The sequence below is a fragment of the Bos indicus x Bos taurus genome, chromosome X, assembly GCF_003369695.1.
Source record: "Bos indicus x Bos taurus breed Angus x Brahman F1 hybrid chromosome X, Bos_hybrid_MaternalHap_v2.0, whole genome shotgun sequence".
Lineage (NCBI taxonomy): Eukaryota > Metazoa > Chordata > Mammalia > Artiodactyla > Bovidae > Bos > Bos indicus x Bos taurus.
Genome location: NC_040105.1, coordinates 59,893,000 through 59,965,088, shown reverse-complemented (window position 1 = coordinate 59,965,088; position 72,089 = coordinate 59,893,000). Strand labels below are relative to the sequence as shown.

The following is a 72,089-nucleotide window of genomic DNA, read 5'->3' as shown; positions in this document are numbered from 1 at the left end:
GAAAATTAGAGATACCGAGGGAAATTTTCATGCAAACATGTGCACAATAAAGTGCAGAAATGGTATGGATCTAACAGAAGCAGAAGGTATTAAGAAGATGTGGCAAGAATGCACAGAACAACTATACAAAAAAGATCTGTACAACCCAGAAAATCACGATTTTGTGCTCACTCACCTAGAACCAGACATCCTGGAATGTAAAGTCAAGTGGGCCTTAGGAAGCACCACTACGAACAAAGCTAGTGGAGGTGATGGAATTCCAGTTGAGCTATTTCAAGTCCTAAAAGATGATGCTGTGAAAGTGCTGCATTCAATATGCCATCAAATTTGGAAAACTCAGCAATGACCACAGGACTGGAAAGGTCAGTTTTCATTTCAATCCCAAAGAAAGACAATGCCAAAGAATGCTCAAACTACCATAAAATTACACTCATCTCACACGCTAGCAAAGTTAATGCTCAAAATTCTCCAAGCCAGATTTCAACAGTACATGAACCATGAACTTCCAGATGGTCAAGATGGATTTAGAAAAGGCAGAGGAACCAGAGATGAAATTGCTAACATCTGTTGGATCATAAAAAAATCAAGAGAGTTCCATAAAAATTCTACTTCTATTTTTTTGACCATGCCAAAGCCTTTGACTGTGTGGATCACAACAAACTGTGGAAAATTCTGAAAGAGATGGGAATACCAGACTACCTGACTTGTCTCCTGAGAAATCTGTATGCAGGTCAAGAAGCAACAGTTAGAACTGGACATGGAAAAACAGTCTAGTTCAAAATTGGGAAAAGAGTATGTCAAGGCTGTATATTGTCACCATGCTTATTTAACTTATATGCAGAGTACCTCATGAGAAACGCTGGGCTGGATGAAGCACAAGCTGGGATCAAGATTTCCAGGAGAAATATCAATAACCTCAGATATGCTGATGACACCATCCTTATGGCAAAAAGTGAAGAGGAACTAAAAAGCCTCTTGATGAAAGTGAAAGAGGAGAGTGAAGAAGTTGGCTTAAAGCTCAACATTCAAAAAACTAATATCATGGCTGCGATGAACATTGGGGTACACGTGTCTCTTTCCCTTTGATGTTTGGCAAAACTAATACAATTACGTAAAGTTTAAAAATAAAATAAAATTAAAAAAAAAAAACTAATATCATGGCATCTGGTCCCATCACTTCATGGGAAATAGATGGGGAAACAGTGGAAACAGTGTCAGACTTTATTTTTGGGGGGCTCCAAAATCACTGCAGATGTTGACTGCAGCCATGAAATTAAAAGACCCTTACTCCTTGGAAGGAAAGTTATGACCAAGCTAGATAGCATATTAAAAGCAGAGACATTGTTTTGCCAACAAAGGTCCATCTAGTCAAGACTATGGTTTTTCCTGTGGTCATGTATGGATGTGAGAGTTGGACTGTGAAGAAAGCTGAGCACCGAAGAATTGATGCTTTTGAACTGTGGTGCTGGAGAAGACTCTTGAGAGTCCCGTGGACTGCAAGGAGATCCAACCAGTCCATTCTAAAGGAAATCAGTCCTGGATGTTCATTGGAAGGAATTATGCTAAAGCTGAAACTCCAATACTTTGGCTACCTCAAGAGAAGAGTTGACTCATTGGAAAAGTCTCTGATGCTGGGAAAGATTGAGGGCAGGAGGAGAAGGGGACAACAGAGGATTATATGGCTGGATGGCATCACCGACTCCATGGACATGAGTTTGAGTGAACTCCGAGTTGGTGATGGACAGGGAGGCCTGGTGTGATGTGATTCATGGGGTCGCAAAGAGTCAGACAAGACTGAGCAACTGAACTGAACTGAACCTCTATTTTGGGTTTCCCTGGTGGCTCAGATGGTCAAGTGTCTGCCTTCAATGTGGGAGACCTGGATTCAGTCCCTGGGTCAAGAAGATCCCCTGGAGCAGGAAATGGTAACCCACTCCAGTACTCTTGCCTGGAAAGTTCCATGGATGGAGGAGCCTGGTAGGCTACAATCCATAGGGTCACAAAGAGAAAGTGAAGAGGAACTAAAAAGCCTCTTGATGAAAGTGAAAGAAGAGAGTGAAAAAGTTCACTTAAAGTTCAACATTCAGAAAACTAAGATCATGGCATCTGGTCCCATCACTTCATGGGAAATAGTTGGGGAAACAGTGGAAACAGTATCAGACTTTATTTGGGGGGCTCCAAAATCACTGCAGATGGTGACTGCAGCCATGAAATTAAAAGACCCTTACTCCTTGGAAGGAAAGTTATAACCAACCTAGATAGCATATTCAAAAGCAGAGACATTACCTTGCCAACAAAGGTCCGTCTAGTTAAGGCTATGGTTTTTCCAGTAGTCATGTGTAGATGAGAGAGTTGGACTGTGAAGAAAGCTGAGCACCAAAGAATTGATGCTTTTGAACTGTGGTGTTGGAGAAGACTTTTGAGAGTCCCTTGGACTGCAAGGAGATCCAACCAGTCCATTCTAAAGGAGTTCAGTCCTGGGTGTTCTTTGGAAGTAATGATGCTAAAGCTGAAACTCCAGTAATTTGGCCACCTCATACGAAGAGTTGACTCACTAGAAATAACTCAACATAATAAAAGCCATATATGACAAACCCACAGCAAACATTATCCTCAATGGTGAAAAATTGAAATCATTCCTATTTCAAATCCTGAAAGATGATGCTATGAAAGTGCTGCACTCAATATATGCCATCAAATTTGGAAAAATCAGCAGTGGCCACAGGACTGGAAAAGGTCAGTTTTCATTCCAATCCCAAAGAAAGGCAATGCCAAAGAATGCTCAAACTACTGCACAGTTGCACTCATCTCACATGCTAGTAAAGTTCTCCAAGCCAGACTTCAGCAATACGTGAACTGTGAACTTCCTGATGTTCAAGCTGGTTTTAGAAAAGGCAGAGGAACCAGAGATCAAATTGCCAACATCTGCTGGATCATGGAAAAAGCAAGAGAGTTCTAGAAAAACATCTATTTCTGCTTTATTGACTATGCCAAAGCCTTTGACTGTTTGGATCACAATAAACTGGAAAATTCTGAAAGAGATGGGAATACCAGACCACCTGATCTGCCTCTTGAGAAATCTGTATGCAGATCAGGAAGCAACAGTTAGAACTGGACATGGAACAACAGACTGGTTCCAAATAGGAAAAGGAGTACGTCAAGGCTGTATATTGCCACCCTGCTTATTTAACTTATATGCAGAGTACATCATGAGAAACCCTGGACTGGAAGAAACACAAGCTGGAATCAAGATTGTGGGATACATATCAATAACTTCAGAGATGCAGATGACACCACCCTTATGGCAGAAAGTGAAGAGGAACTAAAAAGCTTCTTGATGAAAGTGATAGAGGAGAGTGAAAAAGTTGGCTTAAAGCTCAACATTCAGAATATGAAGATCTTGGCTCCAGTCCCATCACTTCATGGGAAATAGATGGGGAAACAGTGGAAACAGTGTCAGACTTTATTTTTGGGGGCTCCAAAATCACTGGAGCAGTGAAATCAAAAGATGCTTACTCCTTGGAAGGAAAGTTATGACCAACCTAGATAGCATATTGAAAAGCAGAGACATTACTTTACCAACAAAGGTCCATCTAGTCAAGGCTATGGTTTTTCCAGTGGTCATGTATGGATGTGAGAGTTGGACTGTGAAGAAGGCTGAGCACCAAAGAATTGAAGCTTTTGAGCTGTGGTGTTTGAGAAGACTCTTGAGAGTCCCTTGGACTGCAAGGAGATCCAACCAGTCCATTCTGAAGGAGATCAGCCCTGGCATTTCTTTGGAGGGAATGATGCTGAAGGTGAAACTCCAGTACTTTGGCCACCTCATGTGAAGAGTTGACTCATTGGAAAATACTCTGATGCTGGGAGGGATTGGGGGCAGGAGGAGAAGGGGACGACAGAGGATGAGATGGCTGGATGGCATCACTGACTCGATGGACTTGAGTCTGAGTGAACTCCCAAGTTGGTGATGGACAGGGAGGCCTGGCGTGCTGCGATTCATGGGGTCGCAAAGAGTCGGACACGACTGAGTGACTGAACTGAACTGAACTGAAAAATCAGGAAAAAGACAAGAGTGCCCACTCTCACCACTACTATTCAACCTAGTTTTGGAAATTTTACCCACAGCAATCAGAGAAGAAAAAGAAATAAAATGAATCCAGATTGGAAAAGGAGAAATTAAACTCTCACTGTTTGCAGATGACATAATCCTCTACATAGAAAACCCTAAAGACATCACCATAAAACTACTAGAGCTTATCAATGAATACAGTAAAGTTGCAGGATATAAAATTAACACACAGAAACCCCTTGCATTCCTATACACTAACAATGAAAAAAGAGAAATTAAGGAAACAATCCCATTCACCTTTACAATGAAAAGAATAAAATACTTGGGTTAAATTTACCTAAAGAAACAAAAGACCTATATATGTATAACTACAAAACACTGATGAAAGAAATCACAGATGACACAAATAAATGGAGAAATGTACCATGTTCATGGATTGGAAGAATTAGTATAGTGAAAATATATATACCATCCAAAGACATCTATAGATTGAATGCAATCCCTATCAAGCTACCAATGGTATTTTTCACAGAACTAGAACACATAATTTCAAAACTCATATGGAAACACACAAAACCTCTAATAGCCAAAGCAATCTTGAGAAAGAAGAAGGGAAGTGGAGGAATCCACCTGCCTGATTTCAGACTATACTACGAAGCTACTGTCATCAAGACAGTATGGTACTGGCATAAAGATAGACATATAGATCAATGGAACAAAAGAGAAAACCAAGAGATTAATCTACATACACACCTATGGACACCTTATCTTTGACAAAGAAGGAAAAAATACACAATGAAGAAAAGACATTCTCTTTAACAAGTGATTATGGGAAAAATTGTCAAACACCCATAAAAGAATGAAACTATAACACTTTCTAAGACCATACATAAAAATAAACTCAAAATATATTAAAGATATAAATGTGAGAGCATAAACTATAAAACAATTAGAGGAAAACATAGGCAGAACACTCGACATAAATCACAGCAAGATCCTCTATGACCCACCTCCCAGAGTAATGGAAATAAAAAGCAAAAATAAGCAAATGGGACCTAATTAAACTTAAAAGCTTTTGCACAACGAAGTAGACTATGAGGAGGATAAAAAGACAACTCTCAGAATGGGAGAAATTAATAGCAAATGCAGAAACTGACAAAGAATTAATCTCCAAGATATACAAGCAGCTCATGCAACTCAATACCGGATAAATAAATGACCAAATCAAAAAGTGGGCCAAAGACCTAAACAGACATTTCTCCAAAGAAGACATACAGATGGCTAACAAACACATGAAAAGATGCTCAACATCACTCAGTATCAGAGAAATGTAAATCAAAATCACAATGAGATAGCATCTCATGTCGGTCAGAATGGCTGCCATCAAAAAGTCTGCAAACGATAAATGCTGGAGAGGGCATGGAGAAAAGGGAACCCTCTTACACTGTTGGTGGGAATGCAAGCTAGTGCCATCACTATGGACAACAGTGCGTAGATTCCTTAATAAACTGGAAATAGAACTGCCATATGACCCAGCTATCCCACTGCTGGACATACACACTGAGGAAACCGGAATTGAAAGAGACACATATACCCCAGTGTTCATTGCAGCAGTTTACAATAGCTAGGACATGGAAGCAATCTAGATGTCCATTGGCAGATAAATGGATAAGAAAGTATGGTATATATGCACAATGGAATATTACTCAGCTATAAAAAGAACGTGTTTGAGTCAGTTCTGATGAGGTGGGTGAAACTGGAGCCTATTATACAAAGTAAAGTAAGGCAGAAAGAGAAACACCAGTAGAGTATATTAACACACATATAAGGAATTCAGGAAAACTGTAATGATAACACTATATTCAAGACAGCAAAAGAAACTCAGATGTAAAGAACAGACTTTTGGACTCTGTGAGAGAAGTTAAGTGTGGGACAATTTGAGAGAATAGCATTGAAACATGTATATTACCGTATATAAAACAGATTACCAATGCAAGTTTGACCAATGCATGAGGCAGGGCTCTCAAAGCTGGTGCTCTGGGCCTACCCAGAGGAATAGAGTGGGGAGAGAGGTGGGCGGGGTGTTCAAGATGGAGAGACACATGTACAGCTATGTCTGATTCATGTTGATGTATGCAAAAACCACACCACAATATTGTAAAGTAATTAACCTCCAATTAAAATAAATTTATATTAAAAATAATAAAATAAAATAAATTAAAAAAATAAAATAGGTTCTATCTCATGTCTAGTGATCAGTCTTTTTAAATAGTCTGTTTCTTCTTGATTCAACCTTAAGTTTATAGAAATTTTTTCTTTTATTTTAAGTTGTCCAATTTGTTGGCCTACAACTTTTTGTAGTACTCTTATGATTTTATTTGTATTTCTGTTGTATTGGTTGTTACTTCTTTTCTTTCATTTCTTATTTTGTTTGTCACTTTTCTTCATAGTCAGCTTGGCTAGAGGTTTGTCCATTTTATTCACCTTTTCAAAAACACAACTGTTGGTTTTATTGATCTTGTCTGTCATTTTTAACCTCTATTTTATTTCTTCTCCGATCTTTATTATTTCTTTCATTCTACTGACATTGGGTTTGTTTGTTCATTTTCAATTTCTCTTTGTGTTGTAGATTAGTTTGTTTGTTTGTGATTTTTCTTATTTTTGGAAGAAGACCTTTTTGCTATGAACTTCTCTCTTAGAACTGCTTTTGCTGGATTCCATAGATTTTTAAATTTTGATATGTTTTGAGGTATTTTCTGATTTCTTCATTGACCCATTGATTTTTAGTAGCATGCTGTTTAATTTTCACATTTTTGGGTTTTTTCTCATTTTTCTTTCAATAGTAGATGTATATCATTTATTCTTATTTTTCTAGTTCTTTGGTGTATAAAATTAAGTTGAGTTTTTTTTTTCTTCATGTAGGCATTTATCACTATGAACATCCATCTTAAAATTGTTGTTTTGCATCCCCTAAGTTTTATATTGTATTTCTACTTTCGTTTCTCTCAATATATTTATTTTGTATATTTTAAATTTTTTTCTGAACTCTTCGTTGTTCAGTACTATGTTTCTTAATCTCCACATTTGTGGATTTTCCAGTTTTCTTTGTGTAATTTATTTCAGTGGCATTTTTCACAGAAATAAGTCTAACAATCCTAAAATTTGTATGGAAATACAAAAAACTCAAATAGTCAAAGAAATCTTTACAATACATTTAAAGATTTATGCATCACTCTTCCTGATTTCAAACTATATTACAAAGATATAGCAATCAAAATGATATAGTATTAGCATAAAAAGATCCATAGATAAATGGAACAGAATGCAGAGCCCCAGAAATAAGCCCACACATATATGGTCAGTCACTTCACATCAGAGGTAAAACCATATAATGGAGAAAAGATAGTATCTTCAATAAACAATGTTGGAGAAACTGAACAACCACTTGAAAATAATAACACAGGAATACTAGCTTATAGCATTCATAAAAATTAACTCAACACTGATTAAAGACTTGAATGTAAGACCTGAAATCATTAAATTCTAGAAGAAAACATGGGCAGTACACTCATTGACATCAGTCTTAACAATATTTTTTGGATTGTTTCCTCAGGCAAGATAAATCAAAGCAAAAATAAGCAAACAAGACTACACCAAACTAAAAGTCTTTTGAACAGCAAAGTAAACTACCAACAAGATGAAAAGACCATCTACTGAATGGGAGAACATATCTGCAAAAGATATATCAAATAAGTGGTTACTATCCAAACTATACAAAGAATTCATACAATTCAACATTCAGAAAGACAAATACCATATGGTCTCACTTACATGTGAAGTCTAAAGAAACAAGAACAGTCAGACAAAACATTAACTCATATATAGAGAAAACAAAGTGGTGGTGACTAGAGTTTGGGGGTAGTAGGATGAGCAAAACAGGTAAAGGTACAAACTTTTAGTTATAAAACAAATATTATGGGGATATAATGTATGGCAGTGACAAATATTAACTAGACTTATTGTGGTAGTGTTGGGAAAATTAATAGAAGAGTCTTGTTCAGGTATCAGAGGCAACAAGAGGCCTTTGTCTGGACAGAGACCCTGAAATGTATTGCATATCAAGCTGCTAACCAGCAGAAATGGTGAAAGTACGTCTTGGGAACCAACAGATAAGGAAGGGAGTAAGTCACAAAGCTCCTGGACTTGGGAATCTGGCCAGTTCCCAGGGATCAGCAAACATTATGAGGCTTAAGACTAGAAATACAAGCATTTAGCATAACAGCCAGAGGTGCACCTTTCACATAAGCTGATGACTATCAGCTTATGGCTTGGTGATAAAAGCAGGACTCCTTTGGATGGTACTCTGAGGTCTCACTTGTGGGATGAACACATTCCCTGGGATCTTCTAATTGGAAACTCCAAATTGCTGTTTGAGGGACCTCCCAGTATTGCTTGAATCTGGATGCAAATGTTTCTCCAATTTCATGATATATATGTTTGTTTCTTGCTATATTACTTGCATATCAGGAACTATCTTCCAATTTGTGACTGCTTGAACTGTAGCCTGCCAGTTTCCTTTATCCATGGAATTTTCCAGGCAAGAATACTAGAGAGAGTTGCCATTTCCTACTCCAGGGGATCTTCCTGACCCAGGGATCAAACTTGCATCTCTTGCATCTCCTGCACTGGCAGGTGGATATTTTACCACTGTGCCACCTGGGAAGCACTTACTTGTCATAGCTCATGATTTTTTAGAAAGGGCAAACAAGTACATAGCTGGGACAGAGAGGTTGGATCCTTCAGGTACATGAAACTAAAAAGAAATTTGGTGAAGTAAAGGTGCAACTGGAGAAAGATTGATATGACTTACAAAGACGGTTAAATGCCAGAATTTTGTGTTAGCTCTATTTTCCATTCTGTTGTTGAAAAAAAAAAATGCTGTTAAAGTTGCCCAAGCCAATATCTAAAATAGTGGGACAAAGTAAATAAGAGGGAAGTCCACCTGGCCCTAGCTAAGGTTGGAATGAATTGGGACCCAGATATCTGGGATGGGGAGATCTGGGATGACAACTCATCCTCAGAAACTGATGATGATGATGACATAGGGCAGAAAACAAATTCACCTCAGTTAAAGGAAGAAACTAAATTTCATAGTTTTAAGGCACAGCCTGCTTGGTTATGTAAAATGGAGTCGGATGCCAAAGGGAATGCAGTAAGGAAGAGTATTTTGGAGGATTATACCCAATATTAAATTAACGATATTCTGGGCAGGTTAACTCAAAGGTCAGCTTGTTATTTATTTGATCAGTCATGTCTGACTCTTTTGCAAGCTCCATGGACTGTAGCCTGCCAGGCTCCTCTGTTTATGGGATTTCCCAGGCAAGAATACTAGATTGGGTTGCCATTTCCTTCTCCAGGGGATCTTCCCAAAGGTCAGGAGGGCTTTTGATTTCCTGGGTGGTGCATATACATGATGCAAGATTCATTATGGAGATGCCCTTAAGTTTCTTACTATTAGTAATAGTTCTTTCTTACAACAAACCTTTAGAGATTAAGGCAAATCATCAAGGCTACTTCAGCTAATTAGAGATAGTCACTGAGGAATGTCTCAAGAAATATCCTATAGAATCTTCCTGGCCTGAAAGTGATTGTCCCTGGTCACTTTTAAAGGTTTTGCTCAGAGATTAAAGGAGGAAGCAATGAAAAGTGCTTTTTTTATTAGATGAGCAGACAGTATGTCTGATGCTCTTTAGATTGTGCCAGTTAGAAACAGGGTTTTCAAAACTGCTTCTTCAAGTTATAAACATGTAATTCTGACTCTCCTATTAAATGAAATTCAAAATCCTATTTCTGAGGTTGCTGACAAAGTGAAACAGTTAAAAGATTTGGGAGAATGGAATTTGAGGAAAAAAGAGAAAAGAGACAGATGGAAAAGGGGCAGACAAATTAACCAGAAAGGACATGCTCTAGTTCCTTAATAAAAATGGGAGGAGGGGAATCTCAAGAAAACAGATTGATATGATGAATACAGGTGAATTATGGGAAATATTTTATAAAAGGAAAGGGCTAAATGTGAGGAAAACTTATCAGTAAATAACTGAGGAAGAAAGGAAGGGACAAAATCAGGAACCTAAAAGTCTAAAACAGACAAGAAACACTGAAGATGAGAAATACAAAAGTAAATATTCTGATTTTTTCCATGGAAAAACTTGGGCAAATCTAAGAAGGACCAGTTAGAAATAGGTCAAGCTCTGGTAGACTCCTGGACCAAAAAGGATATGTGGCCTCACTTAAAATGGTAATTAAAAAAAAAAAATGTCTCTCAAATGATCGTTGGGACTTTAATTGATAATTCCATAAATTAAAGAGTGGAAGCTTCTGGGCTTCTGGAGTAGGAAGTTCCCAGTGGCTGGAAAAAAATTATACTACCTCTGAAAAACAGTTACTGGCATGTCACTGGGCTTTAATTGACACTGAATAAATTACTGTGTGTCACACAGTCATATTAAGCCTGCAAGTACAAATTATGAAATGGATCCTAAGATCACCCAAGACCCACAGGATTGGTAAAGCCCAAGAGTCCAGTATAATTAAATGGAAACTGTATATTCAAGATCTAGCCAAGTCAGGCCCACAGGACATGGCTGCCTTACATGAAAAGATTTGTGAAATTCCAGACTGCACTGGAGAACAGGCTTAAAGAAGAGGTTCTATATAAGTAAGATTGGAATAACAGAATCTCCAGTTAGATGGGGAAAACCTTTTGCCTCCTTAACAGAAGCAGAAAAGAGACATCCTTGCTTTACAAGCGGATCAGCAAAGTATGCAGGAACAATTCATTGCTGGAAAGCAGTAGCTTATAACCCAGTTACAACTGAATTGTTAATCACTACTGGAGAAGGTAAAAGTAGTCAATTCACTGAATTATATGCAGTATATTAGGCTGTAAAACAAGAAAATTTAACATAATGTCATATTTACACAGATTCTTGGTCTGTAACTAATGGGTTGGTAATTTGGCTTCCAATGTAAAAAAAAAACAATTGGCAGACTCATTCAAAAGAACTGTGGGAAAAGGAACTATAGGCAGACATTTGGGAAGTTGTACAGAAGACTAATGCTTCAGTTTTTCACATAGATGCTCATAGTGTTCCCAACTCCATGGAATGATGGAATAATTCAATTACAGATGAGCAAACCCAGATCCAGAGGGGAGGAATTGGTTCAAATTCAGAGAACTCAAAGATTTGACATTTGGGGCACAAACAATGTTGACCAAAAAGATAAAGTATGGGATGGATCATTCTATTCAATATTAAGGTTTCATATATACCCAGAGTATTCAAAACAGTGTAGTACTTGTGGATAGACATATAGATCAATGGAATACAATAGAGTACCCAGAAATGACACACACAATATGCTCAAATGATTTTTGGAAAAGATGTGAAATCAATTTCATGTAGGAAAGACAACTTTTCAACTAATAATACTGGAATATCGAGACATATATAAGTCAAAATTTATTACCTGTACCTCACGCCTTGTACAAAAAATTAATTCAAAATATATAACTAATTCAAATGTAAAAGTATAAAACTTTTTGAAAAATCATAGGAGAAATTTGGAGATCTAGGGCTTGATCTAGGGCTAGGCAGAGCTTTCAGTTTTGAAAACAAAACACAATCCATAATAGAAAAGAATGATTAATTAAACCTCATAAAAATAAAAGTGCTTTCTTTATGTAAGACCATGTGATGAGGATGTAAAGAAAATATACAAACTGAGAAAAAATATTTGCAAACTTCAAATTTAAAAAAGGATTAATATCTATGAAGAATCAACAGTAGCTTGTAACAGTTTCCCAAGTGATGCTGGTGGAGTTGGTGTAAGAACCACACTTTGGGAACCAATGCACAAAGAGAGTGATGTCACTAAGGTGATGACATTGCTTATTCCTGATTTCACCCCCTCCACAAGAACAACTAACAATCCTTCATAGACTTCTGAGAAAAAAATCAACAACACAGGGGTGAGACTGAAGCACCCTCTGCACCACAGAGACAGTGATGAATTGAATTAAAACTGTAACCTAACCAGAGCTCCCAGAAATCTTGGTAGCCCACACTGCAACCTCAATTGAAGTAACACTTGAGCAGAGAAACTTACCAATGGTTTCTGCATCTGAAGAGCCAAAATAGTGGCCTTATCTCTACAAGGAGCTTAGTGTACAAGTCTGTTTCATCTGATTCTCAAGCAAAGAGACTTGTCAGCTCTACAGCATATGTTACAATGCCAACTGGGCAGAGAATATGATGTATAGTCCTGCCCAAAGCTTAATACAGCCTTCTTGAACAGTCTTATTGATGTGATTCCCCCATGATCAGTGCAGGCCTTGAGGTATGTTCTGATACCTTGCCAAAATAGGAAAGTTAATTTATAACCTGCCTACTGCTGAGTGTAGCATCTAGCTCTGAGAGTTTAGGGAGCCTGACATGAGAATCCAGGCAACAGTAGAAAAGACACAAATGTACAGGAAACCAAAGCAACAATCCCATACAAATGCCCTGAGCCAGAAGCACCATCATTCCCAATTTCAAAGAGTGTGAACAGTGGCCTCACTGCAAAAATAGACTCTTGTAGAAAGTGACACCTGCTTAAAGATGTTACTAGCTAAAACATTCTTGTTGAAACCCAAGCTGAAGGAGTAGAAAAAGAAAACATTTTAAAGTAATGGTGACAGTGTACTTCCCAAATATGAGGAGAGAAATGGACATCTAGATCCATGAGACCCAAAAGATCTCAAATAAGTTGTATGCAAATATAAACACACTGAGACACATTATCACTACATTATTAAATGTCAAAGACAGGAGGAATTTTGAAAATAGCTAGAAAAAAGATAGAAGTTACATTGGAATCCCCATAATATCAGCAGTGGATTTCTCAGTTGAAGCTTTTTAGACCAGGCAATGATGGAAAAAATATTCAACGTATTATAAGAAAAAAAAAACCTGTCATAAAGAATTATATACTGAGCAGAGATATAGCTTCTTTTACAAGAGAAGAAGCTATGAAGACTTCCCTGAAAGAACACATGCTGAGAAAATTCATTACCACTAGACATGTTTAACTAGAAATGATAAAGGGAGTTCTTTGAGTAAAAGGACAAGAATTCTGACATTATAAAAACACAAGAAGTTAGTAAAACTCACTTATTATGGTAAACATATAGTCAAATTTATATTTCATAATATGGTAATAGGGTGAAAGAGAAACTGTTAGCCGCTCCATCATGTTTGACTCTTTGCAACCCTATGGACTGTATGAATTGTAGCTCACCACGATCCTCTATCCATGGATGTTTTTAAGGCAAAAACACTGAAGTGGGTTGCTATTCAATCCAACCATGTCTCCTGCATTTGTTTACCATCTGGGCCACCAGGAAAGTTTAATATTGTAATGGTGTATATAGTTTACTTACAACTCTAGGTTAAAATTAACAAACAAGTCTATTAAAGTTAAAATAATCTGCTATTAGTTACACAATGTAAAAATATGTAATCTGTACCATCAACAATCTAAAATGTGAGGATTGGACAAGTAAGAGAATAAAGATTAGAAATGCTACCAAAGCTAAATTGTTATCAGTTTAAAATAGGATGTTATAATTTTAAGAAAATTTATGTAAGCCTCATGATAGCCACAAGGGAAAAACCTGTAGTAATTATACCAAATGACATAATAAGGAAGTCAAATCACACTGATACCAAGTGAAATCAAATCACATATACATACACACGGACACACACATACACAGATATATGGATAAGAAACAAGGAAAAGTGGATCAACAAAACAGAAAAGACAATAAAATTATAAAAGTATTATCTATGAAGTATTATTTTAAATGTAAATAGATTTAATTCTTTAATCAAATGCTTTAGAACACCTGAGTGGATAAAGAAAACAATACACAAAAATCATGTGAACATCTCAATAGATGCAGAAAACTCTTTGGACAAATTTCCTCACCTGTTCAATATTTAAAAAATTGTTTTTGGGGAATTGTATTTTGTTTTTACTTATTATTATTATTATTATTTTACTTTACAATATTGTATTGGTTTTGCCATACATCAACATGCATCCGCCATGGGTGTACACGTGTTCCCCATCCTGAACCCCCCTCCCACCTCCCTCCCCATACCATCCCTCTGGGTCATCCCAGTGCACCAGCCCCAAGCTTCCTGTATCCTGCATAGAACCTGCACTGACAATTCATTTCTTATATGATATTATACATGTTTTAATGTATAATATCTCCCATTCTCCCAAATCATCCCCCTCCCCACAGAGTCTAAAAGACTGTTCTATACATCTGTGTCTCTTTTGCTGTCTCGCATACAGGGTTGTCGTTACCATCTTTCTAAATTCCATATATATGTGTTTGTATACTGTATTGGTATTTTTCTTTCTGGCTTAATTCACTCTGTATAATAGGCTCCAGTTTCATCCACCTCGTTAGAACTGATTCAAATGTTTTCTTTTTAATGGCTGATTAATACTCCATTGTGTATATGTACCACAGCTTTCTTATCCTTTCATCTGCTGATGAACATCTAGGTTGCTTCCATGTCCTGGCTATTATAAACAGTGCTGCAATGAACATTGGGGTACACATGTCTCTTTCAATTCTGGTTTCCTCGGTGTATATGCCCAGCAGTGTGACTGCTGGGTCGTATGGCAGTTCTATTTCCAGTTTTTTAAGGAATCTCCACACTGTTCTCCATAGTGGCTGTACTAGTTTGCATTCCCCACCAACAGTGTAAGAGGGTTCCCTTTTCTCCACACCCTCTCCAGCATTTATTGCTTGTAGACTTTTGGATTGCAGCCGTTCTGACTGGCGTGAAATGGTACCTGATTGTGGTTTTGATTTGCATTTATCTGATAATGAGTGATGTTGAGCATCTTTTCATGTGTTTGTTAGCCATCTGTATGTCTTCTTTGGAGAAATGTCTATTTATAGAAGGAACATGTTTCAAAAATAAAGGCCATAGATGACAAGCTCACAGATAACATCACACTCAATGATGAAAGTGTGAAAACTGTACTCAAAAAATCAGAAACAAGACAAGAATGCCCACTCTCACAGCTTTTGTTCAATGCAGAATTAGAAGTCCCAGACAGAGCAATCTGACAAGAAAAATAAAAAAGATCTGAATTGGAAATGAAGAAATAAAATTGTCTGTATTTGCAAATAACATGATTTATATACAAAAATCCTAGACTCAAAAAAAAAAAAAAAAAAACAGATCTAGTTTTAAAAAATCAGCAGTTTCCAGATACAAAATTACATTAAAAAATCAGTTGCATTTCTATATATTAACATAAATTATCTTAAAAATAGTTGAAACATTTACAAAAAGCATCAAAAAAAAAATAAGACATCTAGGAATAAATTTAACAAAGGAATTGATTAGTATTTACACTGAAAACTGCAAAACACTGATGAAAGAAGTTGATTGAGGCAAAAATAAATTTAAAATATCCATACACATGAATTGGAAGTTTCAATATTGCTAAAATATCCATAATACCCTAACCCATTTGTAGATTCAGTGCAATCCCTATAAGTATTCAATGGCATTTTTGTATAAGTAAATAAAACAATATTAATATTTATCAGTTCAGTTCAGTTCAGTTCCTCAGTCGTGTCTGACTCTTTGCGACCCCATGAATCGCAGTACGCCAGGCATCCCTGTCCATCACCAACTTCCGGAGTTCACCAGAACTCATGTGCATAGAGTCAGTGATGCCATCCAGCCATCTCATCCTCGGTCTTCCCCTTCTCCTCCTGCTCCCAATCCCTCCCAGCATAAGGGTCTTTCCCAGTGAGTCAACACTTCGCATGTGGTGCCCAAAGTATTGGAGTTTCAGCCTCAGCATCAGTCTTTCCAATGAACACCCAGGACTGGTCTCCTTCAGGATGGACTGGTTGGATCTCCTTGCAGTCCAAGGGACTCGCAAGAGTCTTCTCTAGCACCACAGTTCAAAAACATCAGTTCTTTGGTGCTCAGCTTGCTTCACAGTCCAACTCTCACATCTATACATAACCACTGGAAAAACCAGAGCCTTGACTATATGTACCTTTGTTGGCAAAGTAATATCTCTGCTGTCTAGGCTGGTCATAAGTTTTCCTCCAAGGAGTAAGCGTCTTTTAATTTCATGGCTGCAGTCATCATCTGCCGTGATTTTGGACCCCAGAAAATCAAAGTCTGACACTATTTCCACTGTTTCCCCCATCTATCTGCCATGAAGTGATGGGACAAGATGCCATGATCTTAGTTTTATGAATGTTGACCTTTAAGACAACTTTTTCACTCTCCTCTGTCACTTTCATCAAGAGGCTTTTTAGTCCCTCTTCACTTTCTGCCATAAGGGTGGTGTCGTATGGAACCTCAGAATACTCTGAAAAGCCAAAGCAATTGTGAGAAACAACAAAGTGGAAGACATCACATTTTCCAATATCAAGCTCTAATATTAGGATATAGTATATTCTTTAGTGAACAATGCAAAAAATAGAGGAAGACAATAGAATGGGAAAGACCAGAGATCTCTTAAAGAAAACTGGAGATACCAAGGGAACATTTCATGCAAAGATGGGCTAAAGGAGAGAAAGGACAAGGACCTAACGGAAGAAGAAGAGAGTAAGAAGATGTAGCAAGAATACACAGAAGAACTGCACAAAAAAAGCTTTTAATTACCCGTATAACCATAATGGTATGGTCACTCACCTAGAGCCAGACACCCTGAAGTGTGAAGTCAATTGGGCCTTAGGAAGCATTACTAAAAACAAAGCTAGCTAAAAATGATGCTGTTAAAATACTTCACTTAATGAGCTAGAAAATTTGGAAGACTGAGCAGTGGCCACAGGACTGGAAATGGTCAGTTTTCATTCCAATCCCAAATAAAGGCAATCTCAAAAAATGTTCAAACTATCATACAATTGCATTCATATAACATGCTAGCAGGATTATGCTCAAAACCCTTCAAGCTAGGCTTTAGCATTATGTGAACTGAGAAATTCCAGATGTACAAGCTGGATTTAGAAAAGGAAGAGGAACCAGAGATCAGATTGACAAAATCCTCTGTATCATAGAAGAAGCAAAGAAATTCCAAAAACGCATCCACTTCTGCTTCATTGACTATGTGAAAGCCTTTGTGTGGATCAAAACAAACTGTGGAAAATTCTTAAAGAGATTGGAATACCAGACCACCTTACCTGCCTCCTAAGAAACATATGCAGGTCAAGAAGCAACACTTAGAACTGGACATGGAACAATGGACTGGTTCACTGGTAAGGAGTACAACAAGGCTGTATATCATCACCCTGTTTATTTAACATATGCTCAGAGTATGTCCTGTAAATTAACACCAAGTTCCCAGTAGGATTCCATGAATGTAGACCCATGGATTACCATAGGATCTTCTAGTTTTAGCAGGTTCTTCAGGATCCAGAGGTCTTAGGTGAATCTTATGGCACCAGGTTCAAAGCAGACGCCTATGAATCCAGGCCCCTCAGCTCTATTATGCACCTACCAGCTCAATGGCCCCAGATGTCTCCAGAAACTCCAAGTGGTTTCCTCAGCTTCATGCTCCCAGATTCACTCTTATGTATGCTAGTTCAGATGGCCTCAGAGGGCTACTGTAGCCTCAAGTTCTTGATGGGCTCCCACAAACCCAAGCCCTAAGAGAACACCAGTGAACCCAGACTCCTAGCCTACCTCAATGCCAGGTTGAGACTCATGGATTTAGACTCTAGACTGCCTCCCACAGACCCTGGCTTCCAGAATTCCCCAGTCCCAGGCTGGCCCTCACAGACCCAGACATGGGGATCACCCCAGTGATCACTGGTGCCTGGTTACACAGGATCCAGGCTTTTCCATGTACAGTAAGGTCTCATGCCCATCACACAAAAAACAAAAGATCAGGCCTACTCTATTGAACCCCGGGTCCAAGCTGTCTCCATGTTCCTAGGCACCAGGCTGGTCTCCATGTAATCATATACCAGGTTTTCCCACTTACTGATCATGCACCAGACTAACCCAAAAAGGATACAAGCAGCAAACATTCCCACGAATACCATTAGATGGCCTATGCATAATCTATAGACAGGCTGATTATTGAAGGACTTTGTCTACTGAAGCCAGTTTCTAAAGACTAAAAGAGGTTGCTACTTTATCAAAGTTTAGGCATCAACATAGAACCACAAAAATCATGAATGATCAAGGAAATGTGACTCAAACAAAGGAAAATAATGAAACTTCAATTACAAACTTCAAAGACATGGGGATATGTGAATTGGCCTGACAAAGAATTTAGAAAAATCCTCTAAAATTCAGTGAACTACAAGAAAATACAGAGGTACAATTAAATGAAATTAGGGAAAACAATACATGAACAAAATGAAAGATTCAACAAAGAAATATTATAGAAACTTTTTTTTAGTTGGATTATAGTTGCTTTACATTGCTGTCATTTTCCCACTGTACTGCAAAGTATGTCAGCCACACATATACATATATGACCTCTTTTTTGGATTTTCTTCCCATTTAAATCACCACAGAGCACCAAGTAGAGTTCCCTGTGCTATATAGTAAGTTCTCATTAGTTATCTATTTTATACATAGTAGTGTATATACATCAATCTCAATCTCCCAATTGATTGAATTGTTACCCCACCTGCTTTCTCCCATGGTGTCCATACATTTGTTCTCTATGTCTGTGTCTCTATTTCTGCTTTGTAAATAAGATCATCTATGCCATTTTTTATAAGTCCCAAATATATATATATATATATATATATATATATATATATATATATACATATATATATATATGTAAAGACCATATGAGTCTCTAGGTCCATCCACATCATTGCAAATGAACCAATTTCATTCATTTTATGACTAATATTTCATTGTATATATATACCACATCTTCTTTATCCATTCCTCTGTTGATGAACATTTAAGTTGCTTCCACAACCTAACTATTGTAAATAGTGCTGCAATGAACATTGTGGTACATGTATTTTTAGAGATACAGTTTTCTCTGGGTATATGCCCAGGAGCAGGATCGCTGGGTCATATTGCAGTTGTATTTTTATTTTTTTAAAGAATATACATACTATTCTCCATAGTGGTTGTATCAATTTATATTCCCATCAATAGCATAAGAGGGTTTCCTTTTCTCTAAATCCTCTCCAAGATTTATTGTTTGTAATTTTTTTATGAAGCCCATTTTGACCAGTTCCATCCCTGGGTTGGGAAGATCCCCTGGAAAAGGGAATGGCGCCCCTCTCCAGTATTATTGACGGGAGAATCCCATGGAGAGAGGAGCCTAGCAGGCTACAGTCCACGGGATCATAAAGAGTTGGACACAACTGAGCAACTAACATTTTCACTTTCATTTTGACCCAGTATAGAGTGACACCTTCTTGTAGTTTTGTTTTGAATTTCTCTAATAATTAGTGATGGTGAGCATATTTTCATGTGTTTGTTGGACATCTGTATGTCTTCTTTGGAGAAATGTCTGTTAAGGTTTTCTGCCCATTTCTTGATTGGGTTGTTTGTTTTATGATATTGACCTGCATGACCTGCTTATATATTTTGGATATTAATCCCTTGTCATTTGCAATTATTGTCTCACATTCTGAGAGTTGTCTTTTCATCTTGTCTAAAGTTGGTTTCCTTTGCTGTGTAAAAGCTTTTAAGTTTAATTAGGTCTCATTTGTTTATTTTATTTCCATTATTCTAGGAGATAGGTCAAAGAGGAACTTGCTGTGATTTGTCAAAGGGTCTTCTGCCTATGGCTTCTGCTAAGAGTTTTATGGTATCTGGCCTTACATTTATATCTTTAATCCATTTTGAGTTTACCTTTGTGTATGGTGTTAGGGAGTGTTCTAATGTAATTCTTTTACATGAAACTGTCCAGTTTCCCAACCCCACCTATTGAAGAGACTGTCTTTTCTCCATTGTATTTTCTTACCTCTTTTGTCATAGATATCATGATGAGAGGTGCATGGGTTTATTTCTGAGTTTTCTATGTTCCATTAATCTATATTTCTATTTTTGTGCCAGTACCATACTGTATTGATTACTGTAGCTTTATAGTACAGTCTGAAGTTAGGGAACCTGATTCCTACAACTGCATTTTTATATTAAAAAACCATTAAATGCAGTGAGAATTAAAGAGTACATTGGATAAGAACAAGATGGTGGAGGAGTAGGTAGATGTGGAGTACTTCTCTCTCCACGGATACAGTAGGAATACACCTTCAGACACAGAGGATACAGTAGGAATACACCTTCAGACACAGATCTTGCAGAACACCAGCTGAAAGCGGGCAGGAGTACATGACCACAGGAAAAGAACATACAGAACCATGCAAAACTTAGTAGGATGAAGGAAGTAGGGGGGAAAAGAGAAGAGTGAGAAGGACAAGACCCATGCCTGGGGGATGGGGGAACTGAAACAGGTGTTAGATCCCCACATCAGGGCAATTATTTGGGACAGAGGAGAAGCATTTGAGGCTGAGCGTAAAATAGCTCATCTGTGACAGTCTGAGTGAAATGAGAATCACACAGATAAGCCTTGCTGCAGCCATACATATCCTGGACAAGGACACAAGTCCCATAGAAAGCACAACGACTAGGAGCTGGAGCATAGAGATTGGAGAGCAATCGCAGGGTGAGGTCTGCTGTTGACTGCAGGGAGATGGCCCAAGGGGACGTGAAGGAGGAGATTGCAGTGGGAAATGCCTGTGGAGAAATATCAAGCAGTCATGGATGTGAGGCGATACTACTCAGTCACATGCAGGGAGTGGAGCCATCACTCTAGCTTCTCTCTCCCCACACCCCAGCACTGGCACCAGAACAATAAAGACCCCAGAGAGGCTTCCCCTTTAAGTTTCTGATGTGTGGAACAACAGAGAAAGACCCAAGTCCAGAGGCCCCTTTAAGTGCCTGATGAACTGAGCAACAAAGACCCTCACCCAGGGGGCCCTGTAAGTGCCTGAACAGGTCGAGCAACACAGAATGATCAGTTAAAGAGATCTTCTGATTGCCAGCTTCCAGGGACTAGAAAAAGATTCTGATAAGGTCATAGCTCCCGTGACTGAGGCAGTCAGTGTCCCTGAACACTTGGTGCTGCCGGGTCCCTGCTATCCAAGTAGCCGTGCCACTTCCACACTGAATCCTCACTGGGGCAAAACTTCTAGATGCTAGAAGCCCTAATATCACCATATCTCCTGTGACAATAGCCACCAGTTCCCCTGTATACCTGGCATTTCCCAGGTCCCCAAGATCCAAGCAACTGCATCACCTCCATGCTTGATCCCCACTGGGATAGAGTTGCCAGAGGCTGGAAAAAAAAAAAAGAGCACCATATTTCCTGCTGCCTTAGCAGCCAGCTCCCCTGAGTACCTGGTGCTGCTAGGGCCCCTGCGACCCAAGCAGCTGTGGCACCTCCACACCTGGTCTCATTGGGACAGACTCACAAAGGAGAAACAATGCTAACAGTGGAAATTCAAGAGAAACATATATTATTCTTATATTTTGACGTGTTCTGTAGTTGTTCTTTTTTCTTTTTCCTTTTTTTCTCTGTTGCTGTAATTGTTGATTTTATTAATACTATTAAATATGTTTTAATCACACATTTTATTTCTTTTATATACTTCTGCCTCTATGTTGGCCTTTTGCAGGTCTATGGGGTTTTTTTGTTGTTGTTAATTCTCAAATTTTTATTTTTTTCTACATCTTTTCTTTTGTTTGCTTTTCCTATTGTTATTTTTCTGTTGTAGCTATTCATATATATATATATATATATATATATATACACATATATATATACATATATATATAATCTTCTTTATCTAATTCTATTTAAATTGCATTTTTATTATTTCCTTTTCTTTTTTTTTCCTCACCATGATTGGTAGTTTATTTTGTTTTCATTGCTTTATTTCCCAGTTGGCACCTTGCTTTGGTTTTGTTTTCCAGTTTGTGCTTTAGTTAGTTTTGTTTTTAACTGGTTGATATAATTTTTTATTTCCTTTGCTCACTGGGTTAATCTATTATACTTTATTTTTGGACTATTTCGGTTTTCTTTATGGATATAAATGCGTATGCATGTGTGTACTCCAATGTTTTTGCTATTATTTGCCTGATTTTGTATTTGCCATTTGTCTGGGGTTCATCTCTTGTTTCTTGATTTTTGTTTTTCTGTTTTTGTTGTAATTACCTTTAATGCCATAAGGAAACCACCTGTAGAATCCCCATTCACAGTCAGAGATCGGGCCCTGAGCCTTTGAAATGGGAGGGCTGATTACAAGACCACAGACTGTGAGTGGACTCCTAACTCTATGGAGTATTAATTAGTGAGAACTCCCACAAATCATCCACCTGTATTTAAGACCTGTCAGCACCCAACTTCAGGCAGCATCCAGTGCAGGATATCTCATCCAAACAGCAAACAAGATAAAAATACAAACTCAATAATCAGCACACAACACAGGCATGCCCATCTGGGGGCGAGGGGGACAACTCACCTTATCCCAGCAGAAAGCAAGCAAAATGTTGTCCTACACAGAGCCTACACAAAATACTGCACTAGCTTGACCCACCGAGGGCAGAAACTAAAAGGAAGAAGGAATTTGACCTTAAAGCCTGAGAAAAGGAGAACTCAAACACAATTAAGTTAAAAAAATTAAAATGCAGAGAAATATTTCAGAAATGAAGGAACAACATAGAGACACACAAGTGCAAATAAACGAAGAGGAAATAGGCAAATTACCTAAAAAGAATTCACAGAAATGATATAAAGTATGATCCCAAACCTGAAGAATGAAATGGAGAAAAGGTAAGAATCCATTAATGCATTAACAATGAGCTAGAGGAAATAAAGAATAAACAAGAGAGACAGACAACACAATTATTGAAATTAAAAATAATATAGAAGTAATCAATAGCAGAATATCTGGGCCAGAAGAATGGATAAGTGAGATGGAAGATAGAATGGATGAAACAACTGCCAAAGAGCAGAATAAAGGAAAAGAATGAAAAGAACTGAGGATAGTCTCAGAGACCGCTTAGGAAAATATTAAACACACCAACATTCAAATTATAGGGGTCACAGAAGAAGAAGAGAAAAAGAAACAGTAGGAGAAATTTTTTGAAGAGATTATAGGTGAAAATTTCCCCAACATGGGAAATAGTCAATCAAGTTCAAAAAACGAAAAGAGTCCCATACAGGATAAACCCAAGGAAAACATGTCAAGACATACTAATCAAACTAACACAGACTAAACACAAAGAAGGAATATTAAAAGCAGCAAGTGAAAAGCAACAGGTAATACACCAGGGAAATCCCATACAATTAACAGCTGATCTTTCTGCAGAAATTCTGCAGGCCAGAAGGGAATGGCAGGATATAATTAAATTACTTCAAGGGAAACATCTAAAATGAAGATTACTCTAATCAGCAAGGATGTCATTTAAAATTGATGGAGAAAACAAACACTTTACAGACAAGCAAATATGAAGAGAATTTAATACCACCAAACCAGCTTTATAACAAATGTTAAATGTACTTATATAAACAGGAAACACACTGAAGAACAACATATACAAAAGCAAACCCCAAAAAATTAACAAAATGGCAATAGGAATACGAATATCAGTCAGTCAGTCAGTCAGTTCAGTCGCTGAGTTGTGTCCAACTCTTTGCGACCTCATGTATCACAGCAAGCCAGGCCTCACTGTCCATCACCAACTCCCAGAGTTCACTCAAACTCATGTCCATCGAGTCGGTGATGCCATCCAGCCATCTCATCCTCTGCCATCAACTTCTGCTTCTGCCCCCAATCCCTCCCAGCATCAGGGTCTTTTCCAATGAGTTAACTATTCGAATTAGGTGGCCAAAGTATTGGAGTTTCAGTCTCAGCATCAGTCCTTCCAATGAACACCCAGGACAATCTCCATTAGGATGGACTGGTTGGATCTCCTTGCAGTCCAAGGGACTCTCAAGAGTCTTCTCCAACACCACAATTCAAAAGCATCAATTCTTCGGTGCTCACCTTTCTTCACAGTCCAACTCTCACATCCATACATGACCACTGGAAAAACCATAGCCTTGACTAGATGGAACTTTGTTGGCAAAGTAATGTCTCTGCTTTTCAATATGCTATCTGCTACTGCTACTGCTGATAAGTCGTTTCAGTCGTGTCCGACTCTGTGCGACCCCATAGATGGCAGCCCACCAGGCTCCCCCGTCCCTGGGATTCTCCAGGCTAAAACACTGGAGTGGGTTGCCATTTCCTTCTCAAATGCATGAAAGTGAAAAGTGAAAGGGAAGTCACTCAGATCGTGAAGTCGCTTCAGGATCCCATGAACTTCAGCCTGCCAGGATCCTCCATCCATGGGATTTTCTAGGCAAGAGTACTGGAGTGGGGTGCCATTGCCTGCTCCAAATATGCTATCTAGGTTGGTCATAACTTTCCTTCCAAGGAGTAAGCATCTTTTAATTTCATGGCTGCAGTCACCATCTGCAGTGATTTTGGAGCCCAAAAAAATAAACTCTGACACTGTTTCCCCATCTATCTGCCACGAAGTGATGGGACCAGATGCCATGATCTTCGTTTTCTGAATGCTGAGCTTTAAGCCAGCTTTTTCACTCTCTGCTTTCACTTTCATCAAGAGGCTTTTTAGTTCCTCTTCACTTTCTGCCAAAAGGGTGGTGTCATCTGTATATCTGAGGTTATTGACATTTCTCCCAGCAATCTTGTTCCAGCTTGTGCTTCTTCCAGCCCAGCATTTCTCATGATGTACTCTGCATATAAGTTAAATAAGCAGGGTGACAATATACAGCCTTGACGTACTCCTTTTCCTATTTGGAACCAGTCTGTTGTTCCATGTCCAGTTCTAACTGTTGCTTCCTGACCTGCATACAGGTTTCTCAAGAGGCAGGTCAGGTGGTCTGGTATTCCCATCTCTTTCAGAATTTTCCACAGTTTATTTTGATCCACACAGTCAAAGACTTTGGCATAGTCAATAAAGCAGAAATAGATGTTTTTCTGGAACTCTCTGGCTTTTTCCATGATTCAGCGGATGTTGGCAATTTGATCTCTGGTTCTTCTGCCTTTTCTGAAATCAACTTGAACATCTGAAAGTTCACGGTTCACCTATGCTAAAGCCTGGCTTGAATAATTTTGAGCATTACTTTACTAGCGTGTGAGATAAGTGCAATTGTGTGGTAGTTTGAGCATTCTTTGGCATTGCCTTTCTTTGGGATTGGAATGAAAACTGACATTTTCCAGTCCTGTGGTCACTGCTGAGTTTTCCAAATGTGCTGGCATATTGAGTGCAGCACTTTCATAGCATCATCTTCCAGGATTTGAAAAAGCTCAACTGTAATTCCATCACCTCCACTAGCTTTGTTCATAGTGATGCTTTCTAAGGCCCACTTGACTTCACATTCCAGGATGTCTTGCTCTAGGTGAGTGATCACACCATCGTGATTATTTTGGTCATGAACCTCTTTTTTGTACAGTTCTTCTGTGTATTCTTGTCACCTCTTCTTAATATCTTCTGCTTCTGTTAGGTCCATACAATTTCTGTCCCTTATCGAGCCCATCTTTGCATGAAATGTACCTTTGGTATCTTTAATTTTCTTGAAGAGATCTCTAGTCTTTCCCATTCTGTTGTTTTCCTCCATTTCTTTGCATCAATTGCTGAGGAAGGCTTTCTTTTCTCTCCTTGCTATTCTTTGGAACTCTGAATTCAGATGTTTGCATCTTTCCTTTTCTCCTTTGCTTTTTGTTTCTCTCCCTTTCACAGCTATTTGTAAGGCCTCCCCAGAGAGCCATTTTGCTTTTTTGCATTTCTTTTCCATGGGGATGATCTTGATCCCTGTCTCCTGTACAATGTCATCAGGCACTCTGTCTATCAGGTATAGTCCCTTAAATCTTTTTCTCACTTCCACTGCATAATCATAAGGGATTTGACTTAGGTCATACTTGAATGGTCTAATTGTTTTCCCTACTTTCTTCAATTTAAGTCTGAATTTGGCAATATGGAGTTCATGATCAGAACCACAGTCAGTTCCTGCTCTTGTTTTTGCTGACTGTATAGAGTTTCTCCATCTTTGGCTGCAAAGAATATAATCAATCTGATTTCCATGTTGACCATCCGGTGATGTCCATGTGTAGAGTCTTCTCTTGTGTTGTTGGAAAAGGGTGTTTGCTATGACAAGTGCGTTCACTTGGCAGAACTCTATTAGCCTTTGCCCTGCTTCATTCTGTACACCAAGGCCAAATTTGCCTGTTACTCCAGGTGTTTCCTGACTTCCTACTTTTGCATTCCAGTCCCTTATAATGAAAAGGACATCTTTTTGGGGTGTTAGTTCTAAAAGGTCTTCATAGAACTGTTCAACTTCAGCTTCTTCAGCATTACTGGTTGGGCCATAGACTTGGATTACTGTGATATTGTATGGTTTGCCTTGGAAACGAACAGAGATCATTCTGTCGTTTTTGAGATTGCATCCAAGTACTGCATTTCGGACTCTTTTGTTGACCATGATGGCTACTCCATTTCTTCTAAGGGATTATTACCCACCATAGTGGATATAATGGCCATCTGAGTTAAATTCACCCATTCCAGTCCATTTGAGTTCGTTGATTCCTAGAATGCCAACATTCACTCTTGCCATCTCCTGTTTGACCACTTCTAATTTGCCTTGATTCATGGATCTAACATTCCAGGTTCCTATACAATATTGCTCTTTATAGCATCCGACCTTCCTTCTATTACCAGTCACATCCACAACTGGGTGTTGTTTTTGCTTTAGCTCCATTCCTTCATTCTTTCTGGAGTTATTTCTCCACTGATCTCCAGTATCATATTGGGCACCTACCAACCTGGGGAGTTCCTCTTTCAGTATCCTATCATTTTGCCTTTTCATACTGTTCATGGGCTCTCAAGTCAAGAATCCTGAAGTGGTTTGCCATTCCCTTCTCCAGTGGACCACATTCTGTCAGACCTCTCCAACATGACCCTCCCATCTTGGGTGGCTCCACAGGGCATGGCTTCATTTCACTGAGTTAGATAAGGCTGTGGTCTGTGTGATTAGATTGACTAGTTTTCTGTGATTATGGTTTCAGTGTGTCTGCCCTATGATGCCTTCTCGCAACACTTACTGTCTTACTTGGGTTTCTCTTAACTTGGACATGGGGTATCTCTTCACGGCTGCTCCAGCAAAGCACAGCTGCTGCTCCTTACCTTGGACGAGGGTTATCTCTTCACTGCCGCCCCTTCTGACCTTGAACATGGAGTAGCTCTTCTGGGCCCTCCTGCTTATGCACAGCCAATGTACCACTCCTTTACTAATAATAGTAAATTTCTGCTAAGTCACTTCAGTCATTTCCGATTCTGTGTGACCCCATAGATGGAAGCCCACCAGGTTCTGCCATCCCTGGGATTCTCCAGGCAAGAACACTGGAGTGGGTTGCCATTGCCTTCTCCAATGCATGAAAGTGAAAAGTGAAAGTGAAGTCGCTCAGTCCTGTCCAACTCTTAGCGACCCCATGGACTGCAGCCTACCAACCTCCTCCGTCCATGGGATTTTCCAGGCAAGAGTACTGGAGTGGGGTGCCATTGCCTTCTCCGAATAGTAAATTAATACCACATAAACACACCACTTACACCAATGAAGATAGCATCAAAACAGAAAACTAATAAGGAAACACAAGTCTTAGATGACAAATTAGACCAGATGGATCTAATTGATATCTTCAGGACATTCCATCCAAATACAGAAGAATGTACTTTCTTCTCAAGTGCACATGGAACATTTTCTAGGATAGACCAAATCTTGCATCACAGATCAAACCTCAGTAAATTTCAGAAAATTGAAATTGTATCAAGTATCTTTTCTAAGCACAATGCTTTGGGACTAGATATCAATTATGGGGGAAAAAACCTGTAAAAAATACAAACACATGGTGATTAAACAATACACTTCTACATAATGAACAGGTTACTGAAGAAATCAAAGGGAAAATAAAAAACTTCCTACAAACAAATGACAAAAAACATGATAACCTATAGGATGAAGCAAAAGCAGATCTAAGGTGGAAGTTTATAACAATGCAATCCTACCTCAAGAAACAAGAAAAACATTGAATAGATAACCTAACTTTACACCTAAAACAATAGGAAAAAGAAGAATTAAAAAACTTCAAAGTTAGCAGAAGGATAGAAATCATAAAGATCAGAGGAGATATAAATGAAAAAGAAATGAAGGGAACAATACTAAAGATTAATAAAACTAAAAGCTGGTTCCTTGAGAAGATAAAATTAGCAAATCTTTAGCCAGAAATATCAAAAAAAAAAAAAGAGAGAGAGAGAGAGAGAGAAGAATCACATCAGCAATGTTAGAAATGAAAAAGTAGCTACAACAGACAATGCAGAAATACAAAGGATCGTAAGAGGCTATTCAGTTCATTTCATCTCAATCACTCAGTCGTGTCTGACTCTTTGCGACCCCATGGACTGCAGCATGCCAGGCTTCCCTGTCCACCACCAACTCCCGGAGCTTGTTCAAATTCATATCCATCACGTTGGTGATGCCATCCAAAGATCTCATCTTCTGTCATCCCCTTTCCTCCTGCCTTCAATCTTTCCCAGCATCAGGGTCTTTTCTGATGAATCAGTTCTTTGAATCAGGTGGCCAAAATATTGGAATTTCAGCTTCAACATCAATCCTTCCAAAGAATATTCAGGACTGATTTCCTTCAGGATTGACTGGTTTGATCTCCTATCAGTCCAAGGGACTCTCAAAAGTCTTCTCCAACACCACAGTTATGAGCAACTAAATGACAATAAAACGGACAATCTGGAAGAAGTGGACAGATTCTTAGAAAAATTCAATCTTCCTAAGACTGAACCAAGAAGAAATAGAAATTATGAACAAGCCAATTAAAAGCACTGAAATTGAAACTGTGTTCAAAATTTCCCAAAAACAAAAGCCCAGGGCCAAAGGCTTCACAGGTGAATTCTATCAAGCATTTAGAAAAGAGCTAATGCCTCTCATTCTAAATGAAAAAGGAAATAGGTAAACCTATGGCTGATTCATGTTGACATTTAGTAGAAACCAGCACAATATGATAAAGCATTTATCCTTCAATTAAAAATAAACAATTGTTTTAAATTGCAGAAAGTGAAAGTGAAGTCGCTCAGTCGTGTCCAACTCTTTGCGACCCCGTGGACTGTAGCCCACCAGGATCCTCCGTCCATGGGATTCTCCAGGCAAGAATACTGGAGTGGGTTGCCATTTCCTTCTCCAGGGGATCTTCCTGACCCAGGGATTGAATCCAGGTCTCCCGCATTGCAGGCAGATGCTTTAACCTCTGAGCCACCAGAGAAGACCTTAAATCATAGAGTAAGAAACATTTCCAAATTCATTATGAGTTAATTATCTCCCTGATACCAAAACCAGACAAAAACAACACACACAAAAAAAGAGAAATACAGGACAATATCACTGAATAACATAGATGCAAAATCCTCAACAAAATTTTAGTGAAAAGAATTCAACAACACATTAAAAAGATCATGCACCATGATCAAGTCAGGTTTATCCCAGGGATGCTGCTGCTGCTGCTACATCACTTCAGTCATGTGCAACTCTGTGCGACCCCATAGACGGCAGCCCACCAGGCTCTGCCGTCCCTGGGATTCTCCAGTCAAGAGCACTGGAGTGGATTGCCATTTCCTTCTCCAACGCATGAAAGTGAAAAGTGAAAGTGAAGTCGCTCAGTCATGTCCAACTCTTTGCGACCCCATGGACTGCAGCCCACCAGTAAGTTCCTCCGTCCATGGGATTTTCCAGGCAAGAGTACTGGAGTGGGGTGCCATTACCTTCTCCATCCCAGGGATGCAAGTATCTTCAATATATGTAAATCAATTGATATGATAAACCATATTACCAAATTAAAAGATAAAAAACATATGATAATCTCAATAGATAGAGAAAAGGCCTTTGACAAACTTTGGCACCCTTTTATGACTAAAAAAAAAAAAAAAACTTAAAAAAAAATGGGCATATAGGAAATCTACCTCAATACTGTAAAGGCCATATATGATAAACCCACAGCAAACATTATGCTCAGTGGTGAAAAGCTGAAAGCATTCCCTCTAAGATCATGAACAGGACAAGTGTGTCCACTCTCCTCACTATTATTCAACATAGTTTTGGAAGTCCTAACTATGGCAATCAGAGAAAAGAAAGAAAGAAATGCAGATTGGAAAAGAAGATGCAAAATTCTCACTGTTTAAAGATGACATGATCCTTTACACAGAAAACCCTGAAGACAAAACCAGAAAATTACTTAGAGCTAATCAATGAATATAGTAAATCCCCAGGATACAAAATTAATACATATAATTTGCTTGCATTCCTATATATTAACAATGAAAAACCAGAAATAGAAAGAAAGGAATCAATCCCATTGACCATTGCAATAAAAATAATAAAATATCTAAGAATAAATCTACCTAAGGAGACAAAAAAAGCTGTATAAAGAAAACTATAAAACACTAATGAAACAAATCAAAGACAACATAAGCATATGGAGAGATATTCCATGTTCTTGGGTTGGAAAAATCAATATTGTGAAAATGACTATACAATCAAATGCAATCAACAAGTTCAATGCAATCCCTATCAAATTACCAATGAGATTTTTCACAGAACTAGAAGAAAAAAAAATCTCATATTTCATAAGGAAACACAAAATTCCCCGAATAACCAAAGCAGTCTTTTTTTTTTTTAACTTTACAATATTGTATTGGTTTTGCCATATATCAAAATGAATCTGCCACAGGTATACATGTATTTCCCATCCTGAACCCTCCTTCCACCTCCCTCCCCATACCATCCCTCTGGGTCGTCCCAGTGCACCAGCCCCAAGCATCCAGTATCATGCATCAAACCTGGACTGGTGACTCGTTTCATATATGATATTATACATGTTTCAATGCCATTCTCCCAAATCATCCCACGCTCTCCCTCTCCCACAGAGTCCAAAGCAGTCTTGATAAAGAAGAATGGAGCTGTAGGAATCAACCTTCCTGACTTCAGACTATACTACAAAGCTACAGTCACCAATACATTATGGTACTGGGGGGGGAAAAAAAACAGAAATGTACACCAATGGAAAAAGATAGATAGCCAGAGATAAACCCATGAACCTATGGGTATGTTATTTTTGACAAAGAAAGCAAGAATATACAATGGGGCTAAGATAGCTGCTGCAATAAGTTGTGCTGGGAAAACTGGACAGCTATGTGTAAAAGAATGAAATTAGAACACTTCCTAACACCATACACAAAGATAAACTCAATATTACATTATAGATATAAATGTAACACCAGAAACTGTAAAACTCTTAGAGGAAAACATAGGCAGAACACTGGATGACGTAAAACAAAGCAATATCCTCTATGACCCATGTCATAGAGTACTGGAAATAAAGACAAAAATAAACAAGTGGGGCCTAGTTAAACTTAAAAGCTTTTGCACAGCAAAGGTAACTATAAACAATGTAAAAAGACAACTTTTAGAATGGGAGAAAATAACAGCAAGTGAAACAACTGAAAAAGGATTAATTTCCAAAACATACAAACAACACACACAACTCTGTATGTGAAACAGCGAAAGAGACACAGGTGTATAGAACACTCTTTTGGACTCTGTGGGAAAGGGAGAGGGTGGGATGATTTGGGAGAATGGCATTGAAACATGTATAATATCATATAAGAAATGAATCGCCAGTCCAGATTCAATGCAGGATACAGGATGCTTGGGGCTGGTGCACTGGGGTGACCCAGAGGGATAGTATGGGGAGGGAAGTGGGAGGGGGTTCAGGATGGGAAACACGTGTACACCTATGGCAGATTCATGTTGATGTATGGCAAAACCAATACAATATTGTAAAGTAATTAGCCTTCAATTAAAATAAATAAATTTATATTTAAAAAAATCAGAAAAACAACCAAATAAAAAGTGGGAAAATGCCTACACAGACATTTCTACAAAGAAGACATTCAGATGGCTAATAAACACATGAAAAGATGCTCAACATCAGTCATTGTTAGGAAAATGCAAATCAAAAAAAAAAAAGTGAGATACTATGTCACACTTGTCAGAATGTTCATCATCAAAAAGTTTACAAAAAGAAAATGTAGAGGGGCGTGGAGTTAAAGGAACTCTCTTGCACTGTTGACCACTTCCAATTTGCCTTGATTCATGGACCTAACATTCCAGGTTCCTATACAATATTGCTCTTTACAGCATCGAACCTTGCTTCTATCACCAGTCCCATCCAAAACTGAATGTTGTTTTTGCTTTGGCTGCATCCCTTCATTCTTTCTGCAGTTAAATCTCCACTGAGCATATTGGGCAGCTACCGACCTGGGGAGTTCATCTTTCAGTGTCCTATCTTATTGCCTTTTCATGCTCTTTATGGGGTTCTCAAAGCAAGAACACTGAAGTGGTTTGCCATTCCCTTCTCCAGTGGACCATATTCTGTCAGACCTCTCTGCCATGACCCGTCCATCTTGGGTGGCCCCACATGGCATGGCTTAGTTTCATTGAGTTAAACAAGCTGTGGTCTGCGTGATCAGATTGGCTAGTTGTCTGTGATTGTGGTTTCCATCTGTTTGCCCTCTGAGGCCCTCTCTCAGTGCCTACCATCTTACTTGTGTTTCTCTTACCTTGAACATGGGGTATCTCTTCATGGCTGCTCCAGCAAAGCTCAGCTGCCACTGGTTACCTTGGGCGTGGGGTAGCTCCTTTCAGCTGCTGCCCCTGACCTTGGACTTGGGGTAGCGCTTCTTGGCCTTGTTTCTGCCCCGTCCATTGCAGCCACTGTGCTTCTGTGCCATCCTGCGCAGCTGCTGGATGTTAGGTCTATGAATCAAGGCAAATTGGACGTGGTCAAACAGGAGATGGCAAGAGTGAACATCGACATTCCAGGAATCAGAGAACTAAGACAGACTGGAATCGGTGAATTTAACTCAGATGGCCATTATATCCACTATGGTGGGTAATGATCCCTTAGAAAAAATGGAATAGCCATAATGGTCAACAAAAGAGTCTGAAATGCAGTGCTTGGATGCAGTCTCAAAATGAGAGAATGATCTATTCATTCAAAAGGCAAACCATTCAACATCACGGTAATCCAAGTCTATGCCCTGACCAGTGATGCTGAAGAAGCTGAAGTTGAACAGTTCTATGAAGACTTACAAGACCTTCTAGAATTAACACCCAAAGAAGATATCCTTTTCATTATAGGGGACTGGAATGCAAAAGTAGGAAGTCAAGAAACGCCTGGAGTAACAGGCAAATTTGGCCTTGGTGTACAGATTGAAACAGGGCAAAGGCAGAGTTCTGCCAAGAGAATGCACTAGCCATAGCAAACACCATCTTTCAAAAACACAAGAGAAGACTCTACACATGGACTTCACCAGATGGTCGACATCAAAATCAGATTGATTCTATTCTTTGCAGCCAAAGATAGAGAAGCTCTATACAGTCAGCATAAACAAGACTGGGAGCTGACTGTAGCTCAGATTATGAACCCCTTATTGCCAAATTCAGAATGAAATTGAAGAAAGTGCAGAAAACCATTACACCATTCAGGTATGACCTAAATAAAATCCATTATGACCATATAGTAGAAGTGAGAAATAGATTTAAAGGACTAGATCTGACAGACAAAGTGCCTAATGAACTATGGACGGAAGTTCGTGACATTGTACAGGAGACAGAAATCGAGATCATCCCCATGGAAAAGACATGCAAAAAAGCAAAATGGCTGTCTGAGGAGGCCTTACAAATAGTTGTGAAAAGAAGGGAAGCAACAAGCAAAGGAGAAAAAGAACGATATACCCGTTTGAACGCAGAGTTCCAAAGAATAGCAAGGAGAGATAAAAAAGCCTTCCTCAACAATCAGTGCAAAAAAATAGAGAGAAATAATAGAATGGGAAAGACTAGCGATCTCTTCAAGAAAATGAGAGATACCAAGGTAACATTTCATGCAAAGATGGGCTCAATAAATGACACAAATTGTAAGGACCTAACAGAAGCAGAAGACATTAAGAAGAGATGGCAAGAATACACAGAAGAACTGTACAAAAAAGATCTTCACAACCCAGATAATCACGATGGTGTGATCACTCACCCAGAGCCAGACATCCTGGAATGCGAAGTCAAGTGAGCCTTAGGAAGAATCACTATGAACAAAGCTAGTGGAGGTGATGGAATTCCAGTTGAGCTATTTCAAATCCTAAAAGAGGGTGCTGTGAAAGTGCTGCACTCAATATGCCAGCACATTTGGAAAACTCAGCAGTGGCCACAGGACTGGAAATGGTCAGTTTGCATTCCAATCCCAAAGAAAGGCAATGCCAAAGAATGCTTAAACTACCACACAATTGCCCTTATCTCACATACTAGTAAAGTAATGTTCAAAATTCTCCAAGCCAGACTTCAGAAATATGTGAACAGTGAACTTCCAGATGTTCAAGCTGGTTTTACAAAAGGTAGAGGAACCAGAGATCAAATTGCCAACATCTGTGGATCATCAAAAAAGGAAGAGAGTTCCAGAAAAACATCTATTTCTGTTTTATTGACTATGCCAAAGCCTTTGACTGTGTGGATCACAATAAACTGCGGAAAATTCTGAAAGAGATGGGAATACCAGACCACCTGACCTGCCTCTTGAGAAGCCTGTATGCAGGTCAGGTAGCAAGAATTAGAACTGGACATGGAACAACAGACTGGTTCCAAATTGGGAAAGAAGTACATCAAGGCTATATACTGTCACCCTGATTATTTAACTTATATGCAGAGTACATCATAAGAAACGCTGGGCTGGAGGAAACACAGGCTGGAATCAAGATTGCCAGGATAAATATCAATAACCTCAGATATGCAGATGGCACCACCCTTACGGCAGAAAGTGAAGAAGAACTAAAGAGCCTCTTGATGAAAGTGAAAGTGGAGAGTAAAAAAGTTGGCTTAAAGCTCAACATTCAGAAAACGAAGATCATGGCATCCAGTCCCATCACTTCATGGCAAATAGATGGGGGAAATAGTGGCTTGATTTTATTTTTCTGGGCTCCAAAATCACTGCAGATGATGATTGAAGCCATGAATTTAAAAGACACTTACTCTTTGGAAGGAAAGTTATGACCAACCTAGATAGCATATTCCAAAGCAGAGACATTATTTTGCCAACAAAGGTCCATCTAGTCAAGGCTATGGTTTTTCCAGTTGTCATGTATGGATGTGAGAGTTGGACTGTGAAGAAAGTTGAGTGCTGAAGAACAGATGCTTTTGAACTGTGGTGTTGGAGAAGACTCTTGAGAGTCCCTTGAACTGGAAGGAGATCCAACAAGTCCATTCTGAAGGAGATCAGCCCTGGGTGTTCTTTGGGAGGAATGATGCTAAAGCTGAAAGTCCAGTACTTTGGCCACCTCATGTGAAGAGTTGACTTATTGAAAAAGACTCTAATGCTGGGAGGGATTGGAGGCAGGAGGAAAAGGGGACGACAGAGGATGAAATGGCTGGATGGCATCACTGACTCGATGGACGTGAGTTTGAGTGAACTCCGGGAGTTGGTGTTGGACAGGGAGGCCTGGCGTGCTATGATTCATGGAGTCACAAAGAGTAGAACACGACTGAGCGACCAAACTGAACTAAACTGACCAGATTTGAAAAGAGAAATAAATGGAAAAACAGACCCTAATACAGTGATAATAGGTGTCTCCAACATTCCACTTTCAATAAAGGAAAGAACATCCAGGCAGAAAATCCAATAAGGAAATATTTGATTTGAACTATATCTTAGTCCACATTGACACAATAGAAATATATAGAATATTCCACCAAGCACTACCAAAATACACATACTTCTCAAGCACACACAGAATATTCTACACAATAGATGACTTTAGGTCAAAAAACAAGCTTTAGAAAATGTAAGAACGAACTATAGAAATGATCCCTGAAAGTATAGTCTTTATAGAACAGTCTTATGGACTCTGTTGGAGAGGGAGAAGGTGGGAAGATTTGGGAGAAAGGCATTGAAACATGTATAATATCATGTATGAAACGAGTTGCCAGTCCAGGTTCAATGCACAATACTGGATGCTTGGGGCTGGTGCACTGGGACGACCCAGAGGAATTGTATGGGGATGGAGGAGGGAGGAGGGTTCAGGATGGGGAACACATGTATACCTGTGGTGGATTCATTTCTATATTTGGCAAAACTAATACAATTTTGTAAAGTTTAAAAATAAAATAAAATTTAAAAAAAAGAAAATGTAAGATTGAAATCATATCAAATCTTTTATGAACAAAATGTATGGAATATACAACACAAGCAAACTGGAAAAATTATAATTACAAAATTTACGAGCTGCAAAAATTAATAATTACACATCTGAATAACAAATGGACCACAAAAGAAAAGGAAAGAAAAAAGAATCTTGAAGCAAATTAAAATGTAACTGCAATATATCAAAAAATGGGGTGCAGCAATAGATTTGAGAGGGAAATTTATAGCAATAAATGCCTACATTAAGAAAAACAGAAGACATGGAGTGGCTATACTGGTGAAGTAGGAAGACCCTGAGCTTACCTCCTCCCATTGGCACACAAAAATTGCAACTATTTACAGAAAAATCATCAAAGAAATCAAGCTGAAGACTAGTAGAAAAGATCTCAACAACTAAAATTATAAAATAGTAATGACAATGATACAGGCAAGTAGTTTGGCAATGTGCTAGTCAAAACCCACAATCTCAAGTAGGCAACGCACAAATTGAGGATTAATCATAACTGCAGTGGTTCTACCCAAGAAGTAAGGTATCTGAGCCCCACATCAGGCTCCCCAGCCCAGGGATACTGCACAAAGAAAACGAATACCCAGAACATTGGTATTTAAGGCTAGAAGGCCTGCTTTTGGAGAACGAAAAAGCTGTGGGTAACAGAGACTCTTAAAGGGCACACACAAAATCTGGCACCTAAGACAGTAATTTGAAAGACATCTGATTCAGCTTCACTTGCTGATCTTCAAGTGCTCTGGGAGAGGCAGGAGGCAACTAAGACACACCCTGAGGACACAGACACTGGCATTAGTCATCTTGGTGAGCTCATTCTACCACAAGGACACTGGTGTGAGCAAATACTATTCCGGAATCCTCCCTATAGCTTTTTAGTGTCAGGACACAGCCCCTTCCATCAGCCTGCTGGCATAAGTCTTAGGACCCTTGAAGTCAAGCTACTAATGATAGCAAGTCTGGAAGCAAACATAGACACCCCCCCCCCCCCCCGCCAAGCCTCCCAGTTGCACTAGGTCATGACACCCCTAAAAGGGCCTTTTTGTAGCCCTAGGAACCCTAAGCCAGCCATATTGAGACATACCATGCCTAGTGGGCTAGCACTAGGTCCAGGACCTGGCTGTATATATCAATGTGTGGGCACCAGCACCTTGTCTCCCTGGGCTCTTGCCTTGTCCACCAGAGGGTATACATCAGTTTAGAAACAGTTTTGTCCTCTCAGTCAGTGGCCCTGTGACCTGGCCCCACCCACCTTTGGACTGACACAAGCTCTGGGATCCCTGAGTTGGCAGTGAACTAACAGTACCAGGGAGTCCCTAAAGTTATCTGCTATTTGATATTGTCCCAACCACCATGGGCCAGCAGCCAGCCTCTGCATTTGGAAGAATCTGGCAACCAACTGGGCCAGGGAAAATTATGCCTAATCACATGTCCAGAGTAGTTGGCCTGACTGTGAAAGAATAACCCACTCACCCACATAAAGGGCAACTCTAGAGGATGTAGATCTGTTGAAAAGAGGGGAGTGTGTGGCTGAACCTCATAGAATGTCTCCTACATAGTGCTACCTCTCTAAGATTGGGAAGTATAACAAACTTACATGATGCATGAACATAAACACAGAGAATCAGGCAGGCAAAATAAAATGACAGAAAATTATTTTTGAAACAAAAACAAGATGACCGCCCCCCACAAGAGCTAAGTGAAGAGATAATTAATCTCCACAATAAAGAACTCAAGGTAATGATCCTAATGATCTTCAAAGAACTCAAAATAAGAATGGAAGAACACAGTAAGAAGAGTAACAAAAAGTTATGTAAAGAAGAACCAAACAAATCTAAAGATTACAATATCTGAAATAAATAATATTTATTATTTTTTAGGAATCAACAGTTGATCAGATGACTCAGAGAAATGGATTAGCAAAATATAAGACAGAATAGCGGAAATTACATAACATGAATAGAAGAAAAGAAAAAAAAAATTAAATGAGGGCAGCTTAAGAGACCTCTGAGACAACATCAAGTATATTAACGTTTCCATTGTAGGGGTCCCAGAAGAAAAAGAAAGAGAACAGGGAACTTATTTGAAAACATATTTGGCTGAAAAATTCCCTAACATGGGAAAGGAATCAAATATCCATATCCAGGAAACAAAGAGTCTCAAACAAGATCCACCCAAAGAGGAATGCAACAAGATTCATTGCAATTAAAATGACAAAAGTTAAAGATGAAGTGAAAATATTAAAAGCAGGAAGGAAAAATCAGTAAAGTACTAACAATGGAGCTCCTGTAAGGCTATCAACTGACATTTCAACAGAAAATCTACAGGTTAGAAGGGGATGGCATAGTATAATTAAAGTAAATAAAGGGGAAAAATACAAGAATACTCTACACAACAAAGCTATCTTTCAAGTTTGACCAAGAGATTAAAGATTTTACAGACAAGCAAAAGGTAAATGAGTTGAGCACCATGAAACCAGCTTTACAGGAAGTGTTAAAGGGGCTTCTTAAGTGGAAAAGAAAGGCCACAAAGAGCAATATAAAAATTATGAAAGAAAATTTCATTAGTAAAGACAAATATGCAGTAAAGGTACTACAAAAAACATATAGAAAGCTAATAAGGACAAAAGGCGAAAAAGCAATAAAATCATGTACATCCAGAAAAAGAAGCTAAGGGATACACAAAACAAAAATGATGTAAAATACATGTCAACATATTGGAGGGAGGATAAAATTCAGGGATTTTATAATACATTTGAACTTAGATCAGAGGGAGATGATAGGGAATATTCCATCCAAAAGCAGCAAAAAAACACATTCTTTTCAAGTGCACATTGAACATTCTCCACTATAGAATGCATGCTAGGCACAAAGCAAATCTTGATAAATTTATAAAGATTGAAATAATTTCAAGCATCTTTTTTGACCATAAACATATTATTTTGCTGAAAGTTTTACTTTAGTTTTAGATTAGAAGGATTCGTTAACAAAAGAAACCACTTGTTACACAAAAATAAACAATTTCAATTTTAAGAGAGGATTATTTACCTTAATTTCAATATGCAGTCATTAAAAGAAATAGAAATATAGAGAGATAACAGCATATATATCACCAAACTGGGCGGAGACCTACATCAAGATTTGAAGTCCTGAGTAATAGCAATCTGGAGTCCCAGTTGGGTAAAGGACCCTTGGTGGTGCAGGTGAGACTTCAAATTGCAGTTTTGGGGACTACTGCTTATAATTTGAGGTTTTAAACTGATATCATCATCAGTGTGCAGGAAAAAATACAATTCTAATTTTTCTTTAACTTTACAATGCTATTTGTTTCATCTTGTGAGTCACAAGATTTCCCAGAGCCCAGGGGCTGGCCAAGGCTGACCCACTCCTTCTCTTCTCTAAAGTGCCATTTGACTTACTGGTAACAATTGGTGTGCTTGCAGACACTCACATAGTCCGGGAAGGGTCAGAAGTTAGAGGCCTGCTCTCCTGCTTTTGAAGCCTAAAGAAGACTATCTCCATTTTTATTTCCCTAACAGGTATGAGACTAAAATCAACCACAAGGAAAAAAAAAAAAAAAAAAAAAACCTACAAAAACACAAACACACGGTGTCAAAACAATATGCTTCTGTTGTTCAGTCTCTCAGTCATGTCCGATTCTTTGTGACCCCATGGACTGCACTACGCCAGGCTTCCCTGTCCTTCACCATCTCCCAGAGCTTGCTCAAACCCATGTCCATTGAGTCAGTGATGCCATCCAACCATCTCGTACTCTGTTGTCCCCTTCTCCTCAGCCTTCAGTCTTTCCCAAAATCAGGTTTTTTCTAATGAGACAGTTCTTCAGATCAGGTGGCCAAAGTATTGGAGCTTCAGCTTCAGCATCAGTCCTTCTAATGAATATTCAGGACTGATTTCCTTTAGGATTGACTGGCTTGATCTCCTTACAGCCTGAGGGATTCTCAAGAGTCTTCTCCAACACGAGTTTAAAAGCATCAATTCTAGAGTGTTCAACCTTCTTTATGGTCCAACTTTCACATTCATACATGACTACTAGAAAACCATAGCTTTGACTACACAGACATTTGTTGGCAAAATGCTACTAAACAACAAATGGCTCACTGAAGAAATCAAAGTTGATTTTTTTTTTAAATACCTGCACAATGACCCCAAATCTATGGGATGTAGCAAAGGCAGTTCTAAGAAGGAATTTATAGCAATAAAAATCTACCTAAGGAAAAAAGAAAATCATTAAGTAAGCAAATTAAATTACAACAAAAAAAATGTAGAAAAAGAATTGAAAAAAAAAAAAAAAACCCAGTTAGTAGAAGGAAATAAAGAATGATGATCATAGCAGAACTAAATGATCACTTCAGTTTAGTCGCTCAGTAGTGTCCAACTCTGCGACCCCATGAATCGCAACACTCCAGTCCTCCCTGTCCATCACCAACTCCCGAAGTTCACACAAACTCATGTCCATTGAGTCAGTGATGCCATCCAGCCATCTCATCCTCTGTCGTCCCCTTCTCCTCCAGCCCTCAATCCCTGCGAGCATCAGAGTCTTTTCCAATGAGTCAACTCTTCACATGAGGTGGCCAAAGTACTGGACCTTCAGCTTTAGCATCATTCCTTCCAAAGAAATCCCAGGGCTGATTTCCTTCAAAATGGACTGGATGGATCTCCTTGCAGTCCAAGGGACTCTCAAGAGTCTTCTCAAACACCACAGTTCAAAAGCATCAATTCTTTGGCGCTCAGCTTTCTTCACAGACCAACTCTCACATCCATACATGACCACTGGAAAAACCATAGCCTTGACTAGACAGACCTTTGTTGGCAAAGTAATGTCTCTGCCTTTCAATATGCTATCTAGATTGGTGATAACTTTTCTTCCAAGGAGTAAGCGTCCTTTAATTTCATGGCTGCAGTCACCATCTGCAGTGATTTTGGAGCCCCCCAAAATAAAGTCTGACACTGTTAGATTAAATAAATAATAGAAAAACCAATGAAAATAAGAGTTTGTTTTATGAAACAAAAGAAATGTTAAATCCTTAGGCAGGCCTATTATATAAAAAGAGAGCCCAAATCAATAAAATCAGAAATAGAAAATAAGAAATTATACATGACACCCCAGAAAAGTAAAGCATCATAAGAGATTTTAATAAACAACTACATGCCAATAAAATGGACAACCTAAAAGAAATGGTAAAATTCCTAGAAATATACAATCTTCAAAGACTAAAACAAGAAGAAATTTTTTTAAAAATGAACATATCAATTGCCCTTAACAAAATTGAATTAGTAATAAACAAAAACAAGAACAAAAATCCCAACAAACAAAAGTCCAGGACCAGATAGCTTCACAAGTTTATTCTACCAAAAAATTAAAGAATAGTTGAAACCTCTCCTTATCAAACTATTCCAAATATCTGTATGTAAAGAAATGCTCCTAAAAACCTATTCTATGAGTACAAAATCACCCTGATACCAAAACCGGGCACAGATACCACAGAAAAAAAGAAAATAAAATTACATGCAAATATCTCTGATTAACAAGGATATAAAAATGCTAAACAAAATATTAGCAAACCAAATTCAAAAATACATTAAAAGGATAATACAGCTTAATCAAATTTTTGTCCCTGGGATGCAAGAATGATTCAATATCTGCAAATCAATCAGTGTGATACAGCTCATTGAGAAATTTAAAAATAATAATCATATGATCATCTCAATAGATTCAGAAAAAGCTTTTGACAAATTCAACATCCATTAAAGTGTGTTGAGAAGGAATTTACATCAATATCATAAAAGCCATATATGAAAAATGTACAACAAATGTCATACTCAACAGTGAAAACCTTAAATTCCCTGTAAGATCAGGTACAGGACAAGGATACCCACTATCTAAAATTTTATTGAATATACTATTGAAAGTTTTAGCGACAGAAATCAGAAAAGAAAAATAAATAAAAGTAAACCAAATTGGATAGGAAATAAAACTGTCACTGCTTGCAGATGACATTATACTATATATAAAATGTCTGAAAGACACCACCAAAAAAAAACTATTGGAATTCATGAAAGAATTCAACAAAGTTGAAGGATACAAAACTAAAACACAGAAATCTGCATTTCTATACACTAAAAAGGAATTATTAAAAAAATAAATTAAGAAAACAATACCATTTTCAATTGTATTAAAAGACTAAAATAGCTGTGAATAATTCTAAGGAGCTAAGCAATCAGTACACAGAGAACTATAAGACAGAGATGAAAGAAATTGAAGAGAGTGTTAAATAATGGAAAGGTATACCTTGTTCATGGATTAGAAGAAAACATTGTAAAAATACTTGCAATTCCTTAAAAAGGAAGAAAGAAAAACAGTTAAAACAAATAATTATAAAAGTATAGGGAAACACAGGACACCCAAAATAGCAAAAATAGTCTTGAAGAAGAACAAAACTGAAAGTATGATAACCTGATTTCATATTTTGACCACCTGATGAGAAGAACTAACTGCTTGGAAAAGACTCTGATGCTGGGAAACATTGAAGGCAGGAGGAGAACATGATGACAGAGGATGAGATGGTTAGATGGCATCACCAACTCAATGGACATGAGTTTGAGCAAGCTCTGGGAGTTGAGGATGGACAGGAAAGCCTGGCATGCTGCAGTCTGTGGGGTCATAAAGAGTTGGACACGACTGAGTGACTGAACTGATTTCACACTATACTACAAAGCTACAGTAATCAGAACAGTTCGGTACTGGCACACACACAAATAGGTTAATGAAACAGAAGAGATCCCAGAAACAAACCCATATTCATATGACTAATTGCTGCTCATTTTTCTGTAACAAAGTTGTGTTGGGCTTTTTGACAAACCATGAACTGCAGCATGCCAGGCTTCCCTGTCCTTCATTATCTCCTAGAGTTGGCTCAAACTCCTGTCAATTGAGTCAGCATTGCTATCTAACCATCTCATCCTCTGCCACTCCCTTTTACTCTTACCCTCAGTCTTTCCCAGCATCAAGGTCTTTCCCAATGAGTTGGCTCTTCACATCAGGTGGCCAAATATTGGAGCTGCAGCCTAAGTCTTCCAATGAATATTCAGGGTTGATTTTCTTTAGAACTGAATGCTTTGATCTCCTTGCAGTCCAAGGGACTCTCAAGAGTCTTCTCCAGCACCACAATTCAAAGCCTCAATTCTTCAGCGCCCACCCTTCTTTATGGTCCAACTTTCACATCCTTGCATGACTACTGGAGAAACCATAGCTATACTATACTGACCTTTGTCAACAAAGTGATGTCTCTGCATTTTAATATGCTGTCTAGGTTGGTCATAGCTTCTCTTCAAGGAGCAAGAGTCTTTTAATTTCAAGACTGCATCTACAATCTGCAGTGATTTTGGAACCGAAGAAAATAAAATCTGTCACTATTTTCTAGTTTTTCCCTATCCAGTTGCCAAGAAGTGATGGGGCCAGATGCCATAATCTTAGTTTTTTTGAATGTTGAGCTTTAAGACGGTGTTTTCACTCTCCTCTTTCACCTTCATCAAGAGGCTCTTTAGTTCCCCTTCTATTTCTGCCATTCGGGTGGTATCATAAGCATACCTTAGGTTGCAGATATTTCTCCAGGAAATCTTGATTCTGGCTTGTGAGTCATCCAGCCTGGCATTTTGCATGATATACTCTGAATATAACTTAAATAAACAGGGTGACAATATACAGCCTTGACATACTCCTTTCTCAATTTTGAACCAGTTCATTGTTCTATGTCCAGTTCAAACTGTTGCTTCTTGACCTACATACAGATTTCTCAGGAGACAGGTAAGGTGGTCTGTTTTTCTCATCTCTTTAAGAATTTTCCATAGTTTGTTGTGACCCACAAAAATGCTTTCACATCGTCAACAAAGCAGAAGTAGATGTATTTTTGGAATCCCCTTACTTTTTCTATGATTGAGTAGATGTTGGCAATTTGATCTCTGGTTTCTCTGCCTTTTCTAAATGCAGCTTGTGTATCTGGAAGTTCTCGGTTAATGTACTGTTGAAGCCTAGCTTAAATAATCTTGAGGATTACCTTGTGAGCATGAGAAATAAGCACAATTGCAAGGTAGTTAACATTCTTTGGCATTACCTTTCATTGGTACTGGAATGAAAACTGACCTTTTCCAGTCCTGTGGCCACTGCTGAGTTTTCCAAATTTGCTGGCATGTTGAGTGCAACAGTTTCATAGCATTATCTTTTAGAAATTAAAATAGCTCAGCTGCAATTCCATCACCTCCACTACCTTTGTTTATAGTGATGCTTCCTAAGGTTCACTTAACTTCACACTCCAGGATGTCTGGCTCCAGGTGAGTGACCACACCATCGTGGTTATCTGGGTCATTAAGACATTTTTGCATAGTTCTTCAGTGTATTCTTGCCACCTCTTCTTAATCTCTTCTGCTTCTTTTAGGTCCATGCCATTTCTATCCTTTATTGTGCCCATCTTTGCATTAAATATTTCCTTGGTATTTCCAATTTTCTTGAAGAAATCTCTCGTCTATCCCATTCTGTTGCTTTTCCTCTATTTCTTTGCATTGTTCACTTAAGAAGGGTTTTTTATCTCTCCTTGCTATTCTCTGGAACTCTGCATTCAGTTGAGACCCAAGAGAATAAAATATTGTTTATATTAAAGAAATAAAATCTTTCTTTTATTTTCTTTCCTTTATTTTATAGCCTTTCTTCATTTTTCCTTTATTTCCTCTCTTCTTTGCATTTCATTTCTTCTCAACTATTTGTAAGGCCTCCTCAGACAACCATGTTCCCTTTCTGCAGTTCTTTTTCTTGGGGATGGTTGGTCACAGCCTCCTTTACAATGTTACAAACCTCTGTCCATAGTTTTTCAGGCACTCTGTCTACCAGATGTAATCTATTTGTCACCTCCACTTTATAATAATAACGGGTTTGATGTTGGTCATGCCTAATGGTTTAGTGGTTTTCCCTACTTTCTTCTAATTAAGCCTGAATTTTGCAATAAAGAGCTGATGCAATAAGGAGTTCCTTTGCAATAAGGAGCCACAGTTAGCTCCAGGTCTTTTTTTTTTTTTTTTGCTGACTGTATAGAACTTCTCCATCTTTGGCTCAAATAATATAATCAATCTGATTTTGGTATTGACCATCTGGCTATGTCCATGTGTAGAGTTGTCTCAATTGTTGTTGGAAGAGGATGGTTGCCAAGAGGGTTGTCCATTCTCTTGGCAAAACTCTGTTAAATTTTGCCCTGCTTCATTTTGTATCTCAAGGGAAAACTTGCCTGTAACTCAAGATTATCTCTTGACTTCCTACTTTTACATTCCAATTCTATGATGAAATGGTCAACTAATGTATGGCAAAGGAGACAAGAATATACATACAATTTTTTGGGGGGTGGAAACAGTCTATTCAACAAGTGATATGGGGAAGATGATCTTCCAAATGTGAAATAAGGAATGTGAACCTCTTTCTCACACCACATATAAGCATTAACTTTAAATGCATTAAGACTTAAATGTAAGACCTGAAACCATAAAACATCTAAGAGAAAACATAGACATTATGCTCTTTGACATCAGTCTTAAAAATAATTTTTTCGATATGTCTCCTCAGCCAAGAGAATCAAAATAATAACAAACAAATCAAACTGTATAAATCTAAAAAGATTCTGTGGAGATAAACTATCATCAAAATGAAAAGATTGCCAACTGAAAGAGAGAAGATATTTGCTACATGCATCTGACAAATGGATAATATACAGTAAACCTCTTGTAGGTCGTTAACATAAAATATATACAAAAACTCATTTAAGTCAACATCAAACAACAACAACAACCTGACTTAAAAATTGGCATAGGGCATTCATAGACATTTTTCCAGATATCATGTTCTTGGAATAGAAGAATCAATATTGTGAAAATGACTATACTACCCAATGCAATCTATATATTCATGCAATCCAAATCAAATTACCAAAGGCATTTTTCACAGAAATAGCACATATAATTTCACAATTTGTATGGAAACACAAAAGACTCCTCATAGTCAAAGCAATCTTGAGAAAGAAGAATGGAGCTGGAGGAATCAACTTTCCTGGCTCCAGACTATACTACAAAGCTACATTCATCAAGACAGTATCTACTGGCACAGAAACAGACATATAGACCAATGGAACAAGATAGAGAACCCAGAGATAAACCCACACACCACTGAGCACTTTGTCTGTGACAAAGGAGACAAAAATATACAATGGAGAAAAGACAATCTCTTCAATAAGTACTTCAGGGAAAGCTGGTCAGGAATGTGTAAAAGAACAAAATTACAACACTTCCTAACATCATACATACACACACACCAAAAAACAAAAATCAAAATAAGTTAAAGATCTAAATATAAGATCAGAAACTATAAAACTCTTAGAGGAAAACATAGGCAGAGCACTGTATGATATAAATCACAGCAAGATCTTCTATGGCCCACATCTTAGAGTAATGGAAATAAAGACAAAAACAAACAAATGTTATTTAATTAAACTTAAGAACTTTTGCACAATGAAGGGAACTATAAACAAGGTGAAAAGACAACCCTCAGAATGGGAAAAAATAATGGCAAATATAACAACTGCCAAAGGATTAATCTCCAAAATATACACACAGCTCATGCAGCTCAATATCAGACAAACAACCCAATCAAAAAGTGGGCAGAAGACCTAAACAGACATTTATCCAAGGAAGATATACAGATAGACAGCTACTAAATACATGAAAAGATGCTAAACATCATTCCTTATTATAGAAATGCAAATCAAAACTACAGTGAGGTATCATCGCATACCTGTTAGAATGACCATCATCAAAACTTCTACAGACAATAAACGTTGGAGAGGGTGTGGAGAAAAGAGAAGCCTCATGCACTGCTGGTGGTGATGTAAACTGATATAACCACTATGAAAGACAGTATGGAGATTCCTTTAAAAACTAGGAATAAAACCACCATGCGAACCAGCAATGCCACTTCTAGGCATAAACCCTGAGAAAACTGAAAAAGACACATGTACCCCATGTTTTTTGCAGCACTATTTACAATAGCTAGGACATGGAAGCAACCTAGATGTCCACCGACAGATGAATGGGTCTAGAATCTGTGGTACATATATACAGTGGACTACTACTCAGCCATAAAATGGAACATATAATTAACACATTAGTCAATTTTAGTGAGGTGGATGAACCTAGAGCCTATTATACAGAGTGAAACAAGTCAGAAAGAGAAAAACAAATATTGTATATTAATGCATATATATGGAATGTAGAAAGATGGTGCTGAAGAACCTCTTTGCAGTGCAGCAGTGCATAAGCATACATAGAGAGCAGACTTATGGGCATGGTGGAGAGGGAAGGAGAAGAGGACGGGGTGTATGGAGAGTGTAACATAGAAACATAAATTGTCATATGTAAAATAGACAGCCAATGGGAACTTACTATATGACTCAAGGAGCTCAAACTGGGGCTCTGTAACAACCTAGAGGGATGGGATTGGGAGGGAGGTGTGAGGGAGGTTTAAAAGGTTGGGACATACGTGCACTTATGGCTGATTCATGTTGATGTTTGTCAGAGGCCAACAAAATTCTGTAAAGCAATTATCCTTCAATTAAAAATAAATATTTTTTAAAGTATGACTGTTGTTTTTTCAGTTCCATATTTTCTTTTTGTTTTATGTATTTTTATATTTCTTTTTGTTTTCCTCAGACATTAGGAAATTCATGTCAGCTATTCCCATGGTTTTTCCTGTAGTCATGTACTGATGTGAGAATTGGACTGTAAAGAAGGCTGAGCACCAAAGAATAGATGCTTTCAACAAGGACAGGAGGTGGGGGAAGGAGAGGGTGAAATGAATGGAGAGAGTAGCATGGAAGCATATACACTACCATATGTAAAACAGATAGCCAAAGGAAGTTTCCTGTATGACTCAGAGAACTGTGACTCTGTAACAACCTAGAGGGGTGGGAACAGGTGGAAGGTGGGAGGGAGGTTCAAGAGGGAGGTAATATATGTATACCTATGGCCAGTTCATGTTGATGTATGGCAGAAATCAAAAGAATATTGCTCCTTCAATTAAAAAATAAATTTAATTAAATAAAAAAGAAAAGTGGTAGTATCACAAATGGAAATGGAGACTTTGAAATAGGCAGTACCATGACAGCCAACAGAAATACCTGATAGTGTTGGAGTTCAGACCACAACTGCAGGGTATGCCTACCTAGGTTTAGTTCCAGATCTGCTATTTTCATTGGTTACAAGACATAGAACAGGCAACAATCTTAAATCTGCCTCAGTGTCTTTATACATGAAGGGAGGACACCAATAGTATCTACACTAAAGGCAACTGTGAAGATTAAATTCATTAATGCATGCAGAGCAGTTAGAATAATGTTTGGCATACAGGAAGCTCCTGAAGAAATTTGGCTTCTATTATTTCCAGGATGAAGTGAAGATTTCCCTAAAGAAGTTTGGTAGTGCTTGTGAATTGAAGCATATAGACAACTAAGAGAGACTTACCTTTGAAGTGCGTGTCTCTTTAACTTCATCCCTTATTTTTTATCCCCACTTCCTGGGACCTCATTTGGGTCCTTATCATTTCTCATCTGGTCTTATTGTGCATGTATTGGGACAAGTAGAGCATAAATTGAGGAATAGGATGTAATCCTGTTTGCCTGGGGCTCCAAACTAGAGTCAGGGCTTGATTACCAGGCAAAAGAGTTTAAACTTGATCCTTAGGAAATAAGGAGTCCTAGAAGATTTTAGAAGAAGTAACAGTATTGTAGAATTGTATTTTAAGAAACAGTCTCTTAATGGGAGAAAGACTAGGTGTGGAGAGACTAGCTAAAAGAGTTCCCCATAATCCAGGTAGAGATAGTTAATGCCTGACACAGTACTGAAGAGGGAAAACAGGATGAAAGAGATATTGGAGCAGTTGATGAGAATTTCAAGTTAGTTTATTCATTCAATATTCATTGAACACCAACTACATGCCTGACATGGTGACAGTTATTTGGGATCCAGCAATACATATTCATTTAGTAAACAAATATTTACTGACAATTACAAAGTGTCACACATCATTCTAGGAGCTCACAGCCTAGACTGGGGGAAAGATAATGAAACAGACAATCATGGTACATTTCAACTAAACTGGGATGATGATTAAATCCATGCCTAACCCATTTTTTTTGTTTGTTTGTTTTACAATGGGAGCCATGCCACCTAAACTGTGGTGTATGTGTGAGTGCTAAATCACTTCAGTCATGTCCAATTCTTTGCTACCCTATAGACTGTAGCCCACCAGGCTCCTTTGTTCATGAGATTGTCTAGGCAAAAATGCTGGAGTGGGTTGCCTTGCCCTTCTCCAAGAGATCCTCCTGACCCAGGGTTCAAACCCATGTCTCTTATATCTCCTGCATTGCACCTGGGAAAACTGTGGTATTTGTGATAGTGAAACAGCAAAGGTGGAGGTCAGATAGGGAAGAAAAAAAAAAAAAACAGATTATGAAGATCTTTAATTTCACAACATAGTATTTGAGCTTTCTCGTGGGCAAAATGCAAGGATTAGAGGATTTAAACAAGGGTGTGCAAGCATAATTTAGAGATATTGCCCTGGGAATTAAGGTAGGGGTGAACTACTTTAGGGACAGTCTCCCAAGTGGCCTGGGGAAAATGAATCCACCTGCCACTGCAGGACACGGGTTGGATCCCTGGGTCAAAAAGATCCCCTAGAGTAGGAAATGGCCCACCCACTCCACTACTCTTGCCTGGGAAATTACATGGACAGAGTAACCTGATGGGCTAAAGTCCATGGGGTTGCAGAGTCAGATAGGACTCAGCGACTGCACGCTGGTGCAGAACTACTTTGAAAGTATAAAGAGAGAAGTTTCTTACAATCCTAGCTGGTCACAAAAGGCCCATCGATATGAGTAAGATCCTATGATATTAATCAATCTTTTTCAGTTTTATGGACTGAGACCCTAGAGAGGTCAAGTGAACTTGTCACACAACTGCTGCTGCTGCTAAGTCGCTTCAGTCGTGTCCGACTCTGTGTGACCCCATAGACGGCAGCTAGTAAAGTGCAAAGCTTAAATCTGCAATTCTGGTCTGATTCTCAGTCCAGTGATCTAATTACTACTCCCAGGTTTGGTGCTGGAGTATGGTCAGCAAAAAAATGACTACAGGGATGGGTATAACAAGTGTGAAAGGCAAGAAAATGAAAGATCAGAAAAGGAAGTCAAAACTTTACTGCTAAAAACAAAATAACACTCCTTAGTCAGAAGGCCAAGAATGGTTAAGAGGGTTTGAGGGGGCGCGTGCTAAGGAAGTTTATTCAGTCAGAGAAGAAAATGCGTGGACAAATCCCTAAAGAGCAGGTCAGAAAGTTGAGATTTCAACCCATTTGGCTAACCACAACCTCCACCACGAAAGATGTACTCCAGCGCCCTCTGCTGAATCCTAAAAGCTGGTCACCTAACTCGTGCTGCTGGGAGGGATTGGGGGCAGGAGAAGGGGACGACAGAGGATGAGATGGCTGGATGGTATCACCGACTGAATGGACATGAGTTTGAGTGAACTCCGGGAGTTGGTGATGGACAGGGAGGTCTGGCGTGCTGCAATTCATGGGGTCGCAAAGAGTCGGGCACGACTCAGCGACTGCACTAAACTGAACTGAACTCGTGCTGACGCAGTCTGAGAAGTCAAAATGGTGGCGACGTTCCAACGCTCCGTACTGTGAAGGACAGGAAGAATTCAGCAAAAATGACTGGAGGATGAACTCTGGGCACTGGCCACTGAGACTGGGGTTTTGGAATCCTGAGCTGTGACAGCATCCTCTTATGAAAGCTCTCTGGAAATTTTAAAAAGGTCTCTAAGCTCCAGGTATGGCGATGTTGTCATTACAGCAGGCAGTCCAGTAGGCAGCGGTAGAGTGTAGCATAATAGCCTCAGCTGTTCCCTCTTTGTTTCTAGATCTGAGCTGTTATGACAGGATTTGAAGCTAAGAGAAGGAGTTTTAATCTGAGATACCTACATGAGCTACATGGAAGGGATTTATGCTAGTAGTAGTAGTAAAGATCAGTGAGTGAACTCCTTAAAATAGTATGTAAAAACATATATGTGTGGATTTCTGTGTATTTTGGGTGACAGAGGGTCCAACACTTTCATCAGTTTTTCAAAAGGGTTGGTGAATCTTTTTTTTTTAAAGGATGTGGCTCTTGGAGAAGAATACCATACCAAAATGATTATGCAGAACTTTAGAGCCAGACTCTCTGGTTTCACATCTTTACGGAGATTGCTAGCTGTGTGACCTTAAGCAAGCATCTTAACCTGTCTGTGTTTCACTTCTTCATCTGTAAAATGGGGATAATACCAGTGCCTACTGCTGAGGGTTGTGATAAAATGAGTTTATTAACTAAAATTTGTTATACTAAGCATACATTAAAAATAATTTAATGGCTTCCCAAGAGTTTAGTAACTGTTGGCAGCATTATATTGTTTATATATATTATATATATATATATATAATATGTTATGTACATATATATATATATATATGTATATATGTATCATGTTGTTAACACTTTCAACTTCCATTCTCTCCTTTGATTCTCCTTGTGATTTCCTGAGGTTGATTTACACATGAAGAAAATTGAGACAAAGATAGGCTAAGTAACTTATATGAGGTTGTCCTGGTCAGTGACTGACTTGGGATTTTAGAACCAGGTCTGCCAGATTCTTGGCCTCACGCTCTTATCAATATGTCATGAGGGACTTGTGCAAAAGACCTTAGTTAAAGATGGGTTAAATCTTCTAACCCTGACTCTCATTTTAGAGTTAAGAAAATAAATTCTCAGTTTAGTTAAGTCGCTCGGTTATGACTGACTCTTTGCGACCCCATGGACTGCAGCATATCAGACTTCCCTGTCCATCACCAACTCCCAGAGTTTGCTCAAGCTCGTGTCCATCGAAACAGTGATGCCATGCAACCAACTCATCCTCTGTCATCCCTTTTTGCTCCTGTCTTCAATCTGTCCCAGCATCAGGGTCTCTTCCAATGAGTCAGTTATTTGCATCAGGTGGCCAAAGTATTGGAGCTTCACCTTCAGCATCAGTCCTTCCAATTATTCAGGACTGATTTCCTTTAGGATTGATTGGTTTGATCTCCTTGCAGTCCAGGGGACTCTCAGCAATCTTCAATACCACAGTTCAAAAGCATCAATTCTTCAGTGCTCACCTTTCTTTATAGTCCAACTATCACATCCATATATGACTACTGGAAAAACCATAGCTTTGACTATACAGATCTTTGTTGGCAGAATAAGTCTCTGCTTTTTAATATGCTGTCTTGGTTGGTCATAGCTTTCTTCCATGAGCAAGCATCTTTTAATTTCAAGGCTGCAGTCACCAACTGCAGTGATTTCAGAGACCAAGAAAATAAAGTCTGTCATGGTCTCCATTGTTTCCCCATCTATTTGCCATGGAGTGATGGGACTGGATGCCATGATCTTAGTTTTTTGGATGTTGAGTTTTCAGCCAGGTTTTTCACTCACCTCTTTCACTTTCATCAAGAGGCTCTTTAGTTCCTCTTCACTTTCTGCCATAAGGATGATGTCACCTGTGTATCTGAGATTATTGATATTTCTCCTGGCAATCTTGATTCCAGCTTATGCTTCATCCAGCCTGGCATTTTGCATGATGTACTCTGCATATAAGTTAAATAAGCAGGGTGACAGTATATAGACTTGTCATACTTCTTTCCCAATTTGGAACCAGTCCATTGTTCCATGTACAGTTCTAACTTTTGTTTCTTGACCTGCATACAGATTTCTCAGGAGGCAGGTACAGTGGTATGGTATTCCCATATCTTTAAGAATTTTCCAGTTTGTTGTGATCCATACAGTCAAAGGCTTTGGCATAGTCAGTAAAGCAGAAGTAGATGTTTTTTTCTGGAAATTTTTCGCTTTTTTCAATGATCCAGTAGATATTGGCAATTTGATCTCTGGTTCCTCTGCCTTTTTTAAATCCAGCTTGAACATCTGGAAGTTCATGGTTTACATACTGTTGAAGCCTGGCTTTGAGAATTTTGACCATTACAAGAAAGTAGGGAAAACCACTAGACCATTCATGTATGACCTAAATCAAATCTCATGATTATACAGTGGAAGTGAAAAATAGAATTCAAGGGATTATATCTGATAGACAGAGTGCCTGAAGAACTATGGGTGGAGGTTTGTGACATTGTATAGGAGGCAGGGATCAAGACCATCCCCATGGAAAAGAAATGCAAAAAGGCAAAATGGTTGTCTGAGGAGGCCTTACAAATAGCTGAGAAAAGAAGAGAAGCTAAAGGCAAAGGAGAAAAGGAAAGATATACCCATTTAAATGCAGAGTTCCAAAGAAGAGCAAGGAGAGATAAGAAAGTCTTCCTCAGTGATCAATGCAAAGAAATATAGGAAAACAATAGAATGGGAAAGACTAGAGATATCTTCAATAAAATTAGAGATACCAATAGAACATTTCATGCAAAGATGGGCACAATAAAGGACAGAAATGGTATAGACCCAACATAAGCTTAATATTTTAAGAAGAAGTGGCAAGAATACACAGAAGAACTCTACAAAAAAGATCTTCATGACCCAGATAGCCACGATGGCGTGATCCCTCACCTAGAGCCAGACATCCTGAATGCGAGGTCAAGTGGGCCTTAGAAAGCATCACTATGAACAAGGCTAGTAGAGGTGATGGAATTCCAGTTGAGCTATTTCAATTCCTAAAAGACAATACCGTGAAAGTGTTGCACTCAATATGCCAGCAAATTTGGAAAACTCAGCAGTGGCCATAGGACTGGAAAAAGTCAGTTTTCATCCCAATGCCAGAAACCATGCTATAATTTTTGATTCTTCTTTCTGCCTTAACTCTTATATATCATTAATTTAACAAATACTAACTGAGGACCTACTTTGTTCCCAGCATTATGCTATGTGCTGAGGATACAACATCTAGCTTTATCCCAGCAAAGCCCCTGTCTTCATGCAACTTTCATTCAAGTGTGTAGCTTAGTGCTCAGTTGCTTAATCATGTCTGACTCTTTGTGACCCTTTGGACTGTAGCCCACCAGGCTCCTTTGTCTATGGGATTTTTTCAGACGAGGATATTGGGGTGGATTGCCATTTCCTCCTCCAGGGCATCTTCTCAATCAAGGGATTGATCCCACGTCTTCTGCATCTCTTGTGTCTCCTACATTGCAGGTGAATTCTTTACCACTGAGCCATTGGGGAACCAAGCTCAGTATTTAGCTGTAATTCATATAATAAATTAATCAAGATTTTAAATTATGAAAATAAGAAGAAGAATATGCTATGAGAGCACATAACTTAGGACTATGTAAGACTTCCCTGAAGAAGGGATGCTTGAGTTGAGGGAATTAAATAAAAAGAAGGAAGAGAGTCTGGGCAGAGAAGAGAGCATGTGTACAATGTTCCAAGGCAGTGAGAGGGTGATGTATTTGGAAATCAAAAAGAAGGCCAGTGTGTAGTTGACATGTAGAGGAATGCTGGACAGAGTAATGAGACAAGGGTGAAGGAGGGGGCAGAAGCTTTATAGGCCACAGAAATAATTTGAACTTTTTCTTGAAGTTAATGAGAAGCTACTGAAGAGTTTTCATCAGGGAAATGACATGGTCAAATTTGGATTTTGTAAAGATAACTCTACCTGCTGAATAGCATATCAGAAGATTTCGAGACAACGCAGGATGCTTTTGAGATAATTCAGGCAAGAGAAGTGGTGGCTTCTGTTGGGTTTGTGTCTGTAAGGGTCAGAGAGATGAGCATATTAAGGGATTAATTGGGGAGTAAAATTAATAGGACATAGAGAGTGATTATATATGAGGGAAGGAGGTAGTCATGTAGAGAGAACAGAAGTCCGAGGTTCCTAGTTTCTATCTTGAACAATTAAGTGAATGGTGATATCATTTTCTGAATTCAGAATGCTATAAATTTTGGGTGCAAACAGATGATTTTAGATATTATTTGAGCATCTTTTCATGTTTGTTGGCCATCTGTATGTCTTCTTTGGAAAAATTCTATATAGGTCTTCTGCCCATTTTTTTTTATTGGATTGTTTGTTTTTTGATATTGAGCTACATGAGCTGCTTGTATATTTTGGAGATTAATTCCTTGCTTCATTTGTGGATGTGTATGTTAGTCATTCAGTCACTTTTTGTGACCCCATGGACTGCAGATATTTTCTCCCATTCTGAGGGTTGTCATTTTATCTTGTTTATGGTTTCCTTTGCTATGCAAAATCTTTTAATCTTCATTAGGTACCATTTATTTATCTTAGGTTTTATTTTCATTAATTTAGGCATGATTAAAAAAGATCTTTCTGTGATTTATATTAAAGAGGGTCCTGCCTTGCTTTTCCTCTAAGAATTTTATAGTGTCTGGCCTGACATTTAGGTCTTTGATCCATTTTTTTTTCCAAAGAAGTATATACACTTACTTATTTTGATAATTGACCTTGTACATTGACTAGTAACTGCTTTTTCTGTATAGAATTCAGATGAAGCTTTCAAGTTAGACATTTGATACATAGGCTATACCTGAGTTGTTGAGGACAGGAGAGGCACAGAGCGCAGAAGTGAAAAGGAGGGCGAAAATGAGTCAGGGTTGGAAATCTAGAGAAAACATTTAGTGGGAGAAAAGAGACAAGATACATTTAGTGCACTTTACTCATTTTAAGCAAACCCTTTGAAAGAATCGTGAAAGCTATAGTCTTTCTCATCACAAAAATATATCTACACAAAACTTTACATATAGTTCTCAGGGGTTTACAGACTTCCAAAATCACTGCAGATGGTGACTGCAGCCTTGAAATTAAAAGACGCTTACTCCTTGGAAGAAAAGTTATGCTGCTGCTGCTGCTGCTGCTGCTGCTGCTGCTGCGTCCCTTCAGTCATGTCCGAGTCTGTGCGACCCCATAGACGGCAGCCAACCAGGCTTCCCGTCCCTGGGATTCTCCAGGCAAGAACACTGGAGTGGATTGCCATTTCCTTCTCCAATGCATGAAAGTGAAAAGTGAAAGTGAAGTCGCTCAGTCGTGTCCTACTCTAGCGACCCCATGAACTGCAGCCCACCAGGCTCCTCCATCCACGGGATTTTCCAGGCAAAAGTACTGGAGTGGAGTGCCATTGCCGACCAACCTAGACAGCATATTGAAAAGCAGAAACATTACTTTGCCAACAAAGGTAAAGTCAAGGCTGTGGTTTTTCCAGTGGTCATGTATGGATGCGAGAGTTGGACTCTGAAGAAAGCTGAGCGCCGAAGAATTGATGCTTGTGAACTGTGGTGTTGGAGAAGACTCTTGAGAGTTCCTTGGACTGCATGGAGATCCAACCAGTCCATCCTAAAGGAGATCAGCCCTGGGTGTTCTTTGGAAGGAATGATGCTAAAGCTGAAACTCCAGTACTTTGGCCACCTCATGCGAAGAGTTGACTCATTGGAAAAGACTCTGATGCTGGGAGGGATCGGGGGCAGGAGGAGAAGGGGACGACAGAGGATGAGATGGCTGGATGGCATCACTGACTCGATGGACGTGAGTCTGAGTGAACTTCGGGAGTTGGTGATGGACAGGGAGGCCTGGCGTGCTGCGATTCTTGGGGTCGCAAAGAGTCGAACATGACTGAGCGACTGAACTGAACTGAAATCTTATATATCTACCCCAGATTTTGCATTATATTAGTGATTAAGATGTTATTTTTGTTAGAGTTTGCTTATATTTTTGATAAAGAATATTATTTCTTATTGGCTTCCCAAGTGGCTCAGTGGCAAAGAATCCTCCTGCAAATGCACCAGACACAGGAGCTGTGAGCTAGATCCCTGGGTCAGGAAGGCCTCCCAGAGAAGGGAATGGCAACCCACTCCAGCTTTCCTGCCTTGGAAACTCTATGCACAGAGGAGCCTGGCAGGTAACAGTCCATGGAGTCGCAAAGATTTGGACACAATTGAGTGACAAAGCACACATTCTTTCTTATATATCCTTAGATATTTTCATTAGAGATAATTATTTTACAATATTGTGATGGATTTGCCATACATCAACATGAATCTGCATTTAGGTATACATATGTCCTCTTCCTCTTGAACACCCCTCCTAACTTCCTCTCCATCCCACCTCCTCTAGGTTGTCACAGAGCATTGGCTTGATTTCACTGTATCATACATTAAACTCCCACTGGCTATCTGTATTACATATGATAATACATATGTTTCAGTGCTATTTTCTCATATAATCCCATGCTCTCCTTCCCCCACTGTGTCCAAAATGACTGTGCCTCTTTGTTTTCTTGTAAGTAGGATCGTCAGTTCTGTCTTTCTAGACTCCATATATATGCATTAATATATTATATTTGTATTTCTCTTTCTGACTTAGATCACTCTGTATAATAGGCTCTAGGTTCATCCACTTCTTTAGAACTGCTTCAAATTTCTTTTCTTTTTCTATTTCTTTTTATAGGCAATATTCCATTGTGTAAATGTACCACAACTACATTATTCATTCATTAATCCATGGACATTTAGATTGCTTCCATGTCCTAGCTATTGGAAACAGTACTGCAGTGAACATTGGCGTACATATGTCTTTTTCAATTATGGTTTCCTCAGGGTATATAGAGTAATATTATTGAGTATTATTATTGAGTAATATTACTGAGTAATATTATTGGGTCATATGGTAGTTTTATTGATAGTTTTTAAGGAATCTCCATACTGTTCTCCATAGTAGCTGTATCAATTTACATTCCCACCAATGGTGTAAGAGTGTCCCCTTTTCTCCACATCCTCTCCAGCATTTATTGTTTGTAGACTTTTTGATGATTGCCATTCTAACTGGTGTGAGATGATACCTCACTGTAGTTTTGATTTGCATTTCTCTAGTAATGAAAGATATTGAGCATCTTTTCGTGTGTTTATTAGCGATCTGTATGTCTTCTTTGGAGAAATGTTTGTTTAAGTCTTCTGCCCACTTTTTGATTTTTTTTCCATCTGGTATTGAGCTGCATGGGTTGCTTGTGTATTTTGGAGATTAATTATTTGTCAGTTTTGACATTTGCTATTAATTTCTCCCATTCTGGGGATCATCTTTTCATCTTGCTCATAGTCTCCTTTGTTGTATAAAAGCTTTTAAGTTTAATAAGGTCCCACTTGTTTATTTTTAGTTTTATTTCTATTATTCTAGGAGGTGGGTCATATAAGATCTTGCTGTCAGAGAGTGTTCTGCCTGTTTTCCTCCAAGAGTTTTATAGTCTCTGGTCTTATATTGAGGTCTTTAATTGATAGTGAGTTTACTCTTGTGTATGGTGTTAAGGGGTGTTCTAATTTCATTCCTTTATACGTAGTTGACCAGTTTTCCCAAAACCTCTTGCTGAAAAGACTGTCTTTTCTCCATTGTATATGTTTGCCTCCTTTGTCAAAGATAAAGTGCCCATAATTATGAGGATTTATCTCCTGGCATTCTGTCTTGTTCAGTTGGTCTATATTTCTGTTTTTGTGCCAGTTCCATACTGTTTTAATGACTGTAGTTTCATAGTTAGTCTGAAGTCAGTAAGGTTACTTCCTACAGTTCCATTCTTCTTTCTCAAGATTGCTTTGGCTGTTTGCGGTTTTTTGTGTTTCCATACAAATTGTGAAATTATTTGTTCTAGTGCTATGAAAAATACTATTGGTAATTTGATAGGAATTGCATTGAATCTATAGATTGCTTTGGGTAGTATAGTCATTTTCACTGTATTGATTCTTCCAATCCAAGAACATGGTATATCTCTCCATCTCTTTGTTTCATCTTTGATTACTTCCATCAGTGTCTTATAGTTTTCTTCATACAAGTATTCTGTCTTTTTAGGTAAATGTATCCCTATGTATTTTATTCTTCTTGATGCAGTCGTGTATGGGATTGTTTCCTTAATTTCTCTTTCTACTTTCTACCTTTTGATTGTTAGTATATAAGAATGCAAGGGATTTCTGTGTATTAATTTTATATTCTGCATCTTTACTGTATTCATTGATGAATTCGCTCTAGTAATTTTCTGGTGGCATCGTTACAGTTTTCTATTTGGAGAATAATGTCATCTGCAAACATTGAGAGTTTTAATTCTCTTTTCCAATATTTATTCCTTTTATTTCTTTTTCTTCTTTGGTTGCTGTGGCTATGACTTCCAAAGCTATGTTGAACAATAGTGGTGAGACTGGGTACCTTTGTCTTGTTCCTGTATTTAGAGGAAATGCTTTCAGTTTTTCTCCACTCAGGACAATGTTTGCTGTGGGCTTGTCATATATAGCTTTTATTGTGTTGAAATATGTTCCTTCTATCCCTACTTTCCGGAGAGATTTTATCATAAATTGGTGTTGTATTTTGTCAATGGCTACCTCAGCATCTGCTAAGATGATCATGTAGTTTTTATCTTTCAATTTGTTAATATGGTGAATCACATTGATTGGTTTGCATATAATAAACAGTCTTTTGTATGCCTGGGATAAAGCCCACTTGATCATGATGTATGATCTTTTTAAAAAATTTTTATTTATTTTAATTGGAGGCTAATTACTTTACAATATTGTAGTGGTTTTTTGCCATACATTGACATGAATCAGCCATGGGTGTACATGTGTTCCCTACCCTGAACCCCCCTCCTACTTCCCTCCACATCCCATCCCTCAGGGTCATCCCAGTGCACCAGCTCTGAGAACCCTGTCTCATGCATCAAACCTGGAGTGGCAAATCATTTCACATATGGTAATATACATGTTTCAATGCTATTCTCTCAAATCATCCCACCCTTGCCTTCTCCCACAGAGTCCAAAAGTCTGTTCTTGACATCTGTGTCTATTTTGCTGTCTTGCATATAGGGTCATTGTTACCATCGTTCTAAACTCCATATATATGCATTAATATACTGTATTGGAGTTTTTATTTCTGACTTACTTCACTCTGTATAACAGGCTCCAGATACATTCACCTCATTAGAACTGATTCAAATGCATTATTTTTAATAGCTCAGTAATATTCCATTGTGTATATGTACCACAGCTTTCTTTTCTGTTTGTCTGCCGATGGACATCTAGGTTACTTCAATGTCCTAGCTATTGTAAACAGTGCTGCAATGAACACTGGGGTACATGTGTCTCCTTCAGTTCTGGTTTCCTCAGAGAGTATGCCCAGCAGTGGGATTGTTAGGTTGTATGGCAGTTCTATTTCCAGTTTTTTAAGGAATATCCACACTGTTCTCCACAGTAGCTGTACTAGCTTGCATTCCCACCAACAGTGTAAGAGGGTTCCCTTTTCTCTGCACCAACTCCAGCATTTATTGTTTGTTGACTTTTTGATAGCGGCCATTCTGACTAGCATGAGATGATACCTCACTGTGCTTTTGATTTGCATTTCCCTGATAATGAGTGATGTTGAGCATCTTTTCATGTGCTGGTTACACATATGTATATCTTCTTTGGAGAAATATCTGTTTAGTTCTTTGGCCTATTTTTTGATTGGGTCGTTTATTGTTCCAGAATTGAGCTGCAGGAGCTCCTTGTATATTTCTGTGATAAATTCTTTGTCAGTTGCTTAATTTCTTGTTATTTTTCCCCATTCTGAAGTCTGTCTTTTCACCTTGCTTATAGTTTCCTTCATTGTGCAAAAGCTTTTAAGCTTAATTAAGTCCAATTTGTTTATTTTTGCTTTAATTTCCATTACTCTGGGGGGGTGGGTCATAGAGGATCTTCCTATGATTTATGTCAGAGAGTGATTTGCCTATGTTTTCCTGTAGGAGTTTTACAGTTTCTGGTCTTTTTTTTTTAATTTTATTTTTAAACTTTACATAATTATATTAGTTTTGTCAAATATCAAAATGAATCCGCCACAGGTATACATGTGTTCCCCATCCTAAACCCTCCTCCCTCCTCCCTCCCCATACCATCCCTCTGGGTCGTCCCAGTGCACTAGCCCCAAGCATCCAGTATCATGCATCGAACCTGGACTGGCAACGGTCTTAAACTTAAATCTTTAATCTATTTTGCATTTATTTTTGTTACAAAGTGTTCTAGTTTCATTCTTTTACAAGTGGTTGACCAGGTTTCCCAGCACCACTTGTTAAAGAGATTGTCTTTTCTCCATTTTATATTCTTGCCTCCTTTGTCAAAGATAAGGTGTCCATAGGTGCGTGAATTTATCTCTGAGCCTTTCTATTTTGTTCCATTGATGTATAATTCTGTCTTTGTGCCAGTACCATACTGTCTTGATGACTGTAGCTTTGTAGTATAGTCTGAAGTCAGGCAGGTTGACTCCTCCAGTTCCATTCTTCTTTCTCAAGATTGCTTTGGCTATTCGAGGTTTTATGTATTTCCATACAAACTGTGAAATTATTTGTTCTAATTCTCTGAAAAATACCATTGGTAGCTTGATAGGGATTGTGTTGAATGTATAGATTTCTTTGGGTAGTATGCTCATTTTCAATATATTGATTCTTCTGATCCATGAACATGGTATATTTCTCCATCTAGTTGTGTTATCTTTTATTTATTTCATCAGTGTTTTATAGTTTTCTACATATAGGCCTTTTGTTTCTTTAGGTATATTTATTCTTAAGTATTTCATTTTTTTTTCATTGCAATGGTGAATGGAATTGTTTCCTTAATTTCTCTTTCTGTTTTCTCATTGTTAGTGTATAGGAATGCAAGGGATTTCTGTGTGTTAATTTTATATCCTGCAACTTTACTATATTCTTTGACTATCTCTAGTTATTTTCTGGTGGAGTCTTTAGAGTTTTCTATGTAGAGCACCATGTGGCCTGCAAACAGTGAGAGTTTTATTTCTTCTTTTCCAATCTAGATTCCTTTTATTTTTTTTTTCTTCTCTGATTGCTGTGGCTAAAACTTCCAAAACTATGTTGAATAGTAGTAGTGAGAGTGGGCATCCTTGTCTTGTTCCTGACTTTAGGGGAAATGCTTTCAATTTTTCCTCATTGAGGATAATGTTTGCTGTGGGTTTATCACATAGGGCTTTTATTATGTTGAGGCATGACTTTGTATGGCTGCTTTCTGGAGGATTTTTATCATAAATGGATGTTGAATTATGTCAAAGGCCTTCTCTGCATCTATTGAGATAATCATACGGCTTTTATTTTTCAATTTGTTAATGTGGTGTATTACATTGATTGATTTGCGAATATTCAAGAATCCTTGCATCCCTGGGATCAATCCCACTTGGTCATAATGTATGATCTTTTTAATATGTTGTTGGATTCTGTTTGCTAGAATTTTGCTAAGGATTTTTGCATCTATGTTCGTCAGTGATATTGGCCTGTAGTTTTCTTTTTCTTTCTTTCTTTTTTTTTTTTTTTTTTGGTAGCACCTTTTCCTGGTTTTGGTATTAGGGTGATGGTGGCTTCATAGAATGACTTTGGAAGTTTACCTTCCTCTGAAATTTTATGGAAGAGTTTGAGTAGGTTAAGTGTTAGCTCTTCTCTAAATTTTTGGTAGAATTCAGCTGTGAAGTTGTCTGGTCCTGGGCTTTTGTTTGCTGGAAGATTTCCGATTACACTTTTGATTTCCATGCTTGTGGTGGGTCTGTTAAGATTTTCTATTTCTTCCTGGTTCAGTTTGGAAAGTTATATTTTTCTAAGAATTCATCCATTTCTTCCAAGTTGTCCATTCTATTGGCATATAGTTGCTGATAGTAGTCTCTTATGATCCTTTGTATTTATGTGTTATATGTTGTGATTTCTCCATTTTCAACTCTAATTTTCTTGATTTGATTCTTCCTTTTTTCTTGATGAGTTTGGCTGATGTTTTTTCTATTTTATTTATCTTCTCAAATAACCAGGTTTTAGCTTTGTTGTTTTTTGCTATGGTCTATTTTGTTTCTTTTGCATTTATTTCTCCCCTTATTTTTATAATTTCTTTCCTTCTACTAACCCTGGGGTTCTTCATTTCTTTCTTTTGTCATTGCTTTAGGTGTAAAGTTAGGTTATTTATTTGATTTTTCTCTTGTTTCTTGAGGTAAGCTTGTATTGCTATGTACCTTTCCCTTAGCACTGCTTTTACTGAATCCCATAGGTTTGGGGTTGTCATGTTTTCATTTTCATTCATTTCTATACATATTTTGGATTTCTTCTGTGATTTGTTGGTTATTCAGAAGCATGTTGTGTAGCCTCCATATGTTTGTATTAATAATACAAACATAATAGTTTGTATTATTATAACTATTAATACATATAACTATTAATGCATAATAGTTTTTTTTTCCTGTATTTGACATCAAATCTTGCTGCATTATGATCATAAAAGACGCTTGGAATGATTTCATTTTTTTGAATTTACCAAGGCTAGATTTATGGCCCAGGATGTGATCTGTCCTGGAGAAGGTTCCGTGTGCACTTGAGAAAAATATGAAATTCATTGTTTTGGAGTGAAATGTCCTACAGATATCAATTAGGTATAACTGGTCAGTTGTGTTATTTAAAGTTTGTGTTTCCTTGTTAATTTTCTGTTTAGTTGATCTATACATAGGTGTGAGTGGGTTATTAAAATCTCCCACTATTACTGTGTAACTGTTAATTTCCACTTTCATACTTGTTAGCATTTGCCTTATATATTACAGTGCTCCTATGTTGGGTGCATATATATTTATAATTGTTATATCTTTTCTTGGATTGATCCTTTGATCACGATGTAGTTTACTTCCTTGTCTCTTTTCATGGCCTTTATTTCAAAGTCTATTTTATCTGATATGAGTGTTGCTAGTCCTGCTTTCTTTTGGTCTCCATTTGCATGAAATATCTTTTTCCAGCCCTTCACTTTCAGTCTGTATGTGTCCCTAGGTTTGAGGTGAGTCTCTTGTAGACAGCATATATAGGGGTCTTGTTTTTGTATCCATCCAGCCAGTCTTTGTCTTTTGGTTGGGACATTCAGCCCATTTGCATTTAAGGTAATTATTGATAAAAGACGCTTACTACTTGGAAGAAAAGTTATGACCAACCTAGATAGCATATTGAAAAGCAGAGACATTACTTTGCCAACAAAGGTCCGTCTAGTCAAGGCTATGGTTTTTTCCAGTGGTCATGTATGGATGTGAGAGTTGGACTGTGAAGAAAGCTGAGTGCCGAAGAATTGATGCTTGTGAACTGTGGTGTTGAATAAGACTCTTGAGAGTCCCTTGGACTAAAAGGAGATCCAACCAGTCCATCCTAAAGGAGACCAGTCCTGGGTGTTCATTGGAAGGACTGATGCTGAGGCTGAAACTCCAATACTTTGGCCACCTCATGTGAAGAGTTGACTCATTGGAAAAGACTCTGATGCTGGGAGGGATTGGGGGCAGGAGGAGAAGGGGACGACAGAGGATGAGATGGCTGGATGGCATCACTTACTCGATGGACATGAGTCTGATTGAACTCCAGGAATTGGTGATGGACAGGGAGGCCTGGCGTGCTGCGATTCTTGGGGTCGCAAAGAGTCGGACAGGACTGAGCGACTGAACTGAACTGAATGATCCCTTTGCCATTTACTTTATTGTTTTGGGTTTGAGTTTACACACTTTTTCTGTGTTTCCTGTCTAGAGAAGATCCTTTAGCATTTGTTGAAGAGCTTGTTTGGTGATGCTGAATTCTCTCACCTTTTGCTGGTCTGTAAAGCTTTTGATTTCTCCTTCATATTTGAATGAGATCCTTGCTGGTTACAGTAATCTGGGTTGTATGTTTTTCTCTTTCATCATTTAAATTATGTCCTGCAATTCCCTTCTGGCCTGAAGAGTTTCTATTGAAAGATCAGCTGTTATGGGAATCCCCCTTGTGAGTTATTTGTTGTTTTTCCCTTGCTGCTTTTAATATTTTAACTTTGTGTTTGATCTTTGTTAATTTGATTAATATGTGTCTTGGGGTGTTTCACCTTTGGTTTATCCTGTCTGGGACTCTCTGAGTTTCTTGGACTTGAGTGGCTATGTCCTTACCCATTTTAGGGAAGTTTTTAACTATTATGTCCTCAAGTATTTTCTCATGGCCTTTCTTTTTGTCTTCTTCTGGGACTCCTATTATTTGAATAATATGAATGTTGGGGCGCTTAACATTGTCCCAGAGGTCTCTCAGGTTGTCCTCATTTCTTTTAATTATTATTTTTTTCTTTTTTTCCACTCTGCTACATTTATTTCCACCATTGTATCTTCCACCTCACTTATCCTATCTTCTGCCTCAGTTATTCTACTGTTGGTTCCTTCCAGAGTACTTGTCATCTCAGTTATTGCATTATTCAGTATTGATTAATTTTTTAAAATTTTTTTCTAGGTCCTTGTTAAACATTTCTTGTATCTTCTCAATTCTTGTCTCCAGACCATTTATCTGTAACTACATTTTGTTTTCAAGATTTTGGATCATTTTTACTATTTTGAATTATTTTTCAGGTAGACTCCATATCTCCTCCTTTTTTGTTTGGTATGGTGGGCTTTTATCATGTTCCTTTACCTGCTGAATATTTCTCTGCCTTTTCATCTTGTTTAGGTTGCTGTGTTTGGAGTGGCCTTTCTGTATGCTGGAAATTTGTGGTTCCTCTTTATTGAGGCGGTTCCTCCCAGTGGGTGGGGTTGGACGAGTGGCTTGTCAAGGTTTCCTAGTTAGGGAAGCTTGCATCCGTGTTCTGGTGGGTGGAGCTGAATCTCTTCTCTCTGGAGCACAATGAAGTATCCAGTAGTGAGTTTTGAGGTGTCTGTGGCTTTGGTGTGACTTTTGGCCCCCTGTATTTTAATGCTCAGGGTTATGTTCCTGCATTGTTGGAGAATTAGCTTGGTATAGCTTGCTCTGAAACTTGTTGGCTCTTGGGTGGAGCTTGGTTTCAGTGTAGGTATGGAGGCTTTTGGATGAGCTCTTGTCAATTAATGTTCCCTGGAGTCAGGAGTTCTCTGGTGTTCTCAAGTTTTGGATTTAAGCCTCCTGCCTCTGGCTTTCAGTCTTCTTCTTACAGTAGCCTCAAGACTTTTCCATCCATACAGCACCAACGATAAACCATCTAGGTTAATGGTGAAAAGTTTCTCCACAGTGAGGGACACCCAGAGAGGTTCATAGCGTTACATGGAGAAGAGAAAAGGGAGGAGGGAGATAGAGGTGACCACGAGGAGAAGAGGGGGAATCAAAAGGGAGGAGAACAATCTAGCCAGTAATCAATTCCCTATTTACTCTCCACAGTCTAGAACACTCAGAGTTTCATGGAGTTACACAGAGAAGAGAAGAGGGAGGAAGGATTATAGAGATGACCAGGAGGAGAAGAGGGGGAGTCAAAAGGAGAGAGATAGATCTAGCCAGTGATCGGTTCCCTGAGTGTTCTCTACAGCCCAGAACACCCAAAGAGATTCACAGAGTTGGATAGAGAAGAGAAGGGGACGGAGGAGATAGAGGTGACCTGGGGGAGAAAAAGGAGAGTCAAAAGGGGGAGATAGCAATCAAGCCAGTAATCACACTCTTAAGTAAAAATGGGGTACTGAAGGTTGGATTCTTAAAGGTACAGAATTGATAACAAATACCAAAAAGCAAAGATTAAAAATCTAGAGTAGAGGTTAGACTCTCAAAAATACAATATTAAAATAAATCACAAAATTATATATATATATATATATATATATATATATATATATATATATGAAATTTGCTTTACAGTTCTAATGAGCTGGATGAAACTGGAGCCTATTATACAGAGTGAAGTAGCCAGAAAGAAAAACACCAATACAGTATACTAATGCATATATATGGAATTTAGAAAGATGCTAACAATAACCCTGTATACGAGACAGCAAAAGAGACACTGACATATAGAACAATCTTTTGGACTCTGTGGGAGAGGGAGAGGGTGGGATGATTTGGGAGAATGGCAATGAAACATGTATAGTATCATATATGAAACGAGTTGCCAGTCCAGGTTCGATGCACAATACTGGATGCTTGGGGCTGGTGCACTGGGATGACCCAGAGGGATGGTACAAGGAGGGAAGAGGGAGGAGGGTTCAGGATGGGGAACACGTGTATACCTGTGGCGGATTCATGTTGATATATGGCAAAACCAATACAATATTGTAAAGTTAAAAAAATAAAATTAAAAAAAAAAAGGGAAAAAAATACGATCTTTTCCACAAGGTAATGGACAGGGAGGCCTGGCGTGCTGCAATTCATGGGGTTGCAAAGATTTGAACACAACTGAGCAACTGAACTGAACTGAACTGAGTAGGTTATAAAAATGAAAATTGAAAGAGTGATAAAGAACTTAATTTTTTTTTAAATGAAAAATGATAATAGTAAACTATATCTAGGAATATCTCTGGAGCTATTGTGGGCAGTGTGGCGTCAGTTCAGATTCAGATATTTACTTGTTCCAGCTTATACTTCTTCTCAAGGTCTATAGGCCCCTTCCAGTGTAGTCAGTGCTAACTACAGGGTTTTAATCTGTTGCACCTGTCACTTCCAAATAAGTTCCCTCTTCTTACTTTATTTTGGCTTCCTCTGTTTGCAAGTCTCTTCAGTGTCTAATTTCCACCCTGACACAAGGGGGCGACGGTGGTCTCTTATTTAGGCTCACTTGTTCAGTTGTGCTGTGGGGAGGGAGGAACACTGAAAACAATTATCACTGGCATGTGTGGGGAGTGCTTGCAGTGTCTGGGCCACCCTGGGTTTGCCCCTGCTCATGGCGCATGTGCTTCCCTGGTCTACACTGCTCAGGCTCCAGGTTGCTCTGCAGGGGAACTGTCTAAAGTTGGCCCTGGGTTGCATGCACTTCCCAGGTCTAAGCTGCTCAGGTTCAGGTTTTCCAGTACTCCAAAAAGGCACAGACTTGATTGGGCCTGCATTTTATGCCCTTCACAGGTGAAAGCAGCTCAGGTGACCAGGTTCTTGGTGACTGAGCTCTCCCAGGGGGATTGTGCATCTTATCACCTCCCCAGTCCCAGCCACTTGGTTTCCTGGGTGCACAGCGAGAGCACTGTCTCAGATGTGCCTCCTCTTTGGAGCTGATTTCTGACTGTGACCCTCCGGAGGATCTCAAACGTCCAGGATCCCAGGAAGACCTGGTTAGCAACTGGGAGCTTGCTCCCAGTTTGGTGGAGGATGCCGTCTCTGGGGCCGAGATTGCCCCTCACCTTTTGGCTCTGGCTGTCGCCTGTCTGCCTCTCTGCCTCTGGCAGGGGGAGGGGCTGGTCTGCAGCCAGCTAGCTCTCCTATGCTATTCACTCAGTCCTTTGTTCTGTGAGCGGGCCAGCAGTGCCTTAGGTTAGAGCTTTTCGTGGGAAAGTTCTCTTTCTCTCTTTCCTCTTTTTTTATTTACCTCTCTCTCTCTCTGGCTTTCCCAAGGTTTGGGTTGCTATCTCATGTTAGCTCCCTTAGATTGCCCTCAGGGCATTCCGGCCTGGTTCTTACTCTAAGCAATGCAGCCCACACCTCCCTGTTCAGCCCCCACTTGCTGAGGTGGATGTGAGTGTCAGGGTTACTTCTCCCATGGGAGTTACAGTTAGGCACATAATTTGTGGGTTCTATTTATTTATTTTTCCTCCTGGTTATGTTGCCCTCTGAGATTCCCTCCCCAGAGACCTGCTGGTGAGAGGGTTTCCTGGTGCTTGGAAACTTCCCCTCCTTCACGACTCCCTCCCTGGGATGGGTCTCCATCCTTAACTCTTTTGTCTCTCTTTTTATCATTTATATTTTTTCCTACCTCCTTTCAAAGAGAATGGCTCCCTTTCTGGGTGCCTGGTGTCCTCCGCCAGCATTCAGAAGTTGTTTTGTGGAATTTGCTAAGTGCTCAAATGATCTTTCAATGAATTGGTGGGGGAGAAAGTAGTCTCCCCATCTTATTCCTCCACCTTCCTAGGACCACTGCCTGTATGATCTTTTTAGTGTGTTGTTGGATTATGTTTGCTAGAATATTTGAATATTTTTGCATCTATGTTCATCAGTAACATCCGTCTGTAATTTTCTGTCTCTCTTTCTTTTTTTGTGTGTGGCATCTTTGTCTGATTTTGGTATTATGGTGATGGTGGGCTTGTTTGGAAATGTTCTTTCTTCTTCAATTTTATGGAAGAATTTGAGCACAATAGGTGTTAGCTCTTCTCTAAACTTTTGGTAAAATGCACCTGTGAAGCCATCTGGCCCTGGGCTTTTTTTCTTTTTAGATAAAATATTATAGGTTTCAGTTCAGTTCAGTCACTCAGTCGTGTCCGACTCCTTGCGACCCCATGAATCGCAGCACGCCAGGCCTCCCTGTCCATCACCAACTCCCGGAGTTCACTCAGACTCACATCCATTGAGTCAGTGATGCTGTCCAGCCATCTCATCCTCAGTTGTCCCCTTCTCCTCCTGCCCCCAATTCCTCCCAGCATTAGAGACTTTTCCAATGAGTCAAATCTTCATATGAGGTGGCCAAAGTACTGCAGTTTTAGCTTTAGCATCATTCCTTCCAAAGAAATACCAGGGCTGATCTCCTTCAGAATGGACTGGTTAGATGTCCTTGCAGGCCAAGGGACTTTCAAGAGTCTTCTCCAACACCACAGTTCCAAAGATTCAATTCTTCGGCACTCAGCCTTCTTCACAGTCCAAATCGCACATCCATACATGACTACAGAAAAACCATAGCCTTGACTAGACGAACCTTTGTTGGCAAAGTAATGTCTCTGCTTTTGAATATGCTATTTAGGTTGGTCATAATTTTCCTTCCAAGGAGTAAGTGTCTTTTAATTTCATGGCTGCAGTCACCATCTACAGTGATTTTGGAGCCCCCCAAAATAAAGTCTGACACTGTTTCCACTGTTTCCCCATGTATTTCCCATGAAGTGATGGGACCAGATGCCATGATCTTCGTTTTCTGAATGTTGAGCTTTAAGCCAACTTTTTCACTCTCTTCTTTCACTTTCATTGAGAGGCTTTTTAGTTCGTCTTCACTTTCTCCCATAAGGGTGGTGTCATCTGCATATCTGAGGTTACTGATATTTCTCCCGGCTATCTTGATTCCAGCTTGTGTTTCTTCCAGCCCAGCATTTCTCATGATGTACTCTGCATATAAGTTAAATAAGCAGGGTGACAATATACAGCCTTGATGTACTCCTTTTCCAATTTGGAACCAGTCTGTTGTTCCATGTCCAGTTCTAACTGTTGCTTCCTAACCTGCATATAGATTTCTCAAAAGGCAGATCAGATGGTCTGGTATTCCCATTTCTTTCAGAATTTTCCACTGTTTATTGTGATCCACACAGTCAAAGGCTTTGGCATAGTCAATAAAGCAGAAATAGATGTTTTTCTGGAACACTCTTGCTTTTTTGATGATCCAGCAGATGTTGGCAATTTGATCTCTGGTTCCTCTGCCTTTTCTAAAACCAGCTTGAACATCTGGAAGTTCACGGTTCACATATTGCTGAGGACTGGCTTGGAGAATTTTGAGCATTACTTTACTAGCATGTAAGATGAGTGCAATTGTGCGGTAGTTTGAGCATTCTTTGGCATTGCCTTTCTTTGGGATTGGAATGAAAACTGACCTTTTCCAGTCCTGTGGCCACTGCTGAGTTTTCCAAATTTGCTGGCATATTGAGTGCAGCACTTTCACAGCATCATCTTCCAGGATTTGAAATAGCTCAACTGGAATTCCATCACCTCCACTAGTTTTGTTCATAGTGATGCTTTCTTCCTAAGGCCCACTTGACTTCACATTCCAGGATGTCTGGCTTTAGGTCAGTGATTTCACCATCGTGATTATCTGGGTCATGAAGGTCTTTTTTGTACAGTTCTTCTGTGTATTCTTGCCACCTCTTCTTAATATCTTCTGCTTCTGTTAGGTGCATACCATTTCTGTCCTTTATCGAGCCCATCTTTGCATGAAATGTTCCTTTGGTATCTCTAATTTTCTTGAAGAGATCTCTAGTCATTCCCATTCTGTTGTTTTCCTCTATTTCTTTGCATTGATTGCTGAAGAAGGCTTTTTTTATCTCTTCTTGCTATTCTTTGGAACTCTGCATTCAGATGCTTGTATCTTTCCTTTGCTCTTTTGCTTTTCACTTCTCTTCTTTTCACAGCTATTTGTAAGGCCTCCCCAGACAGCCATTTTGCTTTTTTGCATTTCTTTTCCATGGGGATGGTCTTGATCCCTGTCTCCTGTACAATGTCACGAACCTCATTCCATAGTTCGTCAGGCACTCTATCACATCTAGGCCCTTAAATCTATTTCTCACCTAAACTTAATTCTCATCTTGAATATGCAAAATATGAATTCTACAAAATGTTAATTTTTTTATTTACAGTTTACAAATATACAAAATGGAAAGTTGCTTAAATTTATATTACATATTTATTTTGGCAGGGAATTATATTAAAACATTTGTTGTGCTTAAGGTATACTTGGGAATAAACCATTGTATGTATTATTGCACATATGAAACCACAATGCATAACAGACTGTCTGTATACAAAGATTCAAAGTAAACCAAGTGTATTTCTGTGACTTAGGC

At 38.7% G+C, this 72,089-nt stretch overlaps 1 pseudogene; it reads right to left on the bottom strand.

The window, feature by feature from the left end:
* Positions 1 to 36,125: 36,125 nt before the first annotated feature.
* LOC113888313 lies at positions 36,126 to 36,213 on the bottom strand (annotated as a pseudogene).
* Between the last annotated feature and the right edge of the window lie 35,876 nt (positions 36,214 to 72,089).